The sequence below is a fragment of the Carcharodon carcharias genome, chromosome 15 (genome assembly GCF_017639515.1).
Source record: "Carcharodon carcharias isolate sCarCar2 chromosome 15, sCarCar2.pri, whole genome shotgun sequence".
In the NCBI taxonomy this organism is placed as follows: Eukaryota; Metazoa; Chordata; class Chondrichthyes; order Lamniformes; family Lamnidae; genus Carcharodon; species Carcharodon carcharias.
Genome location: NC_054481.1, coordinates 3518877 through 3590620, shown reverse-complemented (window position 1 = coordinate 3590620; position 71744 = coordinate 3518877). Strand labels below are relative to the sequence as shown.

The following is a 71744-nucleotide window of genomic DNA, read 5'->3' as shown; positions in this document are numbered from 1 at the left end:
CCATCAGCTTTAGACCTTCTCCCGAAAGGACTAAAGCCCACAAGTCATGTTTTGGATATCCTAGTTATGAAAATTGGATCTGTTTGTAGGCAGCTGCACTTTCACATGTGCAGCTGCCTCCGTGAATCACAGATGTGCAAACTACAACCTGCACTTGTTTCACACACCTTGCTCCGCCTGTGAAAATGGTGGGTGCCAGGTCTGGGGGCAGGGCTTCTGGAATTGGGTCATTTTGCTAGTTAAGACCCTCTCTGGCTTTACGAAAATTCAGACAGAGTCTCAACAAGATACTGTTTTCTGGAGAAGATAACTCGGACAGCAACTTACTGATTTCCACCTTTAACTACACATTCTAATCTCATTTACTGATATATTGCATAAAGTATTCTACTGCTAACATTTGCAATGCACTTAGCATATCTCTTCAAGATCACGTAGATTAAATGCTGTAAATCCCTAGGTCAATCGGGGAATCATTTTTAGATCGATGTCTGAGGTTGAGAGCTGTCTGTATATTTTTAGCTCCAGCTCAGCAGAAACCAACATGAATTGACTGTCTTTGCTATACCCCAATGCTTGCAAAATATGACAGACATATATTGAATTCAAGAATTATAGATAAATGTTATAATTGAGCAATTCTTTCTTTTAGCTTTTATTGCATGAGTTGAAGGGTTAAAAATAAAGGCCAGCCACATATACAGAACTCTTTGGGCCGTTTGAGCTCCATGTTAGTAGCTTAAGATATTAAACAAGCTAATTAAATTCCTACCCTGTGACTCAACCATCTATAATGCTTCATATTAGCAATTTACAATACTTTCAGTGAGCTATGCAATGCAAATATGATGCTATTAGCAAAAATGCTTTTTAAAAACAGCATATTGCACAATTTGAACATTTTGGCAGTAAGATATTAATTCAGCATAGGAGCTCTTATAAATATTATTTATTCAAACTAAATTTGCTTTTTATGTGTCGTTACAGTTTAATTTCACATATGTCGAATCAACAAAGCACTCAGATGTTAACTGGCTTTGGTAAAGGCTGCAGCACCAACACAATACTCACTGACCAGGCCAAGGATATGACTGTGCTCAGGGACCAACCTTATAGGACAAATATTTCAAAGGAAGTAGAGCCTGTGAGCCATCTTGGTGCCAGACCTATGCACAAAAGTACACTGATACTGGAAAAAAGACCTGCTGTAACAGATTATACAAGCTCCTATAAGCAAGTAAGCTCCCTGATAGTCTTTTCATGAATAAATGTTGGTTGCCTATAATAAACATAGCATTTAATGTTCTTGGTCAGAACTGTTTCTGCCTTAACACATTTTGTTTTCAGTTCAAATCATTTTTTTCAATTCTCTTTTTTCCTCCTGTTTTCTCTCCACAGCCCTTGGTGTCAACACTGTGAACGCTACTTTTAATGAGGTATATTGTTCAACCCATGAGATTGCAACATTGATTATTTCTACAGCACCATTCTCTTTCCATAAGTGAGCGTTTAAAATGCGCTCACTGTTTAAATTTTAGTCTCTTATTTTTTCTTCGGCCACACACTACAGAGAATCCGACATCAAACACAATCATCACCCTTGCATCACACTGCCACTCGTGAATAGGGAACTAAAATTGACCTATTTATAGATCCATGAGAACAAATACCAAACCCCTTTTTTCCTAATGTTGGTGCTGCTTTAGTAAACCATGGTGTAACTATGCTCCACAGCACCTTATTCTGAGCTGAAGATGGGCGGGGGTAATATTTTCACCCCTGTTTGCCGTCTGTTTACCTGCAAACAATATTTCAAAAAATAATGAATAGATTTCAACAAAACTTGGTACACAAATCGAAAGAGGGAGAGAGAGGGCACAATTTTCCAGACCCCCTCCACGGCAGCTTTAATGACGGGGAAACAATGTGTGGCGGGAGCTGAAAAGTCGGTTTCCCACCGGCGTAAAATGATGGCGGGAGCATGCGCTCGTGCCTGTCGTGGCAGATCACCAGGCCGGCATGAAACCGTCTTGCATCTCGTCAATGGGATGTAGATGAGGGCCTGACCAGAATCGTCATCCCCTCCATCCGATTTTCCCCGCCGCCAGCGGGTTTTCACGCCGGCGCGGAATGCGCCTGGACCACCGTGGTGCCCAAATGACGGACTTACCTGCAAGAAGGCCTGGGGCAGCTCGCGGAGATTGGAAGGGAAGATGGAAGCCCCCAGCGACTGGACACTGGAACACCACGTGCAGCAGTGGATGAATGGGGCATTTGCAATGTGGATCTTCCGAGTTCAGGATTTTCCAGGAGATGGATCTTCCATCTGCAACGGTGGGTCGGTTGATGTCCAGGCACCTTTTCAATATGGTGCCTGGATACGATGGCGGGGCATGAGCCATCTAGCCACCCTACCTTGCAATATGTTGGGAAACCCGTGACCGTAATTAATTAGGTCAATGTCGTGCAGTACAGCGCAAATTCCCAGCAGCTTCCGTGGCAGGAAACTCTCCACATTCCCACCCCCACCATGGGACTTAGTCCTGGAATGGGAAGTTCCATCCAGAGAGTCTAACACATGACTGACTCATGTAAGTGATACATCATCATCTGTGTCATACATTAGCATATCCATTCCTTTAACCCTTACACGACACTTATGACTTTTGATTGTTTTTATTTATTCATTCATGGCAGGTGGGCATCACTAGTTAGGCCAGCATTTATTGCCCCTCCTTAATTGCCCTTGTTCAGAGGGCATTTAAAAGTCAGCCACATTTCTGCAGGTCTCTGGAGTCACATGTAGTCCAGACCAGGTAAGGACAGCAGATTTCCCTCCCTAAAAGATATTACATAGAAACATAGAAAATAGGAGCAGGAGTAGGCTATTCGGCCCCTTGAGCCTGCTGTGCTATTCATTATGATCATGGCTGATCATCCAACTCAATAGCCTGCTCCCGCTTTCTATCCATATCCTTTGATCCCTTTTGCCCCAAGAGCTATACCTAACTCCTTCTTGAAAACATACAATGTTTTCTGTGGTAGCAAATTCCACAGGCTCACTACTCTGTGGGTGAAGAAATTGCTCCTATTCTCAGTCCTAAATAGTCTATCCCGTATCCTCAGACTGTGACCCCTGGTGACCCCCACCATCGGGAACATCCTTCCTGCATCTACCCTGCCTAGTCTTGTTAGGATTTTAGAGGTTTCTATGAGAGCCCCCCTCATTCTTCTGAACTCTAGCGAATATAATCCTAACCGACTCAATCTCTCCTCATATGTCAGTCCTGCCATCCCAGGAATCAGTCTGGTAAACCTTTGCTGCATTCCCTCTATAGCAAGAACATCCTTCCTCAGATAGGAGGCCAAAACTGCACACAATATTAGTGTACCAAGATGGGTTTTTACGACAATCGGCAATGGTTTCGTGGTCATCATCAGACCTCTAATTCCAGATGTTTATTGAATTCATATTTCACCATCTGCCATGCTGGAATTCAAACCCTGGCTCTTTGGAATAGTAGTCCAGTGACAATACCATTATGCCGCCACCTCCCCAAACTGATTTATTTGGGGAAAGGGGCCAGATTTCCCATTTTATCTGGGGCTATGAACAGGAGAGCAGGCTGAAAGATTTAGTGGGGGCTTCACTCAGTTTAATGCCACTACCATTTCTGGCTGAAGGTGAAATTGCCCAGCCTAATTTTTTTAGATGACTGCTCTCACGTGCACTGTTAAAGGCGCGAAGAAATCATCTGACCTATTTTGTGCCATTTCCACCTCAATTGCGTTCAATGGTTATCACATTCACATAAAAGGAGATTTCAAGTTCTTTGGCGCTAGGGCAAAGGTCCATGGAAATTTGAAGAGCTGAGTACAACTGCCTTATTATTATCAGCTTTTCTACCATCTACTGTGAGACAACCATTCCCCATGTTTCACATGAGGCCCAATAGGTTTTCATGGGTAATTCCCTTTTTGGAAGAAGTGCAATGGAAGAGGCCAGGCTGGTGGGGCTGCACCATAGCAGAATGATACCCACCTACTTACCCATACCAACAGATCCAAGTGTACATATAGAGACACGCCTATTTGTATTTAACTGAGAAGAAGTACTTGGACAGATTTAGCTTTAGATAGAAACCTAGCACAATGTTGTGCCACATGCTACAGCCCACACCCATAGTATAAATTATTCTTCCAGTGGAAGTTAGGATCACTAACTCTCCTTAATTTCTGCCATAAGTTAAGTGCTTGATCTCATGGGAATATCTGTGATGTTAATCAAATATCTATGTACAGATGCATGAAGCAAGCCATTGATGCTTTATTATTACCCAGAGCTAGCCTTAATTAGCTTTTCCATGGATAACCAGCACCAATGTTACAGTGTATTGCCATTTTACCCAGTAGCAGGATTCCACAGACCCAAAGTGTCAGGGATGGTACCCACAAGGCCATGTACATTAATGAGAATTAATGGTTGTCAACTTTCCTGGATTTTCCTGCTGTTTCCTGGAATTAAAGATTAATCTCCTGAACAGTCTTGCAAGCAACTTAGGGTAATATCAATGAGGCATTCTCTCTTTGCTCCAATTGTCCTCATAGAAAATAGCAGGGGCATAACACCCCCAAGGTGCCATCCAGTCCTGATGCACATGTGCTCTAATTAATAAAAACCTTGAGATACAGCGGTTTTGGAAGTGCAGATGATTGTGGATATTGTACTCACCAATATTAATGATTACTGTGAGAATTGATGTGTTGGGCAGCCAATGCTGAGTGTGTGGGTGCATGCTAATTAGAGGCAGGAGGCCATGTGATGAAAACTCCCATAAGGGGGTCCAACAAATAACTCTAATAGCATTGTCTTCATAGGAAGCTTGTTTGTGACAGCAATCCACGATCCTGCAACTGAGTGGTCATTTCCTTGGGAGCTGCCATAGTGTCTTCATTTTAATGGACTCTGCAGTGCTACTGCTGCTTTTTTTCTATTCATTCAGGGGATGTGGGCAGCGCTGGCTGGGCCATTTATTGTCCATCCCTAATTGCCCTAGAGATGGTGGTGGTGAGCTGCCTTCTTGAATCACTGCAATCCATGGCAAGACAAATCTCTGGGTGGAAGGTCATTGACCTGAAACATTAACTCTTTTTCTCTCAACAGATGCTGCCTGACCTGCTGAGCGTTTCCAGCAATTTTGCTTTTACCTAAGTCTCTGGGTGGCTCTGCAGAGACAAGGCTAGTGTTTACAGTCTTAGCTGATGATGTTGACGCGGTTTCAATAACCCCAGGTGAACTACACTAAAATGAAATCCAGTCATCAACTAGAACAATCATTCACCACATTATAGACCAACTGAAAAGACACTTCAGAGTCTTAGACCAGCAGCATAATCCTGAATATGGCATGGGGCCTTAAAGATTGTCATTGTATTCGACATGATGTTCAACTTTGCCCTTGCACTTTACTCGGGCATCAACAAGAGAAGCAGAATCCTGAAGTAGTGGAGATTTAGCCTGCTTCCAATACAAGAAACACTCATGCTAATCCAATATGGAAAATTCTTGACTACCACAGCTGGCCATTGCAAGAACAGTCTGTGTAGATCTTCACCTTTCTCACCACAAATATGCCATGATCTGTAGACCCTTGTTTGTGACAATGACATACACAACTTCTATTCTTGCTGCAGATCCATGCCAGAATTAGACACAGATGAATGACTCCAGCTCAGCATTCCATTCCCCCAGCTGCCACACTTAATTGACACACACAGGAAGATTCATTACAGTACCATTGCTGCAAATAGCCACTTTCTGATCTATATTATCCAATGGTTTGCGGGCAGGTTGAGAAAGTTGCAGTGCTGGTTGACTTGTAAATGGTGTTTGGGTCCTAACAACATTCCATGATCCTTATTTCAATGTGTGATTTTAAACTTTCATCATTCTTGTGTGAGAGTGCTGGCCATGTAAACCATGACCCAACAATGATCACCACAGGTGAACATCTGGTAGTAATTTGAACCGCAGTAGGGCCTATCAGAGATGTACATGGTAACTCGTGGGTTGATGCAGAAGATGTGGACAGGGTTCTCAATGAGTACTTTGTCTCTGTCTTCACTAAGGAGAGGGATGATGCAGATATTCTAGTTAAAGAGGAGGAGTGTGAAATATTCGATACCTTAAGCATAGTGAGAGAGGAAGTACTGGAGGGACTGACATCCTAGAAAGTGGATAAATCTCTAGGGCCAGATGGATTGTATCCCAGGCTGTTGAAGGAGGCGAGAGAGGAAATAGCAAATGCTCTGAAGATCATTTTCCAACCCTCACTAGATACAGATGAGGTCCCAAAGGATTGAAGGTCTACGAACATTGTAGCATTATTTAAAAAGGTGTGAGGGATAGGCCAGAAAATTATAGGCCGGTCAGTCTGACTTCAGTGGTGGACAAATTATTGAAAACAATACTGGGAGACAGGATAAACTGTCACTTAGAAAGGCACAGATTGATCGGGGATAGTCAGCAGGTTTTGTTAGGGTAAGATTGTATCTTACTAATTTAATAGAATTTTTTGAGGAAGAAACAAGGAGGATTGATGAGGGTAGTGCAGAGTTTGTTGTCTACATAGATTTCAGTAAAGCATTTGACAAGGTCCCACATGGCAGACTGGCCAGGAAAGTGAGATCTCATGGGTTACAGGGGAAGGTGGCAGGTTGGATCCAAAATTGGCTCAGTGACAGGAAACAAAGGGTAATGGTCGATGCATGTTTTTTGCGAATGGGAAACAGTTTACAGTAGTGTTCCAAAGGGCTCAGTGTTGGGTCCCTTGCTGTTTGTTGTATATGTTAATGATTTAGACTTAAATGTGGGAGGCATGATTGGGAATTTGCAGATCATACAAAAATTGGCCGTGTAGTTGATAATGAAGAGGATTGCTGTCGACTCCAGAATTATATCAATGATTTGGCTGAGCGGGCGGAGAACTGGAAAATGGAATTCAATCCAGAAAAGTGTGAGGTAATGCATTTGGGGAGGGCAAACAAAGCAAGGGAATACACAATAAACAGGAAGTTATTGAAAGGGTTGAGGAAGTGAAAGGCATTGGAGTGCATGTCCCTGAAAGTGGCAGAACAGATGGACAAGGTGGTAACGAAAGCATATGAAATGCTACCCTTTATTGAGCGAGGTACTGAATACAAAAGCAGGGATGTAATGCTGGAACTGTATAAAATGCTGGTTAGATCACAGCTGGAATTTTGTGTACAGTCCTGGTCACCACATTAGAGGAAGGACATAATTGCTCTGGAGCGAATGCAGAGGAGATTTACAAGAATGTTACCAGGGCTTGAAAATTGCAGATATGAGTAGAGACTGAGTAGGCTAGGGTTGTTTTCCTTAGAATGGAAGGGGTGACCTAACTGAGATGTACAAAATTATGAGAGGCCTAGATAAGACTTGTTTCCACTAGCTGAGGGCTCAATTACCAGGGAGCATAGATTTAAGGTGATTGGTAGAAAGATTAGAGGAGACACGAGGAAAAACTTTTTCACCCAGAGGGTGGTGGGTGTCTGGAATTCACTGCCTAAGTTGGTGGTTGAGACTGAAAACGCTTAACTCATTTAAAAGGTGCCTGGATCTGCATCTGAAACGCTGTAACCTGCAAGGCCACGGACTAGGTGCTGGAAAGCGGGATTAAAATGAGCGGTGTTATGGCACAGAGCTGGTAAATGCTGAGCTGCTCAAATCCCAGAGGGAAACTTGAAATAATTGCCACAACTGTTTTGCAATTTGTATTTTTATTTCGAGATGCGTGCCTTGAATTCAGTCGTAATAAGTCCCCGAGTCTTAGGCCTGAATCTTCTGGTTGGTGTTGTGGGGGGCGGGTCCCGCTCACCATTACGTAGAATGACGGGCGGTGACATCGGGCGTACATCCTGACGTCACCGTGCCTTATTCCAATCTTCAGTTCAGCGGGCACGCACCGGTGTCAGCTGCGCACCCGCCAAACTGTCAAAGGCCTATTAAGCCCAGTTAAGTAGCAATTGAAATAATTAACAGGGCTGCCCATCCAACCTTAAGGTTGGGGGGGTGGGGGGGGTGGTGGTGCAGGTAAAGAGCCCAGGCAGCCTTCACATTTTTCATGGAACCTCATCCACGGGCAGGATGAGGTTTCATGAAGGGCTTATAAACATAATAAAAAATTTTTGTTAAAATTCATTGACATGTCCCAGCTCATGTGACACTGTCGCACGAGGGGACATATCTGAATAATGTTTCTTTTTCTTTATTCCAATTTTTCATAAGCAATGTAATCTCCCTGAGGCAGCTCTTTGCCTCAGGAAGATTTTTACATTCTTTCACGCACATGCGTGAAAGAGCGCAGGCTCTGACTCTCCCTCCTCCCCCCACCCGCGCTGGGAGTGCTCAGCACTTCTGGGTGTGTGTTACACTGGCCCACCCACGTAAAATGACGGTGTGCAGCAAATCATGGGCGGCGATTGGCTGCGTGGCAGCCCACTCCTGCCCAGCCCGCCCGACAGGGAGAAAATTCTTCCCTAGAGTGTTTTTACAAAACTAAATTACACATTTATTAATAAAAGAAATAATTTTAAGCCCATACGTAGGTCTACAAATTACTACTATGATAACTCCTAGCTCCCCTAATTAATCTGACTCCCAGTTGTGCCCCCATTAAGGCATCAGTAAAAACAAAATAGATTTTAACAGACATAAGCAAAGCATACAATACCCTGGGCAGGAATATTCACAGTGAATTCTCTTATCTTTGGTCCCTATAGCCAGCAGCTTGGCACATAAAGGCTGGAGGCTTTTCGCACTTGTTAGATCTTAGAATTCTTCCTCCTTACACATAACCTCATCTCCTTTATGTAAATCCCATTGTTCCAATATGTCTTTGGGCTTTACCTTTCCAATAATAAAATTCTTCCATATTACCAATTTTACCCGTAAGCTTTGGGAAAAATAAACACACTGGGCAGAATTTTCCGGCCCTGTTTCGGCAGGGATGGGGCTGTAAAATGCAGCGAGCCATTATAAACGCCATTGACTTCAGCAGGAATGTAAAATCCCGCTGTCGTAAAATTCTGCCCATGGTTTAGCTTCTGGCTAAGTGTAACATTTCACCCTCACTTTTGAAATTCAAACTACTCTGGTTTTCTAAAAATGCAAATTTTCCTTTACATCTCACAGTTGAAAACTTCAGCCATGTTTACTTATTTAGCATTTCAAACCTAGCTTCTCTTCTGATACATCAAAGCTTTCAGACTAACTGTCTTTAATTCAATTAAGTCCCACACACACTCAGACCCCATTATTCCTACTTTACAATAAATCCCAATAACATTATGAAAATTATTATATTTTGATGACAGCAGCTAGTTTTTTTTTTCTCTTTTTGGCTGGTGCAGACACGATGGGCTGAATGTCCCCTTTTTGCACCGTAACCTTCTTATGGTTTCTACTTTATCTGCATTTGTTCACATTGACAAATGGGGCAATCGGCAGACAAAAATCGGACCCTTGTTCTGAAAGTGGAGCCTAAAAAGTCTAGCGTTAAGCAGCATAGCAAATGATTTCTCCTGTCTGTGTACCTGCTGTGTAGTTTACAGATCTGTAGCAGTAACATTGTAGAAGTAGCATAAATGAGTAGAATTTGTGGTACTGGGCACACTCCACAAGTACATCAAATTAATCAAGCTGTGTGATAGGGTAGCATAAAACTCCTGCTCCACCAGCACTGCAAGGCAGGAAAGCTTGGATGACATGTTGACAGTGTATATTGGGCACAAGACCTCTGCTGTCAGCTCACCATTATCCCGATGCCTGTGCGGCTATTAAATGGGAGTAGAATGTTTACATTTATACATTTTATTTCTTGCATTCTTGCATATAGTGGATCTGTGGTGCTGCTCAGGTAGGTTAGAACAGTGTTGTTCTTGACTGTCTCTGCCATTTTTGTATTTTTTTTCTGTATCTCCTTTTTATTCTGTCTGCTTCTTAGCCTCTCTATATCCTGATCTGATCCTCTCTGCTTGTTATTTTGTGTGTCGTGGGCAGATGGTTAAGCTAAGCACATAGAATGTATTTCGAGTTTGCCCTTCCTCTTTGCCGCTGTCAGTCCATGATCATTGTTGCGCCACATCTCCATGAGTTGTATTCCTATTTCCACATGAGCCTCCCTCATTACCCCCTCTCCCCTCCTCCTTCCACCCCAGTGCTTTGTGTCCCATCATGATCTTTACACTCTCCCCTGGCCCTTTAACCCCTGTCCCTTTTCACTTGTCCCAGTCTCACCCAACGGCCTGGGCTGTTTCTGACAGCCAGTCTTGTTTCCCGCGTACTCTCTTGTCATTTGGCTCCATTACACCACTCTCCAAAAGTTAAAAAGAATCCTGAGCTGTGAAACATGTTTTTAATATTTTAAAAGCAGACAAAGTGACTGAATGTTCTTTTAGATTTTTCATTTTGACTTATATATTTCACTTCTTTTGCTAGTTTTATACTAGTCAGAGAATTCAACCTATAATCAAGTATTCTGGTTACCCTGATGAGATAAAACACCTTGGAATGAACACAGATGGAAAGGAACATCTAACCACACACAGAGAAACCTTTTATCTAAAGGAAATTATACCAGTAAGTTCTAGAACTTGTTTAATACATAAAATGGTTGTGCTTATATTTTTGTATATTCTACCATTTGGAATTACTTGTTGGGTTCCGCTCCAGCTTTACTTTTTAAATAAATTTATATTTTAAAACAAATGTTTTTTCTGTATAAGCTCTGATTTAGTAATTATATGTTTTTTATGATTCATGAGTCTAACTCATATATATGCACTGGGCAATCGTAAACTTTCTTGTTAATTTAAAGATAGAGCAATACTTTCCAATATTAATTTAAAGAACATTATATGTCCGTCCCTCTCTTAATCTATTTAATTAAAAAAATTTGCATCAGCATGCAATTCCTCTCTGCACCAATTGACTTTGTCTGTCAAATGTTTGTTGCATTTTTTATGCCAGGTTTTTCCCATTATAATTTCCTATTTGTTATTTGCTTATGTAAACTTATCACACAGTAATTACATGATCTGGCCATTTAGTAATTTTGTGCTCAGTCTGTGAACATCTTCATGAAATCTCTCATAAAATGTCATTGTCTCTGTCATATTATTTTATTTTCCTGTAATTTTAGGTTTTAAGTCTTAGGTTTATTTTCTCCATTAAATTGCACTCGATCTTGATTTCCCTGTGAATAATACTATGGAAGGTCATATAATCCAAGTCTCTAATTCGGAATTTAACACTCCTGTTCCTTTCTGTGAGCCATTCAGTGCATTTATTTTATAATAATGCTATAAGGAATTGTTGTGTCCCTGTATCTCAGTTATACTCAGCAAACCCAGAAAATGAATAAGCAAAACTTTCATGGAATTATCTATTCTTAACATTCTGATTTGGGGAAAAGAGTTATCCTTAGAAACACAAGTTTCTTCACTGTTTATTAACAGATTTAAAATTGGTGTAAAAGCAGGACACAGCTAGTGGAATGTTATATCTAGGGATCATAATCACAGAAGTTATGATACTGGTTAAATGAAACCAGAGGAAAAAAGATCACAGAAAAGATTGTGAGAATGTTTTACCACTGCCCCAGAGGGTCATAGATGCAAAACCAAAGGGGTTTTAAAGATAACCAATCTACTGGGTAAGTAAGGTTATTAGAGTATTTTAAAAATGGTTAAAGAAATAAAACAGACTTGATTAGCCAAATTGCCCACTCCATTCATGGGCGTCACTGGATAGGCCCATTCCTAGTTGCCCTTGGGAAGGCAGCTGGAACCACTGCAGTCCATATGGTGTAAGAACACCCACAGTGCTGTTAGGGAGGGAGTTCCAGGATTTTGATCCAGTGACAGTGAAGTAACAGCGATACATTTCCATGTCAGGATGGTGTGTGGCTTGGAGGGGAACTTCCATTTGGAGTGTTCCCATGCATCTGCTGCCCTTGTCCTTGTAGGTGGTAGAGGTCATGGGTTTGGAAGGTGCTGTCGAAGGATCCTGGGTGAATTCCTGCAGTTGCTACGTGAGTCACTAAAAAGAAATAAGATGAAGCTTGTGGTACAGCAGTGCAGGCAGGAATTCTCAAATCTGACTGATGTATTTATAGGGTCTCCCCAGCGAGAATATTTATTTTTTTTTATTTGTTTTCTCTCTAATTTTTAATGTTTTCAATATAGCCTCCAATTTTTAAAAAATTGCATCTGGTAGGTAGTATCAGATTTTATTGGTTAAAGCCTATGTTAGGCTTAATTTTAAATTTATCTTTGATAGATTCCTTTAAGATTTATCTTTCTAATTTGTGTATCTTGGAAGTACAACTTTCAAACAATTATGAAAATTCCTTTTACATCTAAAAGCGCAGCATTCTGAGCAAAGCAGTTGCTGAAAATCGAACAAGAGGTACACAGGGCCTAGCAATGAAAGAAATAACCAACCCTACAAGTTGCAGTCAAAGTTACTCCACTTCTTATTCTTCAATGCTTGATATCCAATACCAGCGTCCACCTTGTGCTAATATTCCTGAATATCACCCAAAGAGGCACACCCACAACATCATTACTGGTATGTGTGTGCTTTCTTCTGATTTGTGTCTTTAATCTTTAAGACAACAAGTTTAATAGCTGCTTAGAAAAACAAAATTCCAATTTAAATATTAGCCTAAAAATTACTGTTTGAGCTATGAGTACAGTTAGAATGTGAACTTGCTACTACAAAGGCTAGTTGCAGTGAATAGCTTGGATGCATTTGAGAGAAAACGAGATTAGGTACTTGAGGGTGAAAGGAATTGAAGGAAATGTTGGTAAAGTAAAATGAAGTATGGTGGGAGGAGGCTCATGTGAAACATAAGCACGGGCATAGACCAGATTGGCAAATGGTCTGTTTCTGTGCTGCAAGTTCTATGTAATTCTAGACACAAACACAGAATTACCTGGAAAAACTCAGCAGGTCTGGCAGCATCGGCGGAGAAGAAAAGAGTTGACATTTCGAGTCCTCATGACCCTTCCACAGAACTCTTTTCTTCTCTGCCGATGCTGCCAGGCCGGCTGAGTTTTTCCAGGTAATTATGTTTTTGTTTTGGATTTCCAGCATCCGCAGTTTTTTGTTTTTATCTCTATGTAATTCTATTTAAGTTGGGGAGCAGAGTGACCACCATGTTCTCACTCCAAATTTTTAGCACCCCAGCATCAACTCTGTTTCTAGGACAATGGAGCACAAGAGAGGAGGGAATAGAGCTGAACTGGAGAAGGTTACTTTCAGCTTAAATGACACCATCTGTATGATGGTGCCCAATGCCATGGAGAGAATGGGTTCTGTTGAAGGTGGGAGGGCTCCCAAATCCAGTGTTACTATTTTTTTTTATTCTTACTCCAGTCATTAACTCACATGTTAGATAAAGTAAATCATGATGCCTTACACTATATAAACCCCCAGTTTCAGGGAGTGACCATTCCAGCAGATGTTCTATTTCTAGTGGCACCCCAAAGAGCAAGCTGCAGACTCCACTAGGAACATCTCAGAGCACAAACATGGCAACATCCACAGCAACAAGATAAAGAATTTCCACTGATATATTTCACTTCTTCACAATGTCCAGAAGTATTTGATAGCCAATGTGTTACTCTTGAAATATGGGCCAGAATTTTCTGCTCGTTGGGCGAGCGCATACTCGACCTGAATAAGTGTAAAATGACGCATGATGACATCGGGCGAGTGTCCCGATATTTTGGTCGGCAGCCGTATGCAGGAGTCGGCAGTGCGCCCGCCACCAATTAACAGGCCTATTAAGGTCATTAAAGTACCAATTAAATGTAATTTTTTGCTGGTATTGGTACAAACAGAGTGCACATATAGCAAGGACTGCTAATGATTGGGCAGGTCAGCATTTTCCTGAAAGTTTTGTTCGGGTCTGCTGTATGCTGTGTAAGATATCAATGAGAGAGACCCCTTGATATGATAATCTATGTGAGACAGAGGATATCCCAACACATCTCACTCAAGATCCTTGACCAGTTCTGTCCTACAAGAAGCAGTCTCCTGTTCTTTAATCAAACCAGAGAGTTTATTAATTATCATAAAGATTTGGAAAGTTAATACTTAACAATGGCAATAGATATACAGCGAGACTCAGCTCCTAGAGTTCCTGCTTCTGAGCTCCCTGAGGCACTGCCTTCTCTTTTTGTGTTCTGCTGACCATCAGTCTTTCATCTCCTTCTAGGTGTGCCAATGATGTCTTGTAGCTCCTTTCTTTTATCCCCATTGAGAGACCCTTACCATGCCATATTAGGCTATAATTTGGTCTGGCCAAAAAGACTGGATTAGTTTGAGGTCATTGGTGGTTTTGGACCTCCGAGACCCCAACATATAGGCACTCAGAGGTTTTCCCTCTTTTTCCAAAGGTTCTAGGATACACATTCCTGTTAATTGCTCAACTTCTGCAACTCTGCAGTTTGACATGGATCTTATCCTTGTTGCAAAATGGTCCTAAGGTCTCCATCTTTATCTTTTCCATTATCTCTTTCATTGTTCTTATACAGAGGTTTAAATATAATATACCCTTGAGAAACCGTTTCACAATGGAGTGAGCATTAACTCAAACAGACTTCAATATATTGGCGCACATAATATACTATTTGTTCTATTAGTCTAACCATTCTATCCATCACAAGCATAAAATATGTTACAGTTCATCATGGGGGCTACGGACTATATCAGGTTGGTATGTGGGCCGTTTTCATCTGCATAACTTCCCCTTTCCCGTGTGGGCTATACCATTAAAAAGTTCTAAACCCTACAGCTCTTGCTATCTGCAAAGGTGATTCAGTAGGAATCTCTTGCGGGTAATTTTTTGTCTTGCTTTGCTTTTGGCTGTAGTTGGATTTCCTGTTTGTTCCATTTGTTCCACCTCTTGCCTCTTTCCCTGGTGAAGTTATGGATCATGCCGCAAGTTATAACGACCTAGAAGACCTTGCTGGGCTGTGTCTTTAAAGGACCCCTGAGCTGTCCAGGGAACTGCAAAGCTGTTTCAAGATACCTTTTGTGTTTTGATATTGACTTTCTCTGGTTTGGACTCCTAAGGCTCACCTTATAGCCCAGCTGCAAGATTGCACATTGCAGAATGAGCAGAGAGCCAACAAAATCAATTTTATTCCCCTTCATTTCCTGTTCCATTCCTAATGCCAGTGATGATGATGACATTGGAAAAAAGCCTACCTGAATACTAACAGTGAGGTGACATCCACTGATTTTTTTTTGCATGCCTAACTACTTCAAACTCTTATTAATGAGTTTTTGATGCATATATAAGGTCTGGCTTAATTTTCCTCATTAAATTTATTCCTTCTTATCTGTAGGTGAGGAACGGCCTAAAGTTCAGCCAACAAACTACAAAAGGAAATCAGGAAACTGGCTTCAACTGTATTCAAGGCAACATGGATGCTTTTATGATCGTTTGTTTCTGTACTGATAGTACACCAGATAAATCCCTGTTTACAGTTATCAATACAATTTTGTGATCAGTTACAGTATTAGATTTTCTTCAAATTACACAACTTTTCAGATTTTATAACAATGAACAGATCAAGCTCAAATTGGAAATTTTCTTGATTAATTTATAACCGGAAACAATAGTTAAAGTGATCAGAAGGATTCTTCTGTATATATATGTGTGTAATAATGTTGGAAGCACAGCCCTGTTATCACCAATTAAGTGAGATACAATGCACTGTACTGGGAGTCTATAAATTGACTGTGTAAAGCAATGCAAACGTACTAATATCCCTGAGTAACTTTAATGTGCTTCCTAAATTGGCACATACATGATGTTGGATTGGTTCAATGTAAATGTTCAATTTGCATAATTTTGAAATTAGCAAATTTTAAGGCTGGGTGAAAAATAATCGACAGAGTCCCAGTTGTAGAAAATAGTTATTTGTGTGAAAGGCGTTTGTAATCACAAGTCCTCTAATACAGCAATAACAACCTGCATTACACAGAATGTACAGCATTAAACAGGTCATTTGACCCAACTGTCCCACAATTTACACTGCACACATGCTGCCTCCCACCATAATTTATCTAACCTGATCAGCATATCCTACTTCTTATTCTTTCATGTATTTGCCTAGCTTTCCCTTAAATACATCACTGCTTTTCATTTCAATTAAACCATGTGGTAATAAGTTCCACATTTTAACCACTCTCTGGGTTAAAAAAAAATTCTGCTGAGTTCCCTAAAGCACCAAGTGAAAGCTGAGAGATGACTGCAAGGACATTATAGTGGGGCAGGTAGAAAAGGACTAGAGATTACTACGTAGGTTATACAGGCTAAAAGCTGAGCAATTTGTATTTATTACAAGAAGGTTTGTGCACTGAAGTTAGAAGTAAAGAGTCCACTACCACCGTTGGAGATTGTAAAGGTTAACTAAAACATTTATTAACAAAAAGAAAAGAAAGAGTTAAACACACAAGATTACAGTTACACATTTAAACTTAGTCTTATAAAAGTTCCCAAAAGATTTCTACTTAACTAGACTCCCAACTACACACACCTTTAAGGCAACAGTCCAAATAGATTCTTAATTTATAAAACATCCAACAATATTACCACAAGCATCAACTGTTGCTATAAGGGAGGTGTTTCACAGCTTCTCTCTCCCTCTCACTCGACAATGGAATTCCAATGCTTTTAACAAAACTTTGCTTCTCTGGAGTGGCTAGAGGCTGCTTTTTCACAGATCTGTTTCACAGTCCTTCACAATCTCACATGGCCACTCCCCATACAGCTTTCCATCTTTCTTTAAATATATTTTCTCCCCCTTTGATTTTTGAACCCTATTGTTTAGACCTTTCTTCTGGAAGTTACTTTTTCCAGAATATAAACATCTTTCATGTTTCCATCTTGTCTTTGCTTTTGGGTCAATAAATTATGAAATCCCCACTATTTATCTACCTATGAACTCATGCAAGATGCAAACATTTTTCTTGTCAGCTTCTAATTCCCCTTTGAAATTCAAACAGCCTCTCAACTTATCTAAAAATGCAAATGTTAGCTAGTCCATTTCCATTTCAAAATGCCTGCTTACACCTTATCCCTTTGATGATTTAAACCTTACAGTATGACCGTATTTAGTTAGAGTGACAACGAGTCAGTGCAGACAGGATAGACCAAACAAGCTCCTTTGCTGGTTTTACTATGACCTTGAAATTACATTTGCAAAAGTTTATCAATCCTTGCCGCTGCTTCAATCCATCCTTAATCCTTTCAATTTGTATACTGGTTTCTAACATGATAAAATGCCCCAAGGAGTGAGTATCAAATAAATTTGACACTGAGCCACATAAGAAGATATTAGGGCTGGTGAAAAAAAGTTTAGTCAAAGAGATTTTAAGGAATGGCTTGAGTTCCCTCAGAATTCTGTTTTGGAAGTAGTCTTTAGGCTTCAGTTACAGAGTTACAAGTTTTCATGAGTCTCAAACTTAACTGATCATTAAAAAAGATTTGGAACTATTACATAAAATGCAGTGTGCAACAAGACAGTATTCAGTCAAGGACTGACAGAATCATATAAACTTATAGCATAGGTGGGCATTCTACCCATTGTGTCTGTCCTTGAAAGAACCTTAGTGCTTAGTTCCACGTCCTTGCTTTTTTCTCCCTCAAGCACTTGTACAATTCCCTGTACAAATTATTTACGTAGTCAGCTCCCACCTTTTCAGATAAAGTTTTCCAAATCCAAACAACTCTGTGTAAAAAGATTGTTCCTCATCTTCCCTGTAGATCTCTTTCCGATGACTCAGAAACCATGACCTCTGATTAGTGACACACTCACCAGAGGGAATATACTTTTTCCCCATTTACTCTTATCAAAATCTCACACCACAGAGGCTCCCTCTAATGTTTCCCAATCATGTGTGGAATTAATTTTTTTATGTGTACCAAAATCAAGAATATATTTTTTTAACAAGTTACCATAGGTATGGAAGAATAAGAAAGGATATTAAAACAAATGATAATTAACAAAGTGCATTGCTCAAGATCTTGATTACTTATGAAATCAAATAAAATTAAATCCTTTTAGAATCTTACATGTATTCATTCCTTTAAGGCATAAAACAAAATTATCCATTTTCTTGACATCACAGAATATTTTATCATTAGTATTGACGCATGAAATAAAATATTTTTATGTTCTCGTAATGCTTGAAATTAAAGAGTAAATCTCTCGACATGACACATGAAAAAAGTTTGTATCTAGTCTTTATATATGCAACTAATATATATACTCCCTTTTGCTGTGTCACATCGAATGAAACATTCTTTTGTTTTGACACATGAAAGAAATTACCTTTTATTTTGATTTTAATACTGACTACAATTCCACTTCAAAAGTACTTCATGTATTTCAAAGGACTTTAGTACATTTTACAGTCATCAAAGTTGCTACAGGCAGCCAATTCTTCATCTGTCTTTCACCACTCAAAGCTTCTTACTTTCCTTTTCCCCTCTGATAATATTTTTTCACTATTTATTTCAGCTAAGCCTTCTTTTACATTGCTGAAAAGAGAGACAAGTTGCTGAAGCTTTTCGTCTTTCACTCATCAAGACAATTGCAAGAATGCCAAATTTCAAATGAACACAACAATTTATATGTTTCCCGGTACATCGATGATTACTTCAGTGCTGCTTCATGCTCTTGTCGGGACTTGGGAAAATTTATTAATTTTGCTTCCAATCTCCACCCCTCCATCATTTTCACGTGGTCCATCTCTGACACTTCCCTTCCCTTCCTTGACCTCTCTGTCTCAATCTCTGGTGATAGACTGTCCACCAATATCCATTACAAACCTACCGACTCCCACAGTTACCTCGATTACAGCTCCTCACACCTCGCTTCCTGTAAGGACTCTATCCCATTCTCTCAGTTCCTTCGCCACCGTCGCATCTGTTCTGATGATGCTACCTTCAAAAACAGTTCCTCTGACACGTCCTCCTTCTTCCTTAACCGAGGTTTTCCACCCACGGTCGTTGACAGGGCCCTCAACCGTGTCCGGCCCATCTCCCGCGCATCCGCCCTCACGCCTTCTCCTCCCTCCCAGAAACATGATAGGGTCCCCCTTGTCCTCACTTATCATCCCACCAGCCTCTGCATTCAAAGGATCATCCTCCGCCATTTCCGACAACTCCATGATGCCACCACCAAACACTTTTTTCATTCACCCCCCCTATCGGCATTCCGTAGGGATCATTCCCTCCGGGACACCCTGGTCCACTCCTCCATCACCCCTACTCCTCAACCCCCTCCTATGGCACCACCCCATGCCCACGCAAAACATGTAACACCTGCCCCTTCACTTCCTCGCTCCTCACTGTCCAAGGGCCCAAACACTCCTTTCAAGTGAAGCAGCATTTCACTTGCATTTCCCCCAACTTAGTCTACTGCATTCGTTGCTCCCAATGTGGTCTCCTCTACATTGGAGAGACCAAACGTAAACTGGGCGACCGCTTTGCAGAACACCTGCGGTCTGTCCGCAAGAATGACCCAAACCTCCCTGTCGCTTGCCATTTTAACACTCCACCCTGCACTCTTGCCCACATGTCTGTCCTTGGCTTGCTGCATTGTTCCAGTGAAGCCCAACGCAAACTGGAGGAACAACACCTCATTTTCCGACGAGGCACTTTACAGCCTTCCGGACTGAATATTGAATTCAACAACTTTAGGTCTTGAGCTCCCTCCCCCATCCCCACCCCCTTTCTGTTTCTTCCCCCTTCCTTTTGTTATTTCCAATAAGTTATATAGATTTTTCTTTTCCCACCTATTTCCATTATTTTTAAATATTTTATGCTCCCCCCACCCCCACTAGAGCTATACCTTGAGCGCCCTACCATCCATTCTTAATTAGCACATTCGTTTAGATAATATCACCAACTTTAACACCTATGTGTTCTTTTGTTTTGTTGTCTGTGACATCTTTTGATGATCTGCTTGTATTACTGCTTGTTTGTCCCTACAGCCACACCACCCCCCTCCACTTCTCTCCCCCCACCCAAACCCCACCCCCCCTCCCCCCCCCACACACACACACCTTAAACCAGCTTATATTTCACCCCTTTCTTGGATTCACTCAAGTTCTGTCGAAGGGTCATGAGGACTCGAAACGTCAACTCTTTTCTTCTCCGCCGATGCTGCCAGACCTGCTGAGTTTTTCCAGGTAATTCTGTTTTTGTTCTGGATTTCCAGCATCCGCAGTTCTTCTGTTTTTATCTCTTTCGTTTTTATCTTTACAACAATTTATATCACAGGAGAAAAAGTGTCGATTGATTGGCTGAAGCATTGCCATGGAGAAAGCAACGCGGAACTGTAGGCTCCCAAAGCTCCCGGGTCATATAAAAGGTATAAGGGTTGAATATATTTGTTTTGTTTGCAGAGAATGGGCCCCTGCGTATGAATGTTTGTCACTTCTAGCAAGCGTAAATAAGCGACGTTACTGGCTGGTTCAGTACAGTCAGTACTCTGCCTACTAGGGACAACTGAAGGAACATGCTGATTGGTTGGATCAGCCAATTGCTGGGAAGTACAGCCTACATACCTGGCTGAACTTATGCACTTAGCAACCTGCACAGTTGAGTTCAGTTTTAATGCCACTATGTATGCCCAAATATTTGGTGTAACCATGGGACCCTCTCTAGTCCAGCGCTCTTTAACGTTTTTATCGGTTTCCACGAAAAACACGCTTTTGATGGAATGAGCCCTAACCTCCCACCCTGTGCATATTTTCAAAATGTGGATGATTCATTTGTGATCTTTGAACCTGCAGCTGTGTATAAGGATTTCCTTACATGTCTTAGTATGTTCCATCTCGTGCTCAAATTCACTTTTGAGATGGAAGTCTAACTCACTTTCTTTCCTTGATGTGCTAATTGATAAACCAAGAATGGATTCTCTATTGCTGTCTACTGCAAGCCTACCTTCACTGGTCAATATATGCATTGAGATAATTCCATTATCCTGTCCATAGCTTCCCTCCACTCAAGTGTAATGCTCATATCATTAAAGACAGATGCAAAGTACCAATTTAATATTTTTCCATGTCCTCTACCTTCATATGGGTCCTTAATTAACCCATTTTTTTTGGTAGCAAGCCTCCTAACACTTCGCTTTCTAATTTTTTTCCCAACACTATCTTTGCCGCCCATATTAACTTTTCCTATTCATTCCTGCCCTTGCTACAACCTTCCTGGTTATTTGAATCTTACTCATGACATCTGTCAGAAGTCCTGTTCTGTTGTAACTTTTATTAGCTTTGTCATCCAGAGCACATTAGTTTTAGACACTCTACCTTTTCCCTTCCAAAGGCTGTCTAATCTCTTTCCAGAATACCCTCTATTAATGATTTACCCTGCAATTACCTCTTCCAATCTACCTGTGCTAGACTCCTTAAATCACTGAAAAAGCTGTTCTCCAGTGGAACAATTTTACCTTAGATATTTTCTGCTCTCATTCCATAATCACTTTAAACCAAATTATATGATAATTCTATAAACATATTTAAATCATAACCATCTCTACTGGTAACAATCTGAAAAAGTTAAAGTTAATGATGTCTATGACATTCAGGAATCTAGCAGGCCACTCAAATCTGTTGAGCTATTCTATTACATCATGGTTGATCAATCACTCAGCTGTATTTACCTGACTTTGCTCCATATCCCTTGATGCCCTTTCCTAATAACTCTCCAAAATTCTCAAGTGTGCTCATTTTCCCTGAAACTCAATGTTTGAATTCCTCCAATCAAGTTTCTTCCTTTACCACAGTACCTAAATAGCTTTTATCAAAGTCACAAATGACCTCCTACATGTCTGTACCAATGGTAACATATGAACATACATATAAACACACGAATTAGGAGCAAGAGGCTGCTCGACCCCTTGAGCCTGCTCCACCATTCAATAAAATCATGGCTGATCTGATTGTAACCTCTACCCCACATTCCTGCCTACCCCTGATAACCTTTCACCCCCTTGTTAATCAAGAATCTATCTAGCTCTGCCTTAAAAATATTCAAAGACTCTGCTTCCATTGCCTTTTCAGGAAGAGAGTTCCAAAGGTTCACAATCCTCTGAGAGAAAAAAATTCTCATCTCTGTCTTAAATGAGCGACCCCTTATTCGAGACACTTGCAATATACCCTGTCAAGACCCTTCAGAATCTTAAAGGTTTCAATCAAGTCACCTCTTACTTTTCTAAACTCCAGTGGATACAAGCCTAACCTGTCCAACTATTCCTCATAAGACAACCTGCCCATTCCTGGTATTAGTCTGGTAAGCCTCCTCTGAACTGCTTCTAACGCATATACATCTTAAATAAAGAGACCAGTACTGTACACAGTACTCCAGATGTGGTCTCGCCAGTGCCCTGTACAACTGAAGCATAACCTCCCTACTTTTGTAATCAATTCCCCTCACAATAAACTATAACATTCTATTAGCTTTCTTAATTACGTGCTGCACCTGCGTACTAGACTTTTGTGTTTCATGCACTAGGACACCCAGATCCCTCTGAATCTCAAGAGCTCTGCAATCTCTTGCCACTTAGATAATAAACATTTTTATTCTTCCTGCCAAAATGGACAATTTCACATTTGCCCACATTATACACCATTTGCCAGATCTTTTGCTACTCACTTAACCTGTTTATGTCCTTTTGTAGCTTCCTTATGTCCTCTTCACAATTTACTTTCCTACCTATCTTTGTGTCATTAGCAAATTTAACCACCATTCCTTTGGTCCCTTCATTCAAGTCATTTACGTAAATTGCTAAATTTGAGGTCCCAGCACTGATCCCTGTGGCACACCACTCGTCACATCCTGCCAATCAGGAAAATATCTATTTACTCCAACTCTCTGCTTCCTGTTAGTTACCAAATCTTCTATCCATGCCCATATGCTACCCCCTACACCATAAGCTTTTATTTTCCGCAATAACCTTTGATGTGGCACTTAATCAAATGCCTTCTGGAAATCTAGCTACAATACATCAATACATCAACTATCTCACTAGCCACTTCATTTAAGACCTTAGGGTGAAGTCCATCTGGACCTGGGGATTTGTCAGCCCGCAGCCCCAACAATTTGCTCAATACCACTTCCCTGGTGATTGTAATTTTCCCAAGTTCCTCCCTCCCTTCCATTTCCTGGTTTACAGATATTTCTGGGATGTTACTTGTGCCCTCTGTAGTGAAAGCCGGAACAAAATACTTGTTTAATTCATCTGCCATCTCCCTACTTTCCATTATCAATCCCCCAGACACACTCTCAATAGGACCAACACTCACTTTGTTAACTCTTTTCTTAATTAAGTATTTATAGAAACTCTTACTATCTTTATATTACTAGCTAGATTTCTCTCGTACTCTAATTTTCCTTCCTTATTAATCTTTTTGTCATTCTTTGCTGTTCTTTATATTCTTTCCAATCTTCTGACCTGCCATCTGTCTGCACACTTATGTGCATTTTCTTTAAGTTTGATACTGTTTTTAACTTTTTTAGTTAATCATGGGTGGTGGGGCCTCCCCTTAGAACTTTTCTTTCTCATTGGAATTTCTGCATAATTTGAAATATCCCTTTAAATGTCTGCCGCCCAACTTGACACATCCATTAACTTCATTTGCCAGTTCACTTTAGCTAGCTCCGCTTTCATGCCCTTATAATTTCCATTATTTAAGTTTAAAATACTAGCCTGAGACACACTCGTTTCTCCCTCAAAATGAATGTAAATTTCAATCATATTATGTTCACTGCTACCTAGAGGTGCCTTCACTAGGAGGTTATCAATTAATTCTATCTCATTGCTCAATACCAGGTCTAGTATAGCCTGCTCTCTGGTTGGCTCAGAAAGTGCTGCTTTAAGAAACTATCCTGAAAACGTTCTATGAACTCGTCTACGCTACCTTTGCCCATCTGATTTTTCCAGTCTATATGTAGATTAAAATCTCACATTATTGCTGTACCTTTCTGACAAGCTGCCATTATCTCTTCTTTTATACTCTGTCCTACTGTGTGGTTACAAATAGGGGCCCTGTACACTACTCCCACAAATGTCTTCTTGCCTTTTTATCATTTCTCATCTCAACGCAAACCGCTTCTATGTTCTGCTTTCCTGAACTTAGGTCATCCACCTCTAATGTGCTAATACCATCATTAATTAACAGAGCTACCCCTCCACCTTTTCCTAACTGCCTGTCCTTCCTAAATGTCATGTACCCTTCAATATTCAGGTCCCAATCTATGTCATCTTGTACCATGTGTCAGATCGTATTTATTTATTTCTATTTGAGCTATCAGTTCATGTTTTGTTTCAAACGCAATGTGTATTCCTCCTCATGCTTGTTTCATCACACCATCCTCCTCCAATGCATCTTCACTGTCATCCAGTTGGTCAGATCACTAAATTACAACTAACCTATCTGCAATTTCCTCCTTTTTGTTTTCATTGAATGGAATTAAAAATCATATCCTCAAAATTTATGTATCTTTACTCATTTTTTTTGTTACCATTTAAGAATTTTAATAAATCCACCTCCCCTTTTAGGTTTACATGTACTGCCAGTATTTTCTCTGTGAAACTGATACCAAGTACTCATTAACAAGTCTGCCATTTTCTTATAGTCTCACCTCCATCTGTCTTTAATGAGCCCACAATCCCCTTTACCTCTGTCTTTTTGAAGCAGCAACTTTTATAACAGAAAACATCCCATGTCATATAGTGTAGCCCAAACATGCACTGCTGAAACTGTCAATTAGCTGTTTGTATTTTGAATCTATTTCATTTTTACATTAGCTGCAGGTACCGACTGGTGCTTTAACCTCAATCTATAATGGATATTTATGCAACTATCATTTCAGAACCCAATTATATTTCATATTTAAGGGGAAGGTGATGGCATAGTGGTATAGTCACTAGACTAGTATTTCAGAGACCCAGGGTAATGCTCTGGGGACCTGGATTTAAATCCCGCCATGGCAGATGGTGGAATTTGAAATCAATATTAATCTGGAATTAAAAGACTGATAATGACCATGAAGCCGTTGCCGATTGTCATTAAAAACTCACCTGGTTCACTAATGCCCCTTTAGGGAAGGAAATCTGCTGGCCTACACTTGACTCCAGACCCACAGCAATGTGGTTGGCTCTTAAATGCCCTCTGAATGAGGGCAATTGGGGATGGACAATAAATGCTCACCTAGCCAGCGACACCCACATCCCATGAACAAATTTTAAAAAAAGAATTCCTGGTGGAAACGTTGAAACGTATTCATATTTTCACTGCCAAGTAAACTTTAATGGTGCAAAAAGGTCTGTGCAATGTCGATGAATTTGTTTTTTACCCTGAGCTGACCATCTGATCCCAGATCTTCTGTTCCAAGTCCACCTACTTCCAGCCTCTGTAATATCACCTCTCACTGGCCTTACTTCAGTCTGTGCTGAAACCCTCATCCATGTTTTTGTTGCCATTTGTTGAACGAGGGGGCGCAGATTTAAAGTATTTGGCAACAGAAGCAAAAGTGATGTAAGGAAAAACTTCTTTTTTGCAGCAAGTGATTAAAGTCTGGAATCCTCTGCCTGAGTGTGTGGTGGAGGAAGGTCCAATCAAAGCATGCAAAAGGGAATTAGACCGTTAACTGAAAAGAATGTGCAGGGTTACAGGGAAAAGGCGGGCATAGCACTGGATGAATTGCTCATTTGGAGAGGTGGTGCGGACATGACAGCCTGAACGACCTCCTCCGGCACTGTTAACAATTCTGTGATTTATTCCACTGAAACCTGCAATTAATGAATCATGGCACCACTATTCAAATTGCAATGTAGTATTTGTTCAACGCAACCAAAGCTAAATACTGCAGATGCTGGAAATCTGAAATAAGAGCAATGCTGGAAAATAGTTAGCAGGTTAGGCTATTTGTTCATTATATAGTTCTAGTACAAAAGCCATCCAGACAAGTCTGCTCCTCAATTTAAAAAAAACATGCAATCTTAAAAGTGTCTTTAAATACAGGGACACATTAGAATTGTTGATAATGAATTGAGATGAAAATAAACATTAAGTGGCAGAACATTATATTAGACCTTGTTTGAGGCTTAACTCCCAACTGTATTAAATGGTACTAGAATATGAGTAATATAACATTTTAGCTATCTTTTCCCAACACAATACACAATGTAACTTCTAACATTAAGTTTTAATATGTAGCTTTTAATCGTAACAGAAGTAGCTGAATAACTTACACCGGCCTCATTTCAAAGATTACAGCTTTAAATCTCACAAAAAAAAGGCAACTATCATTTTTTTTCAGAAACAGGAACGAGCCAATCAGAATTCAAAGCTCCTTTATTAAGATTACAGAATTTGGGGGCGGTGGTGGCGTAGTGGTATTGCCACTGGACTAGTTAATCCAGAGACCCAGGGTAATGCTCTGGCAACCCAGGTTCAAATCCTGCTACAGCAGATGGTGAAATTTGAATCCAAAATCTGGAATTAAAAGTCTAATGATGACCATGAAACCATTGTCAATTGTTGTAAAAACCCACCTGGTTCACTAATGCCCTTTAGAGAAGGAAATCTGCCATCCTTACCTGATCTGGCCTACATGTGGCTCCAGACCTACAGCAATGTGATTGATTCTTAAATGCTGTCAGAAATGGCTGAGAAAGCTGCTCAGTTCTCAAGGGAAATTAGAGATGGGCAATAAATACTGGTCCAGCCAGCAATGCCCATATCCCATGAGTGAATTAAACAAAAATTAGGCAAGGAGCCAGGGATGGCAAAGATGTTAAACCTGTGAATTAATTACATTTTTAAAGGGTAATCTTGGGCAAACATATTGGTCAACTAAATGCAGGAAAATGAAGGCCCTGGACAGTCACCTATGCAATATCAGTAGGGCTAAAGAATATACATTGAAAGATGTCTCTACACTTTCAAAACAAGAGAGTTCCCTTTAGAAATCCTGTTGGGTCTCACCTTCCTCAACAAAAGTACATGATGGTGCATCAGTAAAAGCAGAACAAAAGGAGAACAGGATACTGCTGAATGGAATAATGTGGAGTAACAGGCATCAAAAAAAGAAATTCCTTTCTTCACACATTTTTAAAGGCAAAATTCTTCAGCACATGGCGTGAAAGCAGGTGGGCTTTCTCTTATTTAATTGAAATGCAAATGAGATAGAAGCTCAAAAGAAGGAACTAATGACAACTTTGCACAGGAATGAGATGTGCATTAAAGGAGTTAAACACGCTGAGTAATTTTTTAAAAATTCATTTACAGGATGTGGGTGTCACTGGCTGGGCCAGCATTTATTGCCCATCCCTAGTTGAACTCGAGGTGGTGGTGAGCTGCCTTCTTGAACCACTGCAGTCCATGTGGTGTAGGTACACCCACAGTGCTGTTAGGGAGGGAGTTCCAGGATTTTGACCTAGCGATAGCGAAGGAACGGCGATATATTTCCAAGTCAGGATGGTGAGTGGCCTGGAGGGGAACCTCCAGCTGGTGGTGTTCCCATCTATCTGCTGCCTTTGTCCTTCTAGGTGGTAGTGGTTGTGGGTTTGAAAGGTGCTAAGGAGTCTTGGTGAATTCCTGCAATGCATCTTGTAGTTGGTACACACACTGCTGCTATTGTGCGTTGGTGGTGGATAGAGTCTGGAGGTGAGTTACTTGGCAAACAATTCCTAAACTCTAACCTTCTCTTGTAGCCACAGTATTTATATGGCTAGTTCAGTTTCTGGTCAATGGTAACTCCCAGGGTGTTGATAGTGGGGCATTCAGTGATGGTAATACCATTGAACATCAAGGGGCAATGGTTGGATTCTCTCTTGTTGGAGATGGTCATTGTCTGACACTTGTGTGGTGCGAATGTTACTTGCCATTCTGAACCCATGGACTACGGTAGTTTTAGGTCATTATTCACACTAAGCGGATGAAAGATGAATTAAGGCTGATTTAAGTTCACTCCATGTGTAAGCCACGTATTTGGTGCTTTATTTAGGGAGAGAACTCTCCAGAGGATACAATTAGAACACAACTAAAATGTACATTCACCACAAATATACACAAAAACATCTATACAGGGTGAAAGACAGTCCTATTTACATGTGACTTCAAACATACAATTACACAGTAGTCATATTGGATATACTGTTTCTGACACTGACAACTGGTTTCCACATACATGCAAATGCTCTAGCAAGAATGCAGGTGATTGCACAGATATCAAGCAATTCATTAATTCCATGTAACAGAATAGTTTTATCATTAAACTTTCAGTGCAGTCATGGCTTTCGAAAAATTACTTCAAAACACATCACAAACACAGACAATGAGGGAAAATATTAGTTGAGAGCAGGTCTTTAAAACTAAACAGCAATTCCTGATCTGAAAACATTGCCAGCCTTGAAATAATGAGGAACAAAACCTAATTAATATTTTGAAATATCATGCCCATTTGCTACATACATAGTGTCTTCTCTTCACCCTCCACATTCAGACATTATAGCCGAGCACACACTAGGAGCTTTATACTTTTTTTGATTCAACAAGGCGACTACCAATAAGGTCATCAGTAATCAGATCATTTTTAATGCTGACAAATCCAGTTTTATTAGTCATTTTTCTTCTCCTTCTGCTTCAGTAGTTTGTTAATTTCCCGTTTTGCCATGCCCACATATTTCGTGATTAATCGATGCCGATTCAGACCAGGCAGCAAGAGGATGAAGCTCACTGAAAATAACGAGAGATAATTTTATGTCATGAAAGGAAAGGAACCAAATAACTGCACAGATCTAGATGGTAAGAAATGTCTTCATTTTTGATTCAACAAGTTACATTGATGTGGTTAGAGGAGACAAAAAAAAGAGAGGAAGTGAGCAAAAAAGCACATTTTATTAGGTTAGACAAATAGAAATACAAGCCCCCGTCACAAAAAAAATCTATTCTTAAATCCCTAAAGGAACCTGCAGGCAGAAACTGGTTTACATTTTCAGGCCTGAAATGGATGTTGGTCTGAGATTGTGCCACCCATCACACGGATGTTATGTATTTAAAGCCCTAATTAAAATAAATACATTGCTTATGGAAAAGGTTAGCTGCTCAATATTGCAGATTGCTGCTGACACTTAGGCCATGAAGTTAGGATTGTGGCTAATGGCAGGCACAAAGAAATCACTGCAGCAGTTTCTCAGGGTAGTGTTCTAGGCCCGAACATCTTCAGCTCCTTCATCGATGACCTTCCCTCAGTCATTAGGTCAGAATTGGGGATCTTTGCTGATGATTGCACAGTGTTCAGCACTATTTGCAACTCCAACAAGAGAATTTAACCATCTCCCTTGCAAGGCACAAATGGGCAGAGCAGATCAGTGACAAATGTATTATCCTTCAGGACATGATTACAATATAGGGAAGTATTTAATGAGCTTAATAGGATAGCTAAGGCAAGCCTCCCAACTCACAGCTATCATTCCTCTCAGACTGCATTAAGCCAAAAATGACTAACCAGAGTCTCACCTTAGATGAGAAACTGCTTTAAATATCGCTTATGAAAGTCACTTACAGATAGTGCAGGATTTGCTGGGCTAGTTAAGGAAGTGACCTTCCAGGAACACACGCTGACAAATTTCTCAAAAGGACCCCGACAGAACACAGGATCTTTATTAATATTTAAATATTGCATTGGATTGAGCAGCCAAGCAGCTGGTCAATCCAAGATGGCACAACATCCACTTCAAGAGTGCAATGCAATATTACAAAATTCAACCTGTTTTGGATAAGGAAAACATGCACAAGTTATGCCACTAGACCAAGGTATACCACTAGACCAAGGTATACCAATGGCCCATAATTATCTCTGCTGACTTCCCAGATTCGAAACTTAATGATATGAATGGCAAAATGTAAACTCAATTGATAACTTACCAATCAAGTAAGTGAGGAAGAGGTTGTGAACCTGTTGCCCAATCCAAGCCACCACGGAGAGAAAGCTAACCACAGTCATGAAATACTAGAGCAAAGAATGTAGAAATTAACTTCCACTAATTACATAACTGGTGAAATTCCTCTACAACAGAAACAGGTCATGTTCCTCAATTGTTGGCTTACAGGCAGAAAAAATAAAAATTCTCATGGCAACTGCAGTGACCCTGGGCAATAGTAGCATCTAGTCAGACAAACAGATTATTTGGGAAAAAGCATTCAACAGCGCATTGTGTAAAGATTTCTGTTGGACTTTGGAATAAAATTACAATGGCGATAATTTGAAAGACATATCCACTGGAATAGTGTGAGGAGTATATACAATGTCCTAGAAGAGTGTGCCATGAAAGACAGGATGGTGCCGAGGAGGAGTCCAGTCTAACAGGGAACTGCCTGGCAAAAGCACTTTAAGTGGCTCCTGACCAGGTGACCAGGGTTTGTGTGACAGCAGTGCAGCAGAGACAAGCTCCTAGCCTGAAAAGGGAAAAGACCTAAAACCTCTTACTCCTGTGTAAGATTCCAGTATTAGTACAATAATAATTAGCTGTTTTTTTACCTTCATATCTCTATAACCTGCTCTCTCTCTGAAAAATCCGTCAAGAGGCAAAGGGGTGAAATCACTATTAGAGACATTGAAAAGCCAGTGTTCAACCAATGAACTGAAGACTGAAAGTGCTGGGAAAACTACCTCATGTCATCAACAAAGAACTGAAAGGAATTTGGAAGAATCAATCAAAGTCAATCCATTGAATCCTATACTCTGGAATTGGTACTGAACTGTTTTATCCCACCCTTAAAATACTTGTTTTTGTGTGTCTATTGTGTGTGTACAGGGATTTAAGAAGGGGTAGAGTTTAGGTTATGGAGTTAGAAATTAGCAGTTCATATTTCTTTCTTTTGCCACTGGTTAAAAACAATTTGTTCAATAAACAGTTATTTATTTATTAAGTTTACAAACCTGGTGCTCGTATTCTGTTAACTTAAATTAAACAATCTGGTGGTTTGATCAAACTTTTCACATTTGTTGTGGCTCGGGGAGCAGTGGGGCTGATATCACAGCGCACTGTCCCCAGTGACATCACAGCGCACTGTCCCCAGTGACATCACAGCGCACTGTCCCCAGTGACATCACAGCGCACTGTCCCCAGTGACATCACAGCGCACTGTCCCCAGTGACATCACAGCGCACTGTCCCCAGTGACATCACAGCGCACTGTCCCCAGTGACATCACAGCGCACTGTCCCCAGTGACATCACAGCGCACTGTCCCCAGTGACATCACAGCGCACTGTCCCCAGTGACATCACAGCGCACTGTCCCCAGTGATATCACAGCGCACTATCCCCAGTGATATCACAGCGCACTATCCCCAGTGATATCACAGCGCACTATCCCCAGTGATACAGTGCACTATCCCCAGTGATATTACAGTGCACTATCCCCAGTGATATTACAGTACACTATCCCCAGTGATATCACAGTACACTATCCCCAGTGATATCACAGTACACTATCCCCAGTGATATTACAGCGCACTATCCCCAGTGATATTACAGCGCACTATCCCCAGTGATATCACAGCGCACTATCCCCAGTGATATCACAGCGCACTATCCCCAGTGATATCACAGCGCACTATCCCCAGTGATATTACAGCGCACTATCCCCAGTGATATCACAGCGCACTATCCCCAGTGATATTACAGCGCACTATCCCCAGTGATATCACAGCGCACTATCCCCAGTGATATCACAGCGCACTATCCCCAGTGATATCACAGCGCACTATCCCCAGTGATATCACAGCGCACTATCCCCAGTGATATCACAGCGCACTGTCCCCAGTGATATCACAGCGCACTATCCCCAGTGATATCACAGCGCACTGTCCCCAGTGATATCACAGCGCACTGTCCTCAGTGATATCACAGCGCACTGTCCCCAGTGATATTACAGTGCACTATCCCGTGATATCACAGCGCACTATCCCCAGTGATATCACAGTGCACTATCCCCAGTGAGTCGTGACGATCTCTACAGCACATTAAGCCAGGTTTTATTCTGATTCTGCTAAATTCCTAATCCGAGAAGACCAAGTATGGCAGGTTGCCACCCATAGGGAAAACAAAATAGGTCAAGTCAAAGGCTCGTAATTAAGGATTTCATTATTTTAACAAAAAGAGGGGCTTTTGTAGCTGTACAGTTTATATCCAGTTTAAATCCTAGTCATTGATCACTGAATTCAAGCTTCCTATACAAAATATAATTTATACACAGTTACGTGAAAAAGGGTCTCTGAGCATTGGTAAAACAAACTATTTTCATGGGTAAACTCAGTAATTCATTGGGATCACATCCGTGATTTACAAGGCAGACCACTCTATACCTCCTTTAACAGTAAATGATCACATGCATGCAAAACAGGGATTAAACCAACTTTTTCAACCAAGTACAATTCATTCGCATGAGGGTTGATACTTTACCATTTTGGGTTTCTCCTCCTTCAGGGCAAAAAGGCGCCACCACCAGCCCACAATCCTGCGTTGGGTCTTTACCAGGTTGCTGCAGATTTCATGAAAACGCTGTTGCTGCTCTGTAGTCCTGTTGATCCGAACAAGGTAGCTAAGCATTTCAGCACTACACAAATATTGACATGACAATTTCCACATTAACATGTTTAAAAAGCCACCTCTAAGTTTAGGTGGTTACAAAATCAAAAAGCAGTCCGGATATAGCAAGTGATGGGTAAGGTCAGTTTAATGGCAAATTCCAGTATACAGAAAAATAATTTGCTTACCAATGTCATTATAAAAAAAACTTGGTAAACATCCACATGTTGTCTTAATGGTCTATTAATGAATATCCCCCTTCTTTTATCCAGGTCTCGGGTTTCTCAATCGCTAATTGACATTAGGGTTAAGGTGAATCTGTGACTGCATTACAGTAAAATTACAGCTGTTGCATTTCCTGCCCACAGTTACAAACATGACCACATCATAAATATCGATGAATTCTTAGTCTGTGCTGATTGAACTAATCCTGGGTATGAAGTTGGTAGAGATAGTACAATCACCTCAGTATCCCATGACACAAAACGTGGTGTGGTTAAAAAAACCAAAGTATTCTCTTTTCTAAGCAAAGGAAGGTTCAGAACATTTTATATAGAAAATGTGTACGCCAGAACCATTCATTCATTGTTGAATATCCTGTTTTCTGATAAAACTTTAAAAGAAATTAGCTCCAGCTCCCACTCAAGACTAATATCCAATAATCCTGCTGAGAAGTACATGTGGCCATTTATCGAGGACAGACAGTGTCAGGCTGGACCATGATGCTGCTGAAGAATGGTGACTTAGGTGCCACCGTGAAGCACTGCTGCCTGTAGAAATTCTCCCCAGCGTAAGGATAGAGAAGGTTCATCTCAAGACAGGGAGTTTCCATCATTCTGTACTGAATTCAAATTTGGCCCTAGAGGTGAGGAAGAGATCACTACACCAACACCAGAGTTCAGACTAATCGAAGCATCACAGTTTACTTCAAGTTTTAAATTAGCTTCTCACCATTTATTGGATCCAAACATCCTGGAAGCAATAGTTGGAACAAGGTAATCTGCCAAACAGATCATCATAATAGCACACGAAACCCCAGTCAGAACTGAAGGATCCAGCCAGTAGATTAGCCTGTGATGACAAACCACATTTAAAAAATTATGTAACGTTTATTTGTTTATTTTGTATCTTCTAATTCAACCTGGTGACAGAGAGGGGTCAGATGGTGTAGATGATGTGATAATTCAGTTATCAGCAGCGCATAGTGAAGAATTTATTGATGGTACTTGATGTACTTTTGTGTTTCCATCATTACTCAAGCACTCAGAATTTCAATGCTCATTTACAATGGCAGGTTACAGGTGTTTAAAGTGAATCTGAGAAAGAAACCAGGGTTGACAAAAAAAATTACATTAAATGTCAGAAAGTAACAGAATACACAAACACAAAGTGGGTATGGATTTGCTACAGTCCTTTAAAAAGAGAAGTTATTGAGAAGAGGACATTCCTATTGTTGTGACCACATTATGGGGCTCCTGTGATCTCCCAAAGCCTTGTTTGATTGCTGTGGGAGCTGGAGAGGAATTTCCAGTGCTTTTTCCAAATTGGAGGTAGAACATTAGCTAGGGACGTTGTGATAGACATGGAGTTACAGGAGAAGCGAAGTTTAAAAAGTGTCCAGCAAGGGAAATTGACAGGGTTATACTGTTTATATTTCAATGCAAGGAGTATTACAAACAAGGTAGATGAGTTAAGAGCACAGGTAGACATATGGCAGCAGGATGTCATTGCTAAAACGGAGACCTAGCTAAAGGAGGGACAAAACTGGCAGCTTAATATCCCTGGTTATAGAGTCTTCAGACATGATAGAGTAGGAGACAAAAAAAGGTGCGGGGGTAGCACTAATGGTTAAAGAATCAATTCCAGTTGTGAGAAGGGATGATATAATAAATGGGTCAACAAACGAGGCTTTATGGATTGAACTCAGAAATAAAAAAGGGGCAGTCACATTACTGGGAGTATACTACAGACACCCAATAGTGAAAGGGAGATAGAAGAACAAATATGTAGACAGATTTTTGCTTGTAGGAACAAGAGAGCAATAATAGTAGGAGACTTCAACTATCCTAATATCAACTGGGATTCAAATATAAGGGAGACAAATTCATGCAGTTTATCCAGGAAACTTTTTTCAACCAATTAGTGACAAACCCAACGAGAGGAGATGCAATTCTAGACCTAGTCTTGGGGAATGAAGAAAGGCAAGTGGGTGAAGTAACAGTTGGGGACCATATCGGGGAGAGTGATCACAATTCAGTTAGATTTAGCATTACCGTGGAAAAGGACAGAGATAAGGCAGGAGTAAAAGTCTTGAATTGGGGGAAGGCAAATTTTGCAGAAATGAGAAGGGACTTGGCTGAGGTGGATTAGACAGCACTGCTGGAGGATAAAACACTGGAAAACCAGTGGGAAGCACTAAAAAGTGAGATCCTAATTGTACAAAGTAGACATGTCCCCTACAAAAATAAGAGTGGTACTGCCAAATCCAGACCCGCCGGTTGTCTAAAGGAACACAGGAGATCAAACAGAAAAAGAAAGTGTACGACAGGCACAAAGAACTAAGCACTGCAGATAGTCTAGACGAATATAGGAAGTACAGGGACGAAGTAAAAAAGGAAATAAAGAAATCAAAGAGAGGGCATGAAAAAAGATTAGTAAGTAAAGTTAAAGATAACCCAAAGATGTTTTATCAATACATTAATGCTAAAAAGTTAGCTAAGGAAAAAGTGGGACCTATCAGAGATGAAGATGGAAACTTGTGTGTAGATTAAGAGGCTGTGGGAAGGGTTTTGAATGAATATTTTGTCTCCGTGTTTACAAAGGAAAGGGAGGATGTAGATATAGTAGTCCAGAAAGAGCACTGCGAGATATTGGACGGGATAGTCATAAAGAGAGAGGAAGTACTCGAAGGGTTGAAATCCTTGAAAGTTGATAAGTCACCAGGGCCAGATGGATCGTTTCCGAGGCTGAAGGAAGTCAGGGAGGAGATAGCAGATGCTCTGAGGATGATTTTCCAATCTTCACCAGATACAGGAGAGGTACCGGAGGATTGGAGAAATGCAAACGTAGTTCCATTGTTTAAAAAGGGATCAAAGGAAATGCCAAACAATTATAGGCCAGTTAGTCTTACATCGATGGTGAGCAAATTAGTAGAATCAATCCTGAGAGATAGGATTAACTGTCATGTGGAAAGGCATGGACTAGTCATGGATGGTCAGCATGGATTTGTTAAAGGAAGGTCTTGCCTCACAAATTTGATTGAATTCTTTGAGGAAGTGAGAAGGGTTGATGAAGGTAGTGCAGTGGATGTTGTGTACATGGATTTCAGCAAGGCATTTGACAAGGTCCCACATGGCAGATTGGTCAGGAAAGTAAAAGCCCATGGGATTCAGGGTAATGTGGCAAACTGGACAAAAGGTTGGCTTTGTAACAGGAAACAAAGGGTAATGGTCGATGGATGCCCTTGCGAATGGAAAGTTGTCTCAAGTGGTGTTCCACAGGGCTCGGTGTTGGGACCCTTGCTGTTTGTGTTATTTATCAACGATTTGGACGTGAACGTGGGGGGCACAATTGGGAAATTTGCAGATGACACAAAGATTGGCCGAGTAGTGGATAGTGTAGAGGATAGCCATAATCTCCAAAACGATATAGATGGGTTGGTGGGAGTGGGCGGTAAAGTGGCAGATGGATTTTAACATAGAGAAGTGTGAGGTCATATATTTAGGGAGGTCAAATTGTTACAGGGATTACACAATAAATGGGAATATACTAAGAGGGGTAGATGAAGTGAGAGATCTTGACGTACAAGTACACAGGTCCCTGAAGGCAGCAGTTCAAAGGTTGTAAAGAAGGCATATGGAATGCTCTCCTTCATTGGCAGAGGTATAGAATATAAAAGTAAGGATATAATGTTGGAATTGTATAAAACACTGGCGAGGCCACAACTGGAGTATTGTGTGCAGTTCTGGTCATCACAATACAGGATGTAATAGCTCTGGAGAGAGTGCAGAGGAGGTTTACAAGAATGTTGCCAGGGTTAGAAAAGTGTAGCTACGAGGAGAGATTGGATGGGTTGGGGTTATTTTCCTTAGAACAAATATGGCTGAGGTGACTTGATTGAGGTGTACAAAATTATGAGGGGAATAGATAGAGTGGACAGGATAAAACTGTTTCCCTTGCTGGAGAATTCTAGAACCAGGGACATAGATTCAAGATATGTGGCAGAAGGTGTAGGGGGGGACATGAAGAAGAACATTTTTACGCAGAGGGTAATGGGTATCTGGAATTCGCTGCCCAAGTTGGTGGTAGAGGCAGAAACTCTAAACTCTTAAGAAGTACCTGGATCTGCACCTTAAGTGCTGTAAGCTGCAGGGCTGTGGGCCGGGTGCAGGAAGGTGGGATTAGAAAGGGCACCTGGGTGTCCTCGGGCTGGCGTGGACAAGAAGGGGCCGAATGGCCTCCTTCTGTGCTGTAACTTTTCTATGGTTCCATGGCCATAAGTCTTTTCTCATGTATTCCCATGAATGGCTGACCCATGTTTGCCTACATTAGTCACAGCTCTTCAAAAGTTATTCAATTTGTGAGATGTTACATAAACAGAAGGATAAATACAAAAGCTAGATCTTAAATCTTCATAAGCTTGTGCACTGCACACTATATTTTGGTTTACATCCGAGATAGTGGATCCATGGGCCACACAAGGCCCCACCATCCCAAGTAACTCAATACGGTATTCCTTACATTCAATTCTCATTTGCTAGACAGGTTCATTGGGTATTGCAGTAACAACAGGTACTTGCACTTTGAATCACCAATCCTAACTTTCTGCCGAGAGTTTACTTGAAAATCAATGTACAAAATCCAGCAAGTTCTTCAAAATAACATGGAGGCTCCGAGCGAGATGCATCTACGCAAAGCAAATAGAACACTAACATAAATTGATGAGCAAGTTCTGAGGATTCACATTGTATCTCAACCCTGAGTTTGCAGACCAATTTTCACATTAACGATGACAGGTGTTGTTAGTGTGCCGTTATTTTCCAGGATTATTCAACTCAGACATTATTCATCTGTTGTATTTAACTTAACAATATCATAATTAAAGATGTTAAAGGGCAAAATAGCTGCTGTCTCATTCCTAGGGTATCCCCCATCCTTTCCATGGAAAGGAAACTGCGAAATTTGAACGGTGTTCTAATATTACCATGTAAAGCTGGTTACTAACTGCAGACATCTGCTCCCATCAACACATCATGAACACAACTGAGAAACCAGCAGAGAATGCGGTCATCATAAACATGTAAACAAATCTTACACCATCTAATTTTACCCTGCAATAGTCACAAGAAGAGATGACTGACTACAGAATCAAAATGCAGATAATTTGATGGCTCACTAATCATGCTTGAGCAGTACAGGAAGAAGTACAGTAATCTGTAGTTGACATACAATCTGTTTTCACCAATTAAAGGCACCTTTGAGAGGTTCTTCTTACAACTGTAGACGCTACTCATTTTTAATGAACTGCCCGCCACTGACCAAATCTAACATTACTAAAATTGGCCAAAAGAGGTTTCTATTTAAAATCTGGGTAATTGCCAAAGTACATTTAAGCTTAAATTTGAACCGTGGAAAACTCATTTGAAACAAAACTCTAGCAACTTATAGCACCATACTTCACACAACACAGGAGTAATAAGAACTTTGGCTTCATATTTTCTGCTTTTTCTCAGTCATGATAATTAAATCAATTGGGTAGGTATGTGTAGTGTTACTGCAAGGTTTACACTGGGACTAGTTCCAACAGGCTAATGAACAGGAATTCCATAACTACAGTACATTGGCATGCAGGACACTTCAATAGGTGAAATTTTACTTCCACAGAATGGTCAAACATTCTGCAAACTAATGGCTCCTCAGCCCCTGCTGCCCATGATCAGCCACACCTTCAGAATTCTAGGCCCCAGACTTGAATCCCCTCTGACTCTCAAATCTCTCTATTTCTTAAAATAGAAACTTTTGGCCATCTCTGCCAATATCTCTTTCGTTGGGTGAGTGTCCATTTTTACCTCATTGCGCCCATGTAAAGCTCTTTGGGATGGTTTGCCATGTTAGAGGCGCTATGTAAAATCAACATGTTCTTTAATACTTACAAAAATACCACTGACACCACAAGCATCATTATAACAGGAAACCAGGGTTTCTCCCAGCGCAAGATACGATCTGCAGCAAGCATCACTTCTCCCCAACCCTCCAAATGCTCTTCAAGCTGGGCAGTTTCTGCAGCCTGCAAAATCAAGAAGTCATTATCATTTTTTACATTGTTTGTAACAAGGGCCAATGGGATATAGTAATATTCTCAGTCAGTATTTAAAAAGTATGCATAACTCATCCAAAAACACTTGCTCATCCCATCAAAACTATGTTGTAAAGTGAAAAATGTACTGAATATTTGATGCTTTGAGTAATCATCATAATTGTTGATTGTATGGTACAAACATCAGACAACATTGCAAAGCGTCCTGGCCAAATACCTTAGCTAGCTTTCAAGACTTCATGGTCACTTCTTTGTTCAGGACTACTGAACTCTCAATTTACAACAGCTAAACCCAGGCACTAGAAAATACATTTCAAGTATTAAATTATAGAAGCTTTATTAAAGAATGGTACAAACTTTTGGAAGAGTGACAGAATTAGGGAACATCACTTTTAGCAACGAACACTTGGTGGGAACAGCACTGCTCACTGGGCATTTGTCCATTTCAGAATCCTTTTTGGTGAATTAAAACTAACTGAAGATAAATCTTTAATTTTTTGCTCATCCTGGAGACATGAATATATGGAATGGGATGGGCTTTTGAAATGAACTGAACGTGTATAGAAACTATTGTGTTCCATATTATTTTAGTCCTAATCACATGATACAAAATCATGTTTCCCTGATAACTTAGGACAGTTTAACAGGTTTATATATCATGCAGAGTAACATATCCTCGGTTTGCGATAACTAACACATTGCCTCAGCTTCGCCCTTGCTGTTTATGACATCATCATACCCCCTTTGTGTATTATAACCATGAATCAGGGCACTACATCATCCATTACTTATTGCAAGTTATAGAAATAACAATTAAACAGAACAATAAAATCAAATCACCCGCAGCAAACACTGTGTTAGCAGTTTCTGGTTCCAATGTTTGAAATCAGCTCACTCAAGTCATGTTTTAACAAAATTTAAAACCCTTCTGGGAATAAAGAATTTTGATAGATTAAAAAAAACATTTTTGTTAAACCATGGAGAGCAGCTTTAACATAGCAACACGTCCCAAGATGCTTCACACAGGTTTTATCAGACAGAATATGACAAATATTCATACAGATGACCAAAAGCTTGGTCAAAAAAATAACAGCGCATCTTAAAAGAAAGGGAATGCCAGAAAGGCAAAGGAAATCAGGGTGCATAAGACACCAGCATTGCAAGGAGAATTCCTGGAGGGATGTAGTGCTGGAGGTTTTCCCCCAGCCAGTGAGATTTGAAATGAATGAAAATTTGAAATCAAGGCCTTACTGGACAAGAGCTAATAGTCAGTGAGCATGGGGGTGATGGGTGAACGGGACTTAGTGCAAGTCAGGACACAAGCAACAGAGTTTTGGATGAGCTCAAGTTTACGGAGGATGAGACACTAAGGGGGCAGTGGAATAGTCATGCCTGAATCTCAGATTTTCATTACAAGCCCACCAACTCCCACAGCTACCTCAGCTACAGCCCCTCACATCCCGCTTCCTGTAAGGACTCCAGCCCATTCTCTCAATTCCTTCGCCTCCGTCGCATCTGTTTCGATGATGCCACTTTCCAAAACAGCGCTTCTGACAAGTCTTCCTTCACCGAGGTTTCCCACCCACAGTGGTTGACAGGGCCCTCAATTGTGTCCGACCCATCTCCATCTCATCCGCCCTCACACCTTCCTCTCCCTCCCAGAACCACGACAGGATTCCCCTTGTCCTCACTTATCACCCCACCAGCCTCTGGATTCAAAGGATCATCCTCCCCCTTTCCAGCATGATGCCACCACCAAACACATCTTCCCCTCACCCCCATCAGCATTCCGTAGGGACCATTCCCTCCGGGACACCCTGGTCCATTCCTCCCTCACCCCCAACACCCCATCCCCCTCCCACGGCACCTTCCCATGCAACCGCAGAAGGTGTAACACCTGCACCTTTACCTCCTCACCATCCAAGGGCCCAAACACTCCTTTCAGGTGAAGCAGGGCTTCACTTGCACTTCCCTCAATTAGGCCTACTGCATTCGCTGCTCCCAATGCGGTTTCCTCTACATTGGAGAGACCAAACACAGAATGGGTGACTGCTTTGCAGAACACCTTCGGTCTGTCCACAAGCATAACCCAGATCTTCCTGTCACTTGCCATTTCAACACTCCACCCTGCTCTCATGCCCGCACTTGGCCTGCTGCAACATTCCAGTGAAGCTCAATGCGAACTGGAGGAACATAACCTCATCTTCCGATTAGGCACTTTACAGCCTTCTGGACTTAAACACTGAGTTCAACAATTTCAGACCATGTACTCTCTCCTCCATCCTCACCCCCTTTTTTAATCCCTTTTATCAATATTCATTTTAACTTTTTAATTTTTATCCATGTATTTTATTCATTGTTTTATCCCTATCTTTTATCCTATTTCGATCTTTCTCCCCCACCACCGTCCCTTGACCCCCACCCCCACAAGGGCCATCTGTCACTTGTTCATGTTGTTCTTTCCAGAGTGCTTACCTTTGACCTGCTATTACATTCTGCTTTCTGACCTTAATGTCATCATCAGCACCTCCTTAAGTCAGTGCCACTACCATTAACACCTCTTTGTCCTTTTGTGCATGACATCTTTGTCAATCTCTCCTTTGTCTCCACCTATCGCTGGCCTTCTATCCAACTTCACCTGCTCCACCCCCGTTAAATAATATAAACTTCATCACATTTTTACTTCTCTTTAGCTCTGAAGAAGTCATACAGACGCGAAACGTTCACTCTGTCTTTCTCTCCACAGATGCTGTTAGGCCTGCTGAGTTTTTACAGCCTTTTGTTTTTATTTCAGATTTCCAGCATCCGCAGGATTTTGCTTTTATCTAAATCAGAGTACTTAAAGCACAAAAGGAGGCCATTCAGCTCATCGCTTCCACTTCTCTCCGAATGAGCAACCCACCAAGTATCATTCCCCCCGCCTTCTCTCTGTATCCCTGCACTTTCTTCCTTTTCAGTTAACAGTCTAATTCCCTTTTGCATGCTTTGATTGGACCTGCCTCCACCACACTTCCAGGCAGAGCATTCCAGACTTTTAATCACTCGCTGCAAAAAAAAATTATTCTTACGTCGCTTTTGCTTCTGTTGCCAATTACTTTAAATCTGTGCCCTCTCGTTCTCTGTCGGCAACAAAAACATGGATGAGGGTTTCAGCACAGACTGAAGTAAGGCCAATGAGAGGTGATATTACAGAGGCTGGAAGTAGGTGGACTTGGAACAGAAGATCTGGGATCAGATGGTCAGCTCAGGGTAAAAAAAAAAACAAAATAGATCATTTATCTCTGACTGAGACAGAACTGTCCAACATGAGTGTCACATTTGCCTGGCTAACAACGGCTACAGCTCAAATAAACTGCTGTAAAGAGTTTCGGGATATGGAGACAACATGAAAGATGTGACATAATCACAAGTCTGAGGGGGTAGTAGAGGCAGGAACCCTCACGCCATTTAAGAAGTTTTTAGATGAGCATTTGAAGCGCCATCGCATACAGGGCTACGGGCCAAGGGCTGGAAAATGGAATGAGAATTGATGGCCAGCACGAACATGATGGGCCGAAGGGCCTGTTTCCATGCTGTATAACTCTATGTGCTCAATTAATTTTGGTGTTGGGGGTTCTACAGTTGTTTTCAGTTCTCCAAGTTAGGGAGAAGAAAAAAGGCCATTACAGCCATGCCTGGTTACTCCGCCTTACCAGAAAGCACGGCTGGAATGTCAGGTGTGAACAGCATTAGCTCTGCCCAGCACTCCCGACCCCCATCTGTGACTTGTGAGACATAGCAGGAGGGGATTCAGGGAGGGAAGAAAGGGAATGGGGGGGAGGGGAAGAAAGGGAGGGAGGGAAGATTGGGGGGGGGGGGGTGTGGGGGGAAGGGAAGATGGGGGGGAGACGGAAGATGGGAGGGAGACGGAGCGGGTGGGGGGGAGGTATTTCTTTCTCCCTCTCTCAGGGGAGGGGGATATTTCTCTCTCCCTCTCTCTCTGTGGGGGTATTTCTCTCTCTCGGCGGGGGGGGGGGGGGGGGGGGTATTTTTTTCTCTCTCTCTGGGGGGGGGTATTTCTCGCTCTCCATGGGGGGGGTATTTTTCTCTCTCCATTGGGGGGGATATTTCTCTCTCTCCATTGGGGGGGAAGGGAAGATGGGAGGGAGACGGAGCGGGTGGGGGGAGGTATTTCTTTCTCCCTCTCTCAGGGGAGGGGGATATTTCTCTCTCCCTCTCTCTCTGTGGGGGTATTTCTCTCTCTCTGGGGAGGGGGGGTATTTTTTTCTCTCTCTCTCTGGGGGGGGTATTTCTCGCTCTCCATGGGGGGGGGTATTTTTCTCTCTCCATTGGGGGGGATATTTCTCTCTCTCCATTGGGGGGGGAGGGAAGATGGGGGGGAGACGGAAGATGGGAGGGAGACGGAGCGGGTGGGGGGAGGTATTTCTTTCTCCCTCTCTCGGGGGAGGGGGATATTTCTCTCTCCCTCTCTCTCTGTGGGGGTATTTCTCTCTCTCTGGGGGGGGGGGGGTATTTTTTTCTCTCTCTCTCTGGGGGGGGATATTTCTCGCTCTCCATGGGGGGGGGGGGGTATTTCTCACTCTCCATGGGGGGGGGTATTTCTCGCTCTCCATGGGGGGGGTATTTCTCTCTCCATTGGGGGGGGATATTTCTCTCTCTCCATGGGGGGGGGGGGGGGGATTTCTCTCTTGATGGGGGGGTATTTTTCTCTCTCTCTCTCCATGGGTGGGGGTATTTCTCTCTCTCTCTCCATGGGGGGGTATTTCTCTCTCTCTCCATGGGGGGGGGGTATTTCTCACTCTCCATGGGGGGGGGTATTTCTCACTCTCCATGGGGGGGGTATTTCTCGCTCTCCATGGGGGGGGTATTTCTCGCTCTCCATGGGGGGGGTATTTCTCTCTCCATTGGGGGGGGATAATTCTCTCTTGATGGGGGGGTATTTTTCTCTCTCTCTCTCCATGGGGGGGGGGTATTTCTCTCTCTCTCCATGGGGGGGGGTATTTCTCACTCTCCATGGGGGGGGTATTTCTCACTCTCCATGGGGGGGGTATTTCTCACTCTCCATGGGGGGGGTATTTCTCACTCTCCATGGGGGGGGTATTTCTCACTCTCCATGGGGGGGGTATTTCTCGCTCTCCATGGGGGGGGTATTTCTCGCTCTCCATGGGGGGGGTATTTCTCTCTCCATTGGGGGGGATATTTCTCTCTTGATGGGGGGGTATTTTTCTCTCTCTCTCTCCATGGGGGGGGTATTTCTCTCTCTCTCCATGGGGGGGAGGGGGGGGGGGGGGGGGGGGGGGGGAGGAGAATGGGTATTTCTCGCTCTCTGGGGGGGGTATTTCTCGCTCTCGCTCCATGGGGGGGGTATTTCTCTCCCTTCATGGGGGGCTATTTCTCTCTCTCTCTCCCTCCATGGGGGGGTATTTCTCTCTCTCCATGGGGGGTATTTCTCTCTCTCACTCTCTCCATGGGGGGGTATTTCTCTCTCTCTCTCTCTCCATGGGGGAATATTTCTCTCTCCATGGGGGAGTATTTCTCTCTCCATGGGGGAGTATTTCTCTCTCCATGGGGGAGTATTTCTCTCTCCATGGGGGAGTATTTCTCTCTCCATGGGGGAGTATTTCTCTCTCTCTCTCCATGGGGGGGGGGTATTTCTCTCTCTCTCTCCATGGGGGGGGGGTATTTCTCTCTCTCTCTCTCCATGGGGGGTATTTCTCTCTCGCTCTCTCCATGGGGGGTATTTCTCTCTCGCTCTCTCCATGGGGGGTATTTCTCTCTCGCTCTCTCCATGGGGGGTATTTCTCTCTCGCTCTCTCCATGGGGGGTATTTCTCTCTCTCTCTCCATGGGGGGTATTTCTCTCTCTCTCTCCATGGGGGGGTATTTCTCTCTCTCTCTCCATGGGGGGGGTATTACTCTCTCTCTGTCCATGGGGGGGGGGTATTTCTCTCTCTCTCTCCATGGGGGGTATTTCTCTCTCTCTCTCTGGAGGGTATTTCTCTCTCTCTCCATGGGGGGTATTTCTCTCTCTCTCCATGGGGGGTATTTCTCTCTCTCTCCATGGGGGGTATTTCTCTCTCTCTCCATGGGGGGTATTTCTCTCTCTCTCCATGGGGGGTATTTCTCTCTCTCTCCATGGGGGGTATTTCTCTCTCTCCATGGGGGGTATTTCTCTCTCTCCATGGGGGGTATTTCTCTCTCTCCCTCCATGGGGGGGTATTTCTCTCTCTCTCCATGGGGGGGTATTTCTCTCTCTCTCCATGGGGGGGGTATTTCTCTCTCTCTCCATGGGGGGGTATTTCTCTCTCTCTATGGGTGGGTATTTCTCTCTCTCTCTCCATGGGGGGGGGGTATTTCTCTCTCTCTCTCTCCATGGGGGGGTATTTCTCTCTCTCTCTCTCCATGGGGGGGGGTATTTCTCTCTCTCTCCATGGGGGGGGTATTTCTCTCTCCATGGGGGGTATTTCTCTCTCTCTCTCCATGGGGGGGTATTTCTCTCTCTCTCCATGGGGGGGTATTTCGCTCTCTCTCTCCATGGGGGGGTATTTCGCTCTCTCTCTCCATGGGGGGGGTATTTCGCTCTCTCTCTCCATGGGGGGGTATTTCGCTCTCTCTCTCCATGGGGGGGTATTTCACTCTCTCTCTCCATGGGGGGGTATTTCGCTCTCTCTCTCCATGGGGGGGTATTTCGCTCTCTCTCTCCATGGGGGGTATTTCTCTCTCTCTCTCCATGGGGGGTATTTCTCTCTCTCCATGGGGGGTATTTCTCTCTCTCCCTCTCCATGGGGGGGTATTTCTCTCTCTCCATGGGGGTTATTTCTCTCTCCATGGGGGGTATTTCTCTCTCTCTCTCTCCGTGGGGGTATTTCTCTCTCTCTCTCTCTCCGTGGGGGGTATTTCTCTCTCTCTCTCTCCATGGGGGGTATTTCTCTCTCTCTCTCTCTCCATGGGGGGTATTTCTCTCTCTCTCTCTCCATGGGGGGTATTTCTCTCTCTCTCTCTCCATGGGGGGTATTTCTCTCTCTCTCTCTCCATGGGGGGTATTTCTCTCTCTCTCTCTCCATGGGGGGTATTTCTCTCTCTCTCTCTCCATGGGGGGTATTTCTCTCTCTCTCTCTCCATGGGGGGTATTTCTCTCTCTCTCCATGGGGGATATTTCTCTGGGGGGGTATTTCTCTCTCTCTCTGGGGGGGTATTTCTCTCTCTCTCTCCATGGGGGATATTTCTCTGGGGGGGTATTTCTCTCTCTCTCTCCATGGGGGATATTTCTCTGGGGGGGGGTATTTCTCTCTCTCTCTCCATGGGGGATATTTCTCTGGGGGGGTATTTCTCTCTCTCTCTCTCTCTCTCTCCATGGGGGATATTTCTCTGGGGGGGTATTTCTCTCTCTCTCTCCATGGGGGTATTTCTCTGGGGGGGTATTTCTCTCTCTCTCTCCATGGGGGTATTTCTCTGGGGGGTATTTCTCTCTCTCTCTCTCTCTCTGGGGGGGTATTTCTCTCTCTCTCCGTGGGGGGTATTTCTCTCTCTCTGGGGGGGTATTTCTCTCTCTCTCTCTCTGGGGGGGTATTTCTCTCTCTCCATGGGGGGGGTATTTCTCTCTCTCTCTGGGGGGGTATTTCTCTCTCTCTCTGGGAGGGTATTTCTCTCTCTCTCTCTGGGAGGGTATTTCTCTCTCTCTCTCCATGGGGGGTATTTCTCTCTCTCTCTCTCTGGGGGGGTATTTCTCTCTCTCTCTCTCTGGGGGGGTATTTCTCTCTCTCTCTCTCTGGGGGGGTATTTCTCTCTCTCTCTCCATGGGGGGGTATTTCTCTCTCTCTCTCCATGGGGGGGTATTTCTCTCTCTCTCTCTCTCTGGGGGGGTATTTCTCTCTCTCTCTCTCTCCATGGGGGGGTATTTCTCTCTCTCTCTCTCTGGGGGGGTATTTCTCTCTCTCTCTCCATGGGGGGGTATTTCTCTCTCTCTCTCCATGGGGGGGTATTTCTCTCTCTCTCTCTCGGGGGGGGTATTTCTCTCTCTCTCTCTCGGGGGGGGTATTTCTCTCTCTCTGGGGGGGTATTTCTCTCTCTCTCTCCATGGGGGGGTATTTCTCTCTCTCTCTCTCTGGGGGGGTATTTCTCTCTCTCTCTCCATGGGGGGGTATTTCTCTCTCTCTCTGGGGGGGTATTTCTCTCTCTCTCTCTCTGGGGGGGTATTTCTCTCTCTCTCTCTCTGGGGGGGTATTTCTCTCTCTCTCTCCATGGGGGGTATTTCTCTCTCTCTCTGGGGGGGTATTTCTCTCTCTCTCTCTCTGGGGGGGTATTTCTCTCTCTCTCTCTCTGGGGGGGTATTTCTCTCTCTCTCTCTCTCTGGGGGGGTATCTCTCTCTCTCTCTCTCTGGGGGGGTATTTCTCTCTCTCTCTCTCTCTGGGGGGTATTTCTCTCTCTCTCTCTCTCTCTCTGGGGGGGGTATTTCTCTCTTCTCTCTCTCTCTCTGGGGGGGTATTTCTCTCTCTCTCTCTCTCTCTGGGGGGGGTATTTCTCTCTCTCTCTCTCTGGGGGGGTATTTCTCTCTCTCTCTCTCTGGGGGGGTATTTCTCTCTCTCTCTCTCTGGGGGGGTATTTCTCTCTCTCTCTCTCTGGGGGGGTATTTCTCTCTCTCTCTCTGGGGGGGTATTTCTCTCTCTCTCTCTGGGGGGGTATTTCTCTCTCTCTCTCTCTCTCTGGGGGGGTATTTCTCTCTCTCTCTCTCTCTGGGGGGGTATTTCTCTCTCTCTCTCTGGGGGGGTATTTCTCTCTCTCTCTCTCTCTGGGGGGGTATTTCTCTCTCTCTCTCTCTGGGGGGTATTTCTCTCTCTCTCTCTCTCTGGGGGGTATTTCTCTCTCTCTCTCTCTCTGGGGGGGTATTTCTCTCTCTCTCTCTCTCTCTCTCTGGGGGCGTATTTCTCTCTCTCTCTCTCTGGGGGGGTATTTCTCTCTCTCTCTCTCTCTCTGGGGGGGTATTTCTCTCTCTCTCTCTCTCTCTCTGGGGGGGTATTTCTCTCTCTCTCTCTCTCTGGGGGGGTATTTCTCTCTCTCTCTCTGGGGGGGTATTTCTCTCTCTCTCTCTCTGGGGGGGTATTTCTCTCTCTCTCTCTCTGGGGGGGTATTTCTCTCTCTCTCTCTCTCTCTGGGGGGGTATTTCTCTCTCTCTCTCTCTGGGGGGGTATTTCTCTCTCTCTCTGGGGGGTATTTCTCTCTCTCTCTCTGGGGGGTATTTCTCTCTCTCTCTCTCTCTGGGGGGGTATTTCTCTCTCTCTCTCTCCATGGGGGGTATTTCTCTCTCTCTCTGGGGGGGTATTTCTCTCTCTCTCTCTCTGGGGGGGTATTTCTCTCTCTCTCTCTCTCTCTCTCTGGGGGGGTATTTCTCTCTCTCTCTCTGGGGGGGTATTTCTCTCTCTCTCTCTCTGGGGGGGTATTTCTCTCTCTCTCTCTCTGGGGGGTATTTCTCTCTCTCTCTCTCTCTCTGGGGGGGTATTTCTCTCTCTCTCTCTCTCTCTGGGGGGGTATTTCTCTCTCTCTCTCTCTCTGGGGGGGTATTTCTCTCTCTCTCTCTCTCTGGGGGGGTATTTCTCTCTCTCTCTGGGGGGGTATTTCTCTCTCTCTCTGGGGGGGTATTTCTCTCTCTCTCTGGGGGGGTATTTCTCTCTCTCTCTGGGGGGGTATTTCTCTCTCTCTCTCTCTGGGGGGGTATTTCTCTCTCTCTCTCTCTCTCTCTGGGGGGGTATTTCTCTCTCTCTCTCTCTCTCTCTGGGGGGGTATTTCTCTCTCTCTCTCTCTGGGGGGGGGGGGTATTTCTCTCTCTCTCTCTCTCTGGGGGGGTATTTCTCTCTCTCTCTCTCTCTGGGGGGGTATTTCTCTCTCTCTCTCTCTGGGGGGGTATTTCTCTCTCTCTGGGGGGGTATTTCTCTCTCTCTCTCTCTGGGGGGGTATTTCTCTCTCTCTCTGGGGGGGTATTTCTCTCTCTCTCTGGGGGGGTATTTCTCTCTCTCTCTGGGGGGGTATTTCTCTCTCTCTCTGGGGGGGTATTTCTCTCTCTCTCTGGGGGGGTATTTCTCTCTCTCTCTGGGGGGGTATTTCTCTCTCTCTCTCTCTCTGGGGGGGTATTTCTCTCTCTCTCTCTCTCTGGGGGGGTATTTCTCTCTCTCTCTCTCTCGGGGGGGGTATTTCTCTCTCTCTCTCTCTGGGGGGTATTTCTCTCTCTCTCTCTCTCTGGGGGGGTATTTCTCTCTCTCTCTCTCTCTCTCTCTGGGGGCGTATTTCTCTCTCTCTCTCTCTGGGGGGGTATTTCTCTCTCTCTCTCCATGGGGGGGTATTTCTCTCTCTCTCTCTCTGGGGGGGTATTTCTCTCTCTCTCTCCATGGGGGGGTATTTCTCTCTCTCTCTGGGGGGGTATTTCTCTCTCTCTCTCTCTGGGGGGGTATTTCTCTCTCTCTCTCTCTGGGGGGGTATTTCTCTCTCTCTCTCCATGGGGGGTATTTCTCTCTCTCTCTGGGGGGGTATTTCTCTCTCTCTCTCTCTGGGGGGGTATTTCTCTCTCTCTCTCTCTGGGGGGGTATTTCTCTCTCTCTCTCTCTCTGGGGGGGTATCTCTCTCTCTCTCTCTCTGGGGGGGTATTTCTCTCTCTCTCTCTCTGGGGGGTATTTCTCTCTCTCTCTCTCTCTCTGGGGGGGGTATTTCTCTCTTCTCTCTCTCTCTCTGGGGGGGTATTTCTCTCTCTCTCTCTCTCTCTGGGGGGGTATTTCTCTCTCTCTCTCTCTGGGGGGGTATTTCTCTCTCTCTCTCTCTGGGGGGGTATTTCTCTCTCTCTCTCTCTGGGGGGGTATTTCTCTCTCTCTCTCTCTGGGGGGGTATTTCTCTCTCTCTCTCTGGGGGGGTATTTCTCTCTCTCTCTCTGGGGGGGTATTTCTCTCTCTCTCTCTCTCTCTGGGGGGGTATTTCTCTCTCTCTCTCTCTCTGGGGGGGTATTTCTCTCTCTCTCTCTCTCTGGGGGGGTATTTCTCTCTCTCTCTCTCTCTGGGGGGGTATTTCTCTCTCTCTCTCTCTGGGGGGTATTTCTCTCTCTCTCTCTCTCTGGGGGGGGTATTTCTCTCTCTCTCTCTCTCTCTCTCTGGGGGCGTATTTCTCTCTCTCTCTCTCTGGGGGGGTATTTCTCTCTCTCTCTCTCTCTCTGGGGGGGTATTTCTCTCTCTCTCTCTCTCTCTCTGGGGGGGTATTTCTCTCTCTCTCTCTCTCTGGGGGGGTATTTCTCTCTCTCTCTCTGGGGGGGTATTTCTCTCTCTCTCTCTCTGGGGGGGTATTTCTCTCTCTCTCTCTCTGGGGGGGTATTTCTCTCTCTCTCTCTCTCTCTGGGGGGGTATTTCTCTCTCTCTCTCTCTGGGGGGGTATTTCTCTCTCTCTCTGGGGGGTATTTCTCTCTCTCTCTCTGGGGGGTATTTCTCTCTCTCTCTCTCTCTGGGGGGGTATTTCTCTCTCTCTCTCTCCATGGGGGGTATTTCTCTCTCTCTCTGGGGGGGTATTTCTCTCTCTCTCTCTGGGGGGGTATTTCTCTCTCTCTCTCTCTCTCTCTCTGGGGGGTATTTCTCTCTCTCTCTCTGGGGGGGTATTTCTCTCTCTCTCTCTCTGGGGGGGTATTTCTCTCTCTCTCTCTGGGGGGGTATTTCTCTCTCTCTCTCTCTGGGGGGGTATTTCTCTCTCTCTCTCTCTCTGGGGGGGTATTTCTCTCTCTCTCTCTCTCTCTGGGGGGGTATTTCTCTCTCTCTCTCTCTCTGGGGGGGTATTTCTCTCTCTCTCTCTCTCTGGGGGGGTATTTCTCTCTCTCTCTCTCTCTGGGGGGGTATTTCTCTCTCTCTCTGGGGGGGTATTTCTCTCTCTCTCTGGGGGGGTATTTCTCTCTCTCTCTGGGGGGGTATTTCTCTCTCTCTCTGGGGGGGTATTTCTCTCTCTCTCTCTCTCTCTCTGGGGGGGTATTTCTCTCTCTCTCTCTCTCTCTCTGGGGGGGTATTTCTCTCTCTCTCTCTCTGGGGGGGGGGGTATTTCTCTCTCTCTCTCTCTCTGGGGGGGTATTTCTCTCTCTCTCTCTCTCTGGGGGGGTATTTCTCTCTCTCTCTCTCTGGGGGGGTATTTCTCTCTCTCTGGGGGGGTATTTCTCTCTCTCTCTCTCTGGGGGGGTATTTCTCTCTCTCTCTGGGGGGGTATTTCTCTCTCTCTCTGGGGGGGTATTTCTCTCTCTCTCTGGGGGGGTATTTCTCTCTCTCTCTGGGGGGGTATTTCTCTCTCTCTCTGGGGGGGTATTTCTCTCTCTCTCTGGGGGGGTATTTCTCTCTCTCTCTCTCTCTGGGGGGGTATTTCTCTCTCTCTCTCTCTCTGGGGGGTATTTCTCTCTCTCTCTCTCTCTGGGGGGGTATTTCTCTCTCTCTCTCTCTGGGGGGGTATTTCTCTCTCTCTCTCTCTGGGGGGGTATTTCTCTCTCTCTCTCTCTGGGGGGGTATTTCTCTCTCTCTCTCTCTGGGGGGGTATTTCTCTCTCTCTCTGGGGGGGTATTTCTCTCTCTTTCTCTCTCTCTGGGGGGGTATTTCTCTCTCTCTCTGGGGGGGTATTTCTCTCTCTCTCTGGGGGGGTATTTCTCTCTTTCTCTCTCTCTGGGGGGGTATTTCTCTCTCTCTCTGGGGGGGTATTTCTCTCTCTCTCTGGGGGGGTATTTCTCTCTCTCTCTCTCTGGGGGGGTATTTCTCTCTCTCTCTCTCTGGGGGGGTATTTCTCTCTCTCTCTGGGGGGGTATTTCTCTCTCTCTCTGGGGGGGTATTTCTCTCTCTCTCTCTCTGGGGGGGTATTTCTCTCTCTCTCTCTCTGGGGGGGTATTTCTCTCTCTCTCTGGGGGGGTATTTCTCTCTCTCTCTCTCTCTGGGGGGGTATTTCTCTCTCTCTCTCTCTCTGGGGGGGTATTTCTCTCTCTCTCTCTGGGGGGGTATTTCTCTCTCTCTCTCTCCATGGGGGGTATTTCTCTCTCTCTCTCTCCATGGGGGGTATTTCTCTCTCTCTCCATGGGGGATATTTCTCTGGGGGGGTATTTCTCTCTCTCTCTGGGGGGGTATTTCTCTCTCTCTCTCCATGGGGGATATTTCTCTGGGGGGGTATTTCTCTCTCTCTCTCCATGGGGGATATTTCTCTGGGGGGGGTATTTCTCTCTCTCTCTCCATGGGGGATATTTCTCTGGGGGGGTATTTCTCTCTCTCTCTCTCTCTCTCTCCATGGGGGATATTTCTCTGGGGGGGTATTTCTCTCTCTCTCCATGGGGGATATTTCTCTGGGGGGGTATTTCTCTCTCTCTCTCCATGGGGGTATTTCTCTGGGGGGGTATTTCTCTCTCTCTCTCCATGGGGGTATTTCTCTGGGGGGGTATTTCTCTCTCTCTCTCTCTCTCTGGGGGGGTATTTCTCTCTCTCTCCGTGGGGGGTATTTCTCTCTCTCTGGGGGGGTATTTCTCTCTCTCTCTCTCTGGGGGGGTATTTCTCTCTCTCCATGGGGGGGTATTTCTCTCTCTCTCTGGGGGGGTATTTCTCTCTCTCTCTGGGAGGGTATTTCTCTCTCTCTCTCTGGGAGGGTATTTCTCTCTCTCTCCATGGGGGGTATTTCTCTCTCTCTCTCTCTGGGGGGGTATTTCTCTCTCTCTCTCTCTCTGGGGGGGGTATTTCTCTCTCTCTCTCTCTGGGGGGGTATTTCTCTCTCTCTCTCCATGGGGGGGTATTTCTCTCTCTCTCTCCATGGGGGGGTATTTCTCTCTCTCTCTCTCTGGGGGGGTATTTCTCTCTCTCTCTCCATGGGGGGGTATTTCTCTCTCTCTCTCTCTGGGGGGGTATTTCTCTCTCTCTCTCCATGGGGGGTATTTCTCTCTCTCTCTCCATGGGGGGTATTTCTCTCTCTCTCTCTCTGGGGGGGTATTTCTCTCTCTCTGGGGGGGTATTTCTCTCTCTCTCTCCATGGGGGGGTATTTCTCTCTCTCTCTCCATGGGGGGGTATTTCTCTCTCTCTCTCCATGGGGGGGTATTTCTCTCTCTCTCTGGGGGGGTATTTCTCTCTCTCTCTGGGGGGGTATTTCTCTCTCTCTCTCTCTGGGGGGGTATTTCTCTCTCTCTCTCTCTGGGGGGGTATTTCTCTCTCTCTCTCCATGGGGGGGTATTTCTCTCTCTCTCTGGGGGGGTATTTCTCTCTCTCTCTCTCTGGGGGGGTATTTCTCTCTCTCTCTCTCTGGGGGGGTATTTCTCTCTCTCTCTCTCTGGGGGGGTATTTCTCTCTCTCTCTCTCTCTGGGGGGGTATTTCCCTCTCTCTCTCTCTCTGGGGGGGTATTTCTCTCTCTCTCTCTCTCTCTCTGGGGGGGGTATTTCTCTCTTCTCTCTCTCTCTCTGGGGGGGTATTTCTCTCTCTCTCTCTCTCTCTGGGGGGGTATTTCTCTCTCTCTCTCTCTGGGGGGGTATTTCTCTCTCTCTCTCTCTGGGGGGGTATTTCTCTCTCTCTCTCTCTGGGGGGGTATTTCTCTCTCTCTCTCTCTGGGGGGGTATTTCTCTCTCTCTCTCTCTCTGGGGGGGTATTTCTCTCTCTCTCTCTGGGGGGGTATTTCTCTCTCTCTCTCTGGGGGGGTATTTCTCTCTCTCTCTCTGGGGGGGTATTTCTCTCTCTCTCTCTCTCTGGGGGGTATTTCTCTCTCTCTCTCTCTCTGGGGGGTATTTCTCTCTCTCTCTCTCTCTGGGGGGGTATTTCTCTCTCTCTCTCTCTCTCTGGGGGCGTATTTCTCTCTCTCTCTCTCTCGGGGGGTATTTCTCTCTCTCTCTCTCTCTCTGGGGGGGTATTTCTCTCTCTCTCTCTCTGGGGGGGTATTTCTCTCTCTCTCTCTCTGGGGGGGTATTTCTCTCTCTCTCTCTCTCTGGGGGGGTATTTCTCTCTCTCTCTGGGGGGGTATTTCTCTCTCTCTCTCTCTGGGGGGGTATTTCTCTCTCTCTCTCTCTCTGGGGGGTATTTCTCTCTCTCTCTCTCTGGGGGGGTATTTCTCTCTCTCTCTGGGGGGGTATTTCTCTCTCTCTCTCTCTCTCTCTCTGGGGGGTATTTCTCTCTCTCTCTCTCTCTCTGGGGGGGTATTTCTCTCTCTCTCTCTCCATGGGGGGGTATTTCTCTCTCTCTCTGGGGGGGGTATTTCTCTCTCTCTCTCTGGGGGGGTATTTCTCTCTCTCTCTCTCTCTCTGGGGGGGTATTTCTCTCTCTCTCTCTCTGGGGGGGTATTTCTCTCTCTCTCTCTCTGGGGGGGTATTTCTCTCTCTCTCTCTGGGGGGGTATTTCTCTCTCTCTCTCTGGGGGGGTATTTCTCTCTCTCTCTCTCTGGGGGGGTATTTCTCTCTCTCTCTCTGGGGGGGTATATCTCTCTCTCTCTCTGGGGGGGTATTTCTCTCTCTCTCTCTCTCTGGGGGGGTATTTCTCTCTCTCTCTCTCTCTGGGGGGTATTTCTCTCTCTCTCTGGGGGTATTTCTCTCTCTCTCTGGGGGGGTATTTCTCTCTCTCTCTGGGGGGGTATTTCTCTCTCTCTCTGGGGGGGTATTTCTCTCTCTCTCTGGGGGGGTATTTCTCTCTCTCTCTGGGGGGGTATTTCTCTCTCTCTCTGGGGGGGTATTTCTCTCTCTCTCTGGGGGGGTATTTCTCTCTCTCTCTGGGGGGGTATTTCTCTCTCTCTCTCTGGGGGGGTATTTCTCTCTCTCTCTCTCTGGGGGGGGGTATTTCTCTCTCTCTCTCTCTCTGGGGGGTATTTCTCTCTCTCTCTCTCTGGGGGGGTATTTCTCTCTCTGGGGGGGTATTTCTCTCTCTGGGGGGGTATTTCTCTCTCTGGGGGGGTATTTCTCTCTCTCTCTGGGGGGGTATTTCTCTCTCTCTCTGGGGGGGTATTTCTCTCTCTCTCTGGGGGGGTATTTCTCTCTCTCTCTGGGGGGGTATTTCTCTCTCTCTCTGGGGGGGTATTTCTCTCTCTCTCTGGGGGGGTATTTCTCTCTCTCTCTGGGGGGGTATTTCTCTCTCTCTCTGGGGGGGTATTTCTCTCTCTCTCTGGGGGGGTATTTCTCTCTCTCTCTGGGGGGGTATTTCTCTCTCTCTCTGGGGGGGTATTTCTCTCTCTCTCTGGGGGGGTATTTCTCTCTCTCTCTCTCTCTGGGGGGGTATTTCTCTCTCTCTCTCTGGGGGGGTATTTCTCTCTCTCTCTCTCTCTGGGGGGGTATTTCTCTCTCTCTCTCTCTGGGGGGGTATTTCTCTCTCTCTCTCTCTGGGGGGGTATTTCTCTCTCTCTCTCTCTCTGGGGGGGTATTTCTCTCTCTCTCTCTCTGGGGGGGTATTTCTCTCTCTCTCTGGGGGGGTATTTCTCTCTCTTTCTCTCTCTCTGGGGGGGTATTTCTCTCTCTCTCTGGGGGGGTATTTCTCTCTCTCTCTGGGGGGGTATTTCTCTCTTTCTCTCTCTCTGGGGGGGTATTTCTCTCTCTCTCTGGGGGGTATTTCTCTCTCTCTCTGGGGGGGTATTTCTCTCTCTCTCTCTCTCTGGGGGGGTATTTCTCTCTCTCTCTCTCTCTGGGGGGGGTATTTCTCTCTCTCTCTCTCTGGGGGGGTATTTCTCTCTCTCTCTGGGGGGGTATTTCTCTCTCTCTCTCTCTCTGGGGGGGGTATTTCTCTCTCTCTCTCTCTGGGGGGGTATTTCTCTCTCTCTCTGGGGGGGTATTTCTCTCTCTCTCTCTCTCTGGGGGGGTATTTCTCTCTCTCTCTCTGGGGGGGTATTTCTCTCTCTCTCTCTCTGGGGGGGTATTTCCCTCTCTCTCTCTCTCTGGGGGGGTATTTCTCTCTCTCTCTGGGGGGGTATTTCTCTCTCTCTCTCTGGGGGGGTATTTCTCTCTCTCTCTCTGGGGGGGTATTTCTCTCTCTCTCTCTCTCTGGGGGGGTATTTCTCTCTCTCTCTCTCTGGGGGGGTATTTCTCTCTCTCTCTCTGGGGGGGTATTTCTCTCTCTCTCTCTCTGGGGGGGTATTTCTCTCTCTCTCTCTCTGGGGGGGTATTTCTCTCTCTCTCTCTGGGGGGGTATTTCTCTCTCTCTCTCTCTGGGGGGGTATTTCTCTCTCTCTCTCTCTGGGGGGGTATTTCTCTCTCTCTCTCTCTGGGGGGGTATTTCTCTCTCTCTCTCTCTGGGGGGGTATTTCTCTCTCTCTCTCTCTGGGGGGGTATTTCTCTCTCTCTCTCTGGGGGGGTATTTCTCTCTCTCTCTCTCTGGGGGGGTATTTCTCTCTCTCTCTCTCTGGGGGGGTATTTCTCTCTCTGGGGGGGTATTTCTCTCTCTCTCTCTCTCTCTGGGGGGGTATTTCTCTCTCTTTCTCTCTCTCTGGGGGGGTATTTCTCTCTCTCTCTCTCTGGGGGGGTATTTCTCTCCCTTTCTCTCTCTCTGGGGGGGTATTTCTCTCTCTCTCTCTCTCTCTGGGGGGTATTTCTCTCTCTCTCTCTCTGGGGGGGTATTTCTCTTTCTCTCTCTCTGGGGGGGTATTTCTCTCTCTCTCTCTCTGGGGGGGTATTTCTCTCTCTCTCTCTCTCTCTGGGGGGGGTATTTCTCTCTCTCTCTCTCTGGGGGGGGTATTTCTCTCTCTCTCTCTCTGGGGGGGTATTTCTCTCTCTCTCTCTCTCTGGGGGGTATTTCTCTCTCTCTCTCTCTCTGGGGGGGGTATTTCTCTCTCTCTCTCTCTGGGGGGGTATTTCTCTCTCTGGGGGGTATTTCTCTCTCTCTCTCTCTCTGGGGGGGTATTTCTCTCTCTCTCTCTCTCTGGGGGGGTATTTCTCTCTCTCTCTCTGGGGGGGTATTTCTCTCTCTCTCTCTCTGGGGGGGTATTTCTCTCTCTCTCTCTCTCTCTGGGGGGGTATTTCTCTCTCTCTCCTCTCTGGGGGGGGTATTTCTCTCTCTCTCTCTCTGGGGGGGTATTTCTCTCTCTCTCTCTCTCTGGGGGGGTATTTCTCTCTCTCTCTCTCTGGGGGGGTATTTCTCTCTCTCTCTCTCTCTGGGGGGGTATTTCTCTCTCTCTCTCTCTCTGGGGGGGTATTTCTCTCTCTCTCTCTCTCTCTGGGGGGGTATTTCTCTCTCTCTCTCTCTGGGGGGGTATTTCTCTCTCTCTCTCTCTGGGGGGGTATTTCTCTCTCTCTCTCTCTCTGGGGGGGTATTTCTCTCTCTCTCTCTCTCTGGGGGGGTATTTCTCTCTCTCTCTCTCTCTGGGGGGGTATTTCTCTCTCTCTCTCTCTCTCTGGGGGGGTATTTCTCTCTCTCTCTCTCTGGGGGGGTATTTCTCTCTCTCTCTCTCTGGGGGGGTATTTCTCTCTCTCTCTCTCTCTGGGGGGGTATTTCTCTCTCTCTCTCTCTGGGGGGGTATTTCTCTCTCTCTCTCTCTGGGGGGGTATTTCTCTCTCTCTCTCTCTGGGGGGGTATTTCTCTCTCTCTCTCTCTGGGGGGGTATTTCTCTCTCTCTCTCTGGGGGGGTATTTCTCTCTCTCTCTCTGGGGGGGTATTTCTCTCTCTCTCTCTCTCTCTGGGGGGGTATTTCTCTCTCTCTCTCTCTGGGGGGGTATTTCTCTCTCTCTCTCTGGGGGGGTATTTCTCTCTCTCTCTCTCTCTGGGGGGGTATTTCTCTCTCTCTCTCTCTCTGGGGGGGTATTTCTCTCTCTCTCTCTCTGGGGGGGTATTTCTCTCTCTCTCTCTCTGGGGGGGTATTTCTCTCTCTCTCTCTCTCTGGGGGGGTATTTCTCTCTCTCTCTCTCTCTGGGGGGGTATTTCTCTCTCTCTCTCTCTCTGGGGGGGTATTCTCTCTCTCTCTCTCTGGGGGGGTATTTCTCTCTCTCTCTCTCTCTGGGGGGGTATTCTCTCTCTCTCTCTCTCTGGGGGGGTATTTCTCTCTCTCTCTCTGGGGGGGTATTTCTCTCTCTCTCTCTCTGGGGGGGTATTTCTCTCTCTCTCTCTCTGGGGGGGTATTTCTCTCTCTCTCTCTCTGGGGGGGTATTTCTCTCTCTCTCTCTCTCTGGGGGGGTATTTCTCTCTCTCTCTCTCTCTCTCTGGGGGGGTATTTCTCTCTCTCTCTCTCTGGGGGGGTATTTCTCTCTCTCTCTCTCTGGGGGGGTATTTCTCTCTCTCTCTCTCTGGGGGGGTATTTCTCTCTCTCTCTCTCTGGGGGGGTATTTCTCTCTCTCTCTCTCTGGGGGGGTATTTCTCTCTCTCTCTCTCTGGGGGGGTATTTCTCTCTCTCTCTCTCTCTGGGGGGTATTTCTCTCTCTCTCTCTCTCTGGGGGGGTATTTCTCTCTCTCTCTCTCTGGGGGGGTATTTCTCTCTCTCTCTCTCTGGGGGGGTATTTCTCTCTCTCTCTCTCTCTGGGGGGGTATTTCTCTCTCTCTCTCTCTGGGGGGGTATTTCTCTCTCTCTCTCTCTGGGGGGGGTATTTCTCTCTCTCTCTCTCTGGGGGGGTATTTCTCTCTCTCTCTGGGAGGGTATTTCTCTCTCTCTCTCTCTGGGGGGGTATTTCTCTCTCTCTCTCTCTCTCTCTCTGGGGGGGTATTTCTCTCTCTCTGGGGGGGTATTTCTCTCTCTCTCTGGGGGGGTATTTCTCTCTCTCTCTCTCTGGGGGGGTATTTCTCTCTCTCTGGGGGGGTATTTCTCTCTCTCTGGGGGGGTATTTCTCTCTCTCTCTCTCTCTGGGGGGGTATTTCTCTCTCTGTCTCTCTCTCTGGGGGGGTATTTCTCTCTCTCTCTCTGGGGGGGTATTTCTCTCTCTCTCTCTCTGGGGGGGTATTTCTCTCTCTCTCTCTCTCTGGGGGGGTATTTCTCTCTCTCTCTCTCTGGGGGGGTATTTCTCTCTCTCTCTCTCTCTGGGGGGGTATTTCTCTCTCTCTCTCTCTGGGGGGGTATTTCTCTCTCTCTCTCTCTCTGGGGGGGTATTTCTCTCTCTCTCTCTCTGGGGGGGTATTTCTCTCTCTCTCTCTCTCTGGGGGGGTATTTCTCTCTCTCTCTCTCTCTGGGGGGGTATTTCTCTCTCTCTCTCTCTGGGGGGGTATTTCTCTCTCTCTCTCTCTGGGGGGGTATTTCTCTCTCTCTCTCTCTGGGGGGGTATTTCTCTCTCTCTCTCTCTGGGGGGGTATTTCTCTCTCTCTCTCTCTGGGGGGGTATTTCTCTCTCTCTCTCTCTGGGGGGGTATTTCTCTCTCTCTCTCTCTCTCTGGGGGGGTATTTCTCTCTCTCTCTCTCTCTGGGGGGGTATTTCTCTCTCTCTCTCTCTCTGGGGGGGTATTTCTCTCTCTCTCTCTCTCTGGGGGGGTATTTCTCTCTCTCTCTCTCTCTGGGGGGGTATTTCTCTCTCTCTCTCTCTCTGGGGGGGTATTTCTCTCTCTCTCTCTCTCTGGGGGGGTATTTCTCTCTCTCTCTCTCTCTGGGGGGGTATTTCTCTCTCTCTCTCTCTCTGGGGGGTATTTCTCTCTCTCTCTCTGGGGGGGTATTTCTCTCTCTCTCTCTCTGGGGGGTATTTCTCTCTCTCTCTCTGGGGGGGTATTTCTCTCTCTCTCTCTCTGGGGGGGTATTTCTCTCTCTCTCTCTGGGGGGGTATTTCTCTCTCTCTCTCTGGGGGGGTATTTCTCTCTCTCTCTCTCTCTGGGGGGGGTATTTCTCTCTCTCTCTCTCTCTGGGGGGGTATTTCTCTCTCTCTCTCTCTGGGGGGGTATTTCTCTCTCTCTCTCTCTCTGGGGGGGTATTTCTCTCTCTCTCTCTCTCTGGGGGGTATTTCTCTCTCTCTCTCTCTCTGGGGGGGTATTTCTCTCTCTCTCTCTCTCTCTGGGGGGTATTTCTCTCTCTCTCTCTCTGGGGGGGTATTTATTTATTTCTCTCTCTGCCCCCCGGGTATTTGTAATAGATTCTCCCCCTCCCCGGTGGGCCCTCCCCCCCCGGGACAATCAGAAACTCACGGACCAACAGGTTGGCGCTTTTATTGTCTCCTTCCCCGCTCGCCATGGCCGCTCCCGCTCCGGATCCCGCTCCAGCTCCGCTCCACAGGCCCTCACTGCGGCTGCGCGGCCTCCCCGCCGCTCATTGGCTTAACCCCTCACGTGTCTCCAGTTCCCGCTGTTTCCGATTGGCTCGGCGATACGCCAGTCCCTCCCAATACCCGCTTCCCATTGGTTCCCGTCCTGTGGACCGGCCGCCGTCTCGCGGCGCCAAGGGCAGAGCCCCCCGCTGCTGATTGGCCCGTTTCCATTCAGGCCTCGTTCCTGATTGGCCGCTTTGGTTGCTTCCGATTGGTTGCAGCATTCACCCCCTCGCTTGATTGGTTCACAGCATTGAGACGGTGCAGAAGGCGGCCATTCGGCCCGTCGTGCCTGTACTGGCTCCCTGAGCATTTTAATTTAGTGTTTTTTCCCCCCTCACCCTGCACATTGTTTCCATTGAAGTGATGATCCAGGGCCCTCCTGAACCCCTCAGTCCAACCTGCCTCCGCCGTAAGACCTAGGAGCAGGAGAAGGCCATTCGGCCCATCCAGTCTGCTCTGCCATTCAATGGGATCGTGGCTGACCTGATAACCCCCAACTCCACCCTCCTGCCTCTTCCCCCATAACCCTCCAGTCCCTAAATAAAAGCAACAAACTGCGGGTGCTGGAAACCCAAAACAAAAACAGAATGACCTGGAAAAACTCAGCGGGTCCGGCAGCGTCGGCGGAGAAGAAAAGAGTTGACGTTTCGAGTCCTCGTGACCCTTGAGCAGAACTGTTCTGTTGTTCGGTTGAAGATGTTCTGTCGAAGGGTCACGAGGACTCGAAACGTCAACTCTTTTCTTCTCCGCCGACGCTGCCGGACCCGCTGAGTTTTTCCAGGTATTTCTGTTCCTGTTTTTGTTACCCCTGATTCCCTTACTGATTAAAAATCTGTCTATCTCCGCCTTGAATATACTAAACCACCCAGCCTCTACAGCCCTCTGCGGTAAAGAGTTCCACAGATTGACTAGCCTCTGAGAGAAGCAATTCCTCCTCATCTCTGTCTTAAATGGGTGCCCCCTTACTCTGAGATTATGCCCCTGGTCCTAGACTCTCCCATAAGGGGAAACAACCTCTCAGCTTCTACACTGTCCAAGCTCCCTAAGAATCTTATATGTTTCGGTAAGGTTGCCTCTCATTCTTCTAAACTCCAATGACTACAGGCCCAACCTGTTCAACCTCTCCTCATAAGAAAATCCCTCCATCCCCCGGGATCAACCTAGTGAACCTTCTCTGGACTGCCTCCAGTGCCAGTATATCTTTCCTTAGATAAGGGGACCAAAATTGTTCACAGTATTCTAGGTGTGGACTGACTGGTGCCTTGTACAATTCCGCATTTCCAGGCAGTGCATTCCAAACCTTAACTAATTACTGTGTAAAAAAATAATTCACCTCGCATTTGCTTCTTTTGCAAAACACTTTAAAACTGTTCCATCTGGTTCTCGATCCATTCACAGGCAGGGCGTTTCTCCCTATCTACTCTGACCAGCCCCCTCATGATTTTGAAACCTTCTAGCAAGTACTATCTTAGCCTTCTCCTCTCCAGGGAGTACAGTCCAAACTTCTCCAATCTTTCCTCATAACTGAAGTGTCTCATCCCTGGAACCATTCTCATAAATTTCTCCTACACTCTCTCCAATGCGTTCACATTCCTTAGTTCTTTCTCCATTGCTGATTGGCTGCCATTTTTAATTGGCTCAGGTTTACCAAAGGTCACCAATTTTAAACAAAAACAAAAATAGCTGGAAAAGCTCAACAGGTCTGACAGTATCTGCGGAGAGGAACACAGTTAACATTTCAAGTCCATATGAATCTTCATCATAACAAAGGAAAAATAGAAATGAGGTGAAATATAAGCTGGTAGAGGGGAGTGGAACAGGTAGAGCTGGATAGGGAGCCAGTGATAGGTGGAGGCAAAGAAGAGACTGCCAAAGATGTCATAAACAAAAGGACAAATGGGTGTTGACGGTGGTGATATTATCTAAGAAATGTGCTAATGGTGACATCAAGGGTAGAAAACAGGATGAGCAAGCTACAGACAGCCCTAGTGGGGTGGGGATCGAAATAGGCTAAAAGGTGGAGATTAAACAATGAATGGAAATAAATTTTAAAATAATAGAAATAGGTGGGAAAAGAAAAATATATTAAAAAATATATATTAAAAAGGATAAGTCATATATTAGTCACCAATTTTAACCCTTGATTTAAATAAAGACAAAACACTTCAAACACAATCATCAAGAATTATTTGTGTCTCTCTAGCTTTTTGTATGTTTCTGTTTGATAATGCTGCAGTTATTGCCTCCAAGAGAAAGGACCTCCTTAAAATGCTGCTGAAATCATGTTGCTGATGGTGTCAATTCCAGGAGCCAGAGGGACAGAAACAGTAAAGGAGGTGACACATCTGCCTAGTCATGATAAAGTTCTGATTAAACTACATCTGGAGTATGGCATTCACTTCTGTGCACCATACCCCAGCACCTTCCAAACCCACAACCACTACCATCTGGAAGGATAAGGACAGCAGATAGATGGGAACACCACCACCTGGAATTTCCCCCACCACTCACCATCCTGACTTGGAAATATATCGCCGTTCCTTCACTGTCGCTGGGTCAAAATCCGGGAACTCCCTCCCTAACAGCACTGTGGGTGTACCTACACCAGGTGGACTGCAGCGGTTCAAGCAGGCAGCTCACCACCACCTTCTCAAGGGCAATTAGGGATGGGCAATAAATGCTGGCCCAGCCAACGAAGCCACATCCCATAAATTAATACATCTTTTTTAAGTTTTTTTTTTTAACTTTTTTGTAACTATGAATATGCTCTTGGTGATGTGTGTATTATGGACACTGAAATCACTTTGCTCTTCAGGAAAACATTCTGAACTTTCTCAGACCTAAGGCAGACCTAAGTTCCCATGTTGAACTTTGCCAGCTTTGCCCTCCAAATTAGTCTATCACCCTTTGTACCCGCCTAGCTTAGCAGAGCACAATCCCCTTCTGTTCCTAATTTCTGACATGTCGTAGTGGAAAATTAGCCAGCCTAGGGCAACCTGCTGCAGGTTCAACTGGGCCTGAAGGAGATGGAGCAGATGGGGGTTTTGGTATTATAGCAGTCCAGGTTGTTGTTTCAAACCTGGCTACTATCACACACAAATATAAATTCAAACTTATCTGTTGGCCTCTAAGTTGAACTGCCAGCTGATAAGGTGCATATCACAGTGCACGCAGCTCCCAATAATGGTCCTAGCCGTCAGGGTTCTATGTACGTCACAGTCCCTTAGTTTGCAGAGTAACAGGGCTTGTTGCTCAAGTAAGCTGTAGGCCCTGGTGAGACCAGGGATGGTCACAGGGTCAGGGTCAATGGGAGCAGGGCAGTAACCAATTATGAACTGGGACTTTCTTGGGTTCAGTCAAAGCACCTCTGCCCATAGCAAGAGTGATACTGCTCTTGTATTATTTTTATGGCAGCGGTACAAATAGTTAACGTTACAGTTGAACCCCCACCACATCCAACAGTGTTGCCCGCACCCCCCTCCCCTCCCCTCCCTTCCCCCACCATGTCCTACATCAGATGTCATTTGTATTTTGTTAATGTCTCTGAAGCCTGACTGAGCTAACACCAGAGATAGTGAAACTTGGATCACATCATTGTTACTTTATTCCACAGTATAACTTCTAGTTCACAGTATAACTTGTAGTTATGATCAGATTTGCTTTAGTTACATTAGAACTTGTCTTCATGTAATGACACAAAGAACAGCCCATGGCATCCAGGATTGGTCACCTTACCTGGTTTTCTAACCTGTGTCCAACATTTTGAGCCTCTGGTTCAGTGATGCTAATTAGACCATAAGACATGGGAACAGAAGTAGTCCATTCGGCCCATCAAGTCTGCTCTGCCATTCAATGAGATCATGGCTGGTCTGATAATCCTCAATTTCACTTTTCTGCCCTTTGCCCATAACCCTTGATTCCCCAGCCTCTACAGCCCTCTCTGGTAAAGAATTCCACAGGTTTGCTACCCTCAGAAGAAATTCCTCCTCATAAGGGATGCCCTCTTACCCAGAGATTATGCCCTCTGGTCCCAAACTCTCCCACAAGGGGAAACAACATCTCAGCATTTACCCTGTCAAGCCCCCTAAGAATTATGTTTCAATAAGGTTGCCTCCCATTCTTCTAAACTCCAATGAGTACAGGCCCAACTAACTCTCGTCATAACAAACTCCCTCCATACCCAGGATCAACCTAGCGAACCTTCTCTGGACTGCCTCCAATGCCAGTATGTCTTTCTTTAGATACAGGGGCCAAAACTGTTCACAGTATTCTAGGCGTGGTCTAACTAGTGCCTTGAATAGTTTTAGCAAGACTTCCCTATTTTTATACTCCATTCCCTTTGAAATAAGGGCCAACATTCCATTCGCCTTCCATATTCCCTGTTGAAACTGTCTGTTAGCAGTTTAGGATTCATGCACGAGGACCCCCAAATCCCTCTGTGCTGCAGCTTTCTACAGTATTTCCCTTTTTAAATAATATTCATCACCTCTGCAAGGTTCTTAAGCAAATTGATATAGGGAGTGACAAGGTATTGGAGGTTTTGGGAGGCTTAAAAGTGGACAAATATCCAGGTCTGGATGATTTGTGCCCCAGACTGCTGAGGGAGGCAAGGGAGGAGATCGCAGGGGCTCTGACCCAAATTTTTAATTCCTCTCTGGCCACAGGGGAGGTGTCAGAGGACTGGAGAACAGCTAATGTGGTTCCGCTATTTAAGAAGGTTGTAGAGATAAGCCAAGGAACTATAGGCCAGTGAGTCTCACGTCAGTGGTAGGGAAACTATTGGAGAAAATTCTGAAGGAGAGTAGCTATCTCCACTTGGAGAGGCAAGGTTTGATCAGGAATAGTCAGCATGGCTTTGTCAGAGGGAGGTCATGCCAAACAAATTTGATTGAATTTTTTGAGGTGGTGACCAGGTGTGTAGATGAGGGTAGTGCAGTTGATGTAGTTTATATGGATTTCAGCAAAGCCTTTGACAAGGCCCCACATGGGAGACTTATAAAGAAGGCAAATGCACATGGGATACAGGGTAGTTTGATAAGGTGGATTCAAAATTGGCTTAGTTGTAGGAGACAGAGGGTGATGACAGAAGGATGCTTTGGTGACTGGAAGCCAGTGTCCAGTGGCGTACCACAGGGATCTGTGCTGGGTCTCCTATTATTCGTCATTTATATAAATGACATAAATGACTATGTGGGGGGTAGGATTAATAAGTTTGCGGATGACACAAAGATTGGCCGGGTGGTTAACAGTGAGGTTGGGTGTCTTGGGCTACAGGAAGATATAGATGGGATGGTCAAATGGGCAGATAAGTGGCAGTTGGAATTTAACCCTGAAAAGTGTGAGGTGATACACTTTGGAAGGAGTAATTTGACAAGGAAGTATTCAATGAACAGCATGACACTAGGAAGTTCTGAGGAACAAAGGGACCTTGGTGTGTGTGTCCATAGATCTCTGACGGTGGAGGGGCATGTTAGTGGGGTGGTGAAAAAGGCATATGGGACACTTGCCTTTATCAATCGACGCATAGATTACGAAAGTAGGGAGGTCATGTTGGAGTTGTATAGAACCTTGGTTAGACCACAGCTGTAGTACTGTGTGCAGTTCTGGTCGCCACATTATAGGAAGGATGTGATTGCACTGGAGGGGGTGCAGAGGAGATTCACCAGGGTGTTGCCTGGGATGATGGTCTGGAATGCGCTGCCTGGGAGGGTGGTGGAGACGGGTTGCCTCACATCCTTTAAAAAGTACCTGGATGAGCACTGGGCACATCGTAACATTCAAGGCTATGGGCCAAGTGCGGGTAAATGGGATTAGGTAGGTAGGTCAGGTGTTTCTCATGTGTCAGTGCAGACTCGATGGGCCGAAGGGCCTCTTCTGCACTGTGATTCTGTGTTTCCTGCCAAACTGCATAACTCACATTTTCCCACTTTATATTCCATCTGCCAAGTTTTTGCTCATTCACTTAACCTGTCTCTGTAGACTCTTTGTGTCATCCTTACCACTTGCCTTCCCACCTATTTTTGTGTCATCTGCAAACTTGGTGATAGTAAAATTCACTTCCCTCATCCAAGTCATTCATATATATTGTAAATAATTGTGGCCCCAGCGCTGATCCCTGTGGCACTCCACTCGTTACAAGTTGCCATCCTGAAAATGCAACCCCCCACCCCCCCACACTTATCCCAACTCTGTTTTCTATTAGTTAGCCAGTCCTCTATCCACATTAACATGTTACCCCCAACACCATGGGCTCTTATCTTATTAAGTAGCCTTATGTGCAGTACCTTATCAAATGCCTTTTGAAACTCCAAATATATTACATCTACTGGTTCCCTTTTATCTATCCTGCCTGTTTCCTCCTCAATTCTAATAAATTTGTCAGGCATAATTTCCCCTTCATGAAGCCTGCTGACTCTGCTTGATTAGATTATGCGTTTCTAAATGCTCTGCTATTAGATCCTTTAAAATAGACTTTAACATTTTCCCAGTGATGGATGTTAAGCTAACTGGCCTATAGTTACTTGCTTTTTGTCTCCCTCTCTTTTTGAATAAGGGTACTCATAGGCTGTACTTCAATCCTCTTGGAACGTTATTAGTAGTGTATCCACTATCTGTGTAGCTTCTTCCTTTAATATCCTAGGATGCACCCCATCAGGTCCAGGGGACTTATCAGTCTTTAACCCCATTAGTTTCCCTAGTGCTTTTTCTCTAGCGTTGGTTATTGTATTTATTTCCACCCATCCTCCCCCACCGCCTTTTGCCCCTTGATTATTCAGTATCTTTGGAATGCTATTAGTGTCGTCTACTGTGAAGGTGATGGAAAGTGTTTATTCAACTCCTCTGCCATTTCCTCGTTCTCCATTATTATTTCCCCAGCCTGGTTCTCTAAGGGACCTATGTTTACTTTGGCCTCTCTTATTATATATTTAAATAAGCTCTCACTGTCCATTTTTATATTACTTGCTTGTTTACCCTCAAACTTTATTTTCCTCCTCTATTATTTTTTGGTCAGCTTTTGTTGGTTTTTAAAACTTTCCCAGTCCTCCGGCTTACCACTACTCTTTGCCACATTGTATGTTTTTTCTTTCAATTTGACATTATTCTTAACTTCCTTGGTTAACCATGGTTGATTTACCTCTTCCCAAGACCCTTCTTCCTCAGTGGGACATATCTTTTTTGAGAGTCATGAACTATTTTCTTAAATATCTGCCATTATTCATCGACTGTCTCTTCGGCTAAACTCCTTTCCCAGTCCACTCCAGCCATCTCTGCCCCCATTCCTTTGTAATTACCCTTATTTAAGTTTAGCACAGTCATTTCCGACCCAAGTTTCTCACACTCAAACTGAATGCCAAATTCTACCATGTTATGGTCACTGTTTCCTTGGGGATCTTTTATTAAACCTGCCTCATTAAACGTTACCAGACCCAAAATAGCCTGATCCCTGGTTGGATCCACAACATATTGTTCTAGGAAACTGTCCAGAATACATTGAATGAATTCTTGCTCATGGCTACCTCTAATTTGCTTTTCCCAATCTGCATGGAGATTAAAGTCACCATTGATTAATATACTGCCTTTTTTACATGCCCTCATTATCTCCTGATTTATTCTCTGTCCTATGATATAGCTAATGTTAGGGGGCCTATAGACTACTCCCACGAGTGTCTTCTTCCCCTTATTATTTCTTACCTCCATTCATATTTTTTAATAAATTCATTCACTGGATATGGGCTTCGCTGGCTGGGCCAGCATTTATTGACCATACAGAGGTGCCCTTGAGAAGGTGGTGGTGAGCTGCCTTCTTGAACTGCGGCAGTCCATGTGGTGTAGGTATACTCATAGTGTTGTTAAGGAGTTCCAGGATTTTGACCCAGCGACAGTGAAGGAACAGCAATGTTTTTCCAAGTCAGGAATGTGAGTGCCTTGGAGGGGAACTTCCAGGTGGTGGTGTTCCCATCTATTTGCTGCCCTTGTCCTTCTAGATGGTAGTGGTCGTGGGTTATAGATTCTACATCTTCCGATCAAAGATAATTTCTAGCTATTGTACTTATTCCATCTCGTACTAACAAAGCTACCCCACCACCTTTTCCTTCCTGCCTGCCCAATCAGGAAGTCACATACCCCCAAATATTTAGTTCCCAGCTTTGATCTCATTGTAACCATGTCTCCATAATGGCTTTAAGATCATACCCATTAACCTCTATTTGTGCTGTGAATTCATTTATTTTGTTCCGAGTACTACGTGTATTTAAGTAAAAAGCCACTAATTTCGCCTTATTACCATTTTCCCCCCTTTGCTGTTATTTTTTAATGTTTGTACACTATGTCCCTTCCTGTCACACTCTGGGAATCATTGCCTAAATAGCTGCCTTGCAATTCTGCCATATTCTTTTGCTTTGTAAGCGTACATATCCCCTCTCCAGAACCCTCCCCCAATCAATTTAGTTTAAAGCCCTCTCTACAGCCCAGATTATTCGATTCGCCAGGACACTGATCCCAGCACAGTTCAAGGTAAGCCCGTCCCACTGGAGCAGCTCCCTTCTACCCCAGTACTGGTGCCAGTGCCCCAGGAACTGAAACCCATTCCTCCCACACCAAACTTAGCCATGCATTTAACTCCTTGACTTTATTTGCAAGTTTGCCTGTGGCTCAAGTAGCATTCCTGAGATTATTACCTTGGAGGTTCTGCCTTTTAATTTAGCTCCTAACTGTTCAAATTCTTTCAGCAGAACCTCCTTTCTAGTCCTATCAATGTCATTGGTACTGATATGGATGATGACAACTGGATCCCTCCCTTCCTACTCCAAGTTCCTCTCCAGCCCTGAGGTACCAGGCAGGCATCATAGCCTTCAGGACTCACGCTCACGGCTGCAGAGAACAGTATCTATCCCCCTAATTATACTCTCCCCTACCATTACTATGTTCCTATATCCTCCTCCCACTTGAATGGCTCCCTGTACCGGTGTGCCTTGGTCAGTTTACTCATCCCCCCTGCAGTCCCCACCCTTATCCACACAGCTTGCAAGGACCTTGCAACTGTTGGACAGTTGCAGGGGCCGAGGCTCCTCGAATGCTACCTCCACTTCACCTCCTGTCCCTGATCACAGACCAAATTTGAATGACCTAATCTGGAGGGTGGCACAATATCTGCAGCTTGGGCTCCAGTTCAACTCGGATCCAAAATTCCTCCAGCTACAAAGACTTACTACAGACGTGTTCGCTCTGGATCACCTTGGTGTCCAGCAGTTTCTGCATGCTGCAGCAACACATCACCCATCCTGCCATTGCATTTGAATTTAATTACTCTACTATCCCTGCTCTTTACACTTTATTGTAATTTTTTAAATACACACCAGTATCAATCCTATATTTAACAAGTTATTTTTAAAAGGAGAAAAGTCTAGAGATCTAAACACAAACTGAGGACCTTACTTTACTTTAAAGCCTAGAAATACTCACCAATCAGCTGCTATCCCTGCACTCGCGTCTCTCTCCGCGCTCTTTAATGGTCTGAATTGTGAAGAATCTTAACAGCTTTTGGCGGAAGACCTGTCCTTACTATCCAGGGGAGGCTGCAAGATTGGCCACTTTTGGTACCCTGAACTAAAAGTTGAGCTGCCAATTTAACCATCTTGGATAAGGGACATATGAATGTGTTTTTGTGAATTCACCATGTGGAAGTTGCTGGCTAGGTCAGCGTTTATTGCCCATACCTAATTGCCCCTCCAGGTGGTGGTTGTGGTGAGCTGCGTTCTTGAACCTCTGCAGTCCCTGTGGTGTAGGTACACCCACAGTGCTGTTAGGAAGGGAATTCCCGGATTTTGAGCCAGTGACAGTGAAGGAACGGCGATGTATTTCCAAGTCAGGATGGTGAGTGTCTTGGAGGGGAACTTCCAAGTGGTGGTGTTCCCATCTATCTGCTGCCTTTGTCCTTCTAGATGGTAGTGGTCATGGGTTTGGAAGGTGCTGTTTAAGTAAGGAGTGTATGCTGGAAAGTTTTTTAAACAACCTCAACCACTGCCCGAGACTATAAAGGTATAATCTGTCTTTTACACACTTTGCAGTATGGGGTTTACTGGTGAAACAAACCATCCTTAATGATGGAAAGGGGGCATCAATATAGAGTTAAAAGAACAGAAGACTTAGGGAACATCTTTAATACAAGTATAATGAAAGTGTAGAACAGTGGCTTGGCAGGGTTTTTCTTAAAAAAAAAGGTAATCCTGTATCCAAAGCTGGCAGAGCCAAGTTTCCTAGTTTCGGGCAATATTCTGTAAACTCCCCAAAGATCTGGGGAACACAGTTTTAGAAATATTATTACTTTCAGGGAACGGTCACACAAACTGACTTAACTCAAGTACTAATGGCCAACCAACCAATTAAAACCCCCAATCCTTTCCATGCTCCTACATAAATTTGCTTATCAGGTACAGAATGGCACCTATTTGTTAAATAAAGGTATCCTCCACATAGTGAATAGGTTGGTACATTTAAGTAAAATCCAAATTACAAGCAGGTCTATGATTCTTTGAACGCCCATGACTTCCCTTTCTGAAATCTTATTAAAATTACTAAAACTTCAGTGATAGCGCAATTATCCTTGAATAACTATTTATTTGCAATACTTATTTCTCTCAATGAAAAATAAACTCAATTTATTGCATTCACAAGATTGGTCCCGAACACTGTCAATGGAATCAGATCTTCAAACAGGTGGATATTCACCTTGTATTCAATACATCACACCACAATACCGTTTCTCAAATAATGCAAACACTAAACACTTAAAACGGTTTCTTCAATTAAAAGTATGGTTGACCATATTTGTGGCACTTGACTTATTCCCTATAAACAAAGAACAGGAATCAGTAATGAGACCCCTGTTACTATCAAACCATTAAAAACATTTATATTGCACCTCATCACATCTCTGAAATGTCACAAAGCACTTCACATGGTGAATCATTCTGATGTGCATTCAAGGAAACACTGCATCCAGTTTGTACATAGTAAGATCCCATAAACAGCAATAAGATGATTAACAAGCTGATCTGTTTGAAGATCCAGCACCTGATAGCCTGAAGTGGGATCGATGTGTCTGATTGAGGATAGAATATTAACTAAACTATGCTAACATATTATGGTTCAAAATGATGCTTTAAAAAAATGTAATGAATAAAATAAACTGTTACTTGATTCTATCTATCCATTTAGGCCCTATGAGCTACAGCGTATGATGCATGTTCTAACATTACAAACTGCTTCCTTTTTTTTTTACAAAGCAGAGTGACCTTTTCATTCCATATAGTGTGCTCTTACTTTTCTCCAATCAGTAGAGACACAGTGAATCTGAGAAAGCGGCAACTTGGCCAATCGTATCAGCACCGGCCAAAAAATGAGTTGCCCATCCTAATCCCACTTTCCATCATTTGGTCTGTAGCCCTGCAGGTTACAGCACTTGAGGTGCATATCCAGACACCTTTTAAATGAGTTGAGAGTTTCTACCTCTACTACCTTTTCAGGCAGTGAGTTCCAGACCCCCACAGCCCTCTGGGTGAAAAATACTTTTCCTC

At 44.6% G+C, this 71744-nt stretch overlaps 1 protein-coding gene across 3 annotated transcripts; it reads right to left on the bottom strand.

Annotated features, from left to right (window-relative positions):
* Positions 1-28102: 28102 nt before the first annotated feature.
* Positions 28103-60181, bottom strand: arl6ip1 (ADP-ribosylation factor-like 6 interacting protein 1). Of its 3 annotated transcripts, none has more exons than XM_041207226.1 (7): positions 60051-60161; positions 42103-42277; positions 38871-39004; positions 33670-33789; positions 32593-32710; positions 30053-30137; positions 28103-28861 (listed from the first exon to the last, which is right to left on the bottom strand). In XM_041207226.1, the coding sequence occupies exons 3-7, from the start codon at positions 38951-38953 to the stop codon at positions 28743-28745; spliced, it is 525 nt and encodes a 174-aa protein (XP_041063160.1). In that variant the 5' UTR covers positions 38954-39004; positions 42103-42277; positions 60051-60161; the 3' UTR covers positions 28103-28742. The 3 variants fall into 3 exon arrangements, with proteins under 3 accessions (XP_041063160.1, XP_041063158.1, XP_041063159.1); XM_041207224.1 differs by having other exon boundaries at positions 42103-42153; positions 60051-60149; XM_041207225.1 differs by lacking the exon at positions 42103-42277 and having other exon boundaries at positions 60051-60181.
* Positions 60182-71744: the final 11563 nt, after the last annotated feature.

Coding starts and splice junctions, on each gene's coding strand:
- arl6ip1 (XM_041207224.1), bottom strand. CDS start 60,092: ATGGCGAGCGGGGAAGGAGACAATAAAAGCGCCAACCTGTTG. Junction 42,154..60,050: donor ATAAAAGCGCCAACCTGTTG/GTCCGTGAGTTT, acceptor TGTTGCCGACAG/AGAACGAGAGGGCACAGATT. Junction 32,711..33,669: donor ATGTTTGGATCCAATAAATG/GTGAGAAGCTAA, acceptor TCGGATCAACAG/GACTACAGAGCAGCAACAGC.